Source organism: Notolepis coatsorum (genome assembly GCF_963971535.1).
Source record: "Notolepis coatsorum genome assembly, contig: SCAFFOLD_286, whole genome shotgun sequence".
Taxonomy (NCBI): domain Eukaryota; kingdom Metazoa; phylum Chordata; class Actinopteri; order Aulopiformes; family Paralepididae; genus Notolepis; species Notolepis coatsorum.
This window is the reverse complement of record NW_028170023.1, coordinates 1-62,500: the sequence shown is the minus strand read 5'-3', so window position 1 is coordinate 62,500 and position 62,500 is coordinate 1. Positions and strand designations below refer to the sequence as shown.

At 47.4% G+C, this 62,500-nt stretch overlaps 1 protein-coding gene across 1 annotated transcript; it reads right to left on the bottom strand.

Annotated features, from left to right (window-relative positions):
* Positions 1-22,931: 22,931 nt before the first annotated feature.
* On the bottom strand, positions 22,932-36,161 carry LOC311248626 (killer cell lectin-like receptor subfamily B member 1A). The gene is made up of 3 exons (XM_084339482.1): positions 36,037-36,161; positions 33,402-33,549; positions 22,932-23,001 (listed from the first exon to the last, which is right to left on the bottom strand). Exons 1-3 carry the CDS (start codon positions 36,133-36,135, stop codon positions 22,976-22,978), a joined length of 273 nt encoding a protein of 90 aa, XP_084195608.1. The 5' UTR covers positions 36,136-36,161; the 3' UTR covers positions 22,932-22,975.
* Positions 36,162-62,500: the final 26,339 nt, after the last annotated feature.

Here is a 62,500-nt window from a genome sequence, read left to right as displayed (position 1 = left end):
CCAGAACGTCAGGTGGGGTGAGCATGGATTTTCGACTGTTACCTCCTCGTGGAGGCATGGCTCTGACTACACAGATTGTTATTTGTGCAGAACTTGTCACCACAGCGCCCTTTTATGTACCTCAAGAGTCGGAGTCAGAGATTTTATTTGCCATGTATGGACGAATCCACATTGGAATACAGGTACAGAGCAAATTAATGAATGAATGAATGAAAACTTTATTAAACAGATTGCAGAATGGGTACAATACAGTACGGCTCAATGCACACAATTGTTAAGGGGATGCAGACCTGAGAAAGACGTTTGTCTTGTACATGTCAAAATACATGTCAAAGGTCAGTGAATACCACGAGCACAACACCAGAGGGAGCTCCACAAATCATGTTAAACCCAGATTCGGCTCAAACAAGGGACTAAACACGTTTCGCAATTATGCCACATCAATGTGGAACGCCCTACCCACAGCTGTAAAGGAATGTGGATCACTACCCACTTTCAAAACCACTCTCGAAACTGGCCCCTGTAAATGTCCTAACCCAATAATACACAAGACCCTCTTTTTGGGACCAAGTAAGGTTTCGTCGATTATCCAATGTACAGTTACCCACCCCACCTACCCAATGACCCATTCTGCAATCTGTTAATAACATTTTCAATCAGTCAATCAATAGAGTGGTAGCGTCTGCCCGACGGGAGGGGGGCAAAGAGCCTATGTACTTCCTCAAAATCTGAGCCGGCTGTGTGAGGCAAATTAACCTGGGTGGGAACCCATCATGACCGCTATCGCCCAAGCTGGCCACACTGTCATCCAGGAAACGCTAACTGCTAACGCTAACTGCTAACGTGGAATTTGTATTATAAGTTGGTAGATCTAGTGAGTTTTTATTTTTTTGCGACTTAGTTATAACAAGATCGTGTGTGAGCTAAGAAGTGTTGTTTTTATGAACCATTTAGGTGGAAAAAGATCAAATTAAGCGGCTTGGGTGACGTGAGGGGGGAAGGGGGGGCAGGGCGTTCATAGATCCTTGCTTTCTCAATGAGGGCAAAGGTGTAGTGTGTCTGTCTCCTCGTCTGTCTGTCTGTCTGTCTGTCTGTCTGTCTGTCTGTCTGTCTGTCTGTCTGTCTGTCTGTCTGTCTGTCTGTCTGTCTGTCTGTCTGTCTGTCTGTCTGTCTGTCTGTCTGTCTGTCTGTCTGTCTGTCTGTCTCCTCGTCTGTCTGTCTCCTCGTCTGTCTGTCTGTCTGTCTGTCTGTCTGTCTGTCTGTCTGTCTGTCTGTCTGTCTGTCTGTCTGTCTGTCTGTCTGTCTGTCTGTCTGTCTGTCTGTCTGTCTGTCTCCTCGTCTGTCTGTCTGTCTGTCTGTCTGTCTGTCTCCTCGTATGTCTGTCTGTCTGTCTGTCTGTCTGTCTGTCTGTCTGTCTGTCTGTATGTCTGTCTGTCTGTCTGTCTCCTCGTCTGTCTGTCTGTCTGTCTGTCTGTCTGTCTGTCTGTCTGTCTGTCTGTCTGTCTATCTGTCTGTCTGTCTGTCTGTCTGTCTGTCTGTCTGTCTGTCTGTCTGTCTGTCTGTCTGTCTCCTCGTCTGTCTGTCTGTCTGTCTGTCTGTCTGTCTGTCTGTCTGTCTGTCTGTCTGTCTGTCTCCTCGTCTGTCTGTCTGTCTGTCTGTCTGTCTGTCTGTCTGTCTGTCTATCTGTCTGTCTGTCTGTCTGTCTGTCTGTCTGTCTGTCTGTCTGTCTCCTCGTCTGTCTGTCTGTCTGTCTGTCTGTCTGTCTGTCTGTCTGTCTGTCTGTCTGTCTGTCTGTCTGTCTGTCTGTCTGTCTGTCTGTCTGTCTGTCTGTCTGTCTGTCTGTCTGTCTGTCTGTCTGTCTGTCTGTCTGTCTCCTCGTCTGTCTGTCTGTCTGTCTGTCTGTCTGTCTGTCTGTCTGTCTGTCTGTCTCCTCGTCTGTCTGTCTGTCTGTCTGTCTGTCTGTCTGTCTGTCTATCTGTCTGTCTGTCTGTCTGTCTGTCTGTCTGTCTGTCTGTCTGTCTGTCTCCTCGTCTGTCTGTCTGTCTGTCTGTCTGTCTGTCTGTCTGTCTGTCTGTCTGTCTGTCTGTCTGTCTGTCTGTCTGTCTGTCTGTCTGTCTGTCTGTCTGTCTGTCTGTCTGTCTGTCTGTCTGTCTGTCTGTCTGTCTGTCTGTCTGTCTGTCTCCTCGTCTGTCTGTCTGTCTGTCTGTCTGTCTGTCTGTCTGTCTGTCTGTCTGTCTGTCTGTCTGTCTGTCTGTCTGTCTGTCTGTCTGTCTGTCTGTCTGTCTGTCTGTCTGTCTGTCTGTCTGTCTGTCTGTCTGTCTGTCTGTCTGTCTGTCTGTCTGTCTGTCTGTCTGTCTGTCTGTCTGTCTGTCTGTCTGTCTGTCTCCTCGTCTGTCTCCTCATCTGTCTCCTCCTCTGTCTCCTCATCTGTCTCCTCATCTGTCTCCTCATCTGTCTCCTCATCTGTCTCCTCATCTGTCTCCTCATCTGTCTCCTCATCTGTCTCCTCATCTGTCTCCTCATCTGTCTCCTCATCTGTCTCCTCATCTGTCTCCTCATCTGTCTCCTCGTCTGTCTCATCATCTGTCTGTCAGAGAGAGAGAGAGAGAGAGAGAGAGAGAGAGAGAGAGAGAGAGAGAGAGAGAGAGAGAGAGAGAGAGAGAGAGAGAGAGAGAGAGAGAGAGAGAGACGGAAAGATAGAGAGAGAGAGAGAGAGAGAGAGACGGAAAGAAAGAGAGAGACGGAAAGAAAGAGAGAGACTAGAGAGAGTGAGAGAGAGAGAGAGAGACGGAAAGAAAGAGAGAGACTAGAGAGAGTGAGAGAGAGAGATGGATGGAGAGAGAGACGGAAAGAAAGAGAGAGACTAGAGAGAGTGAGAGAGGGAAAGAGTCATACAAGTGCAGCTCAATAAATTAGAATATCGTGGAAAAGTCTATATATTTAGCTGTATTGATGCAGTAATTTGTGCAAAAGGAGCCCCAACCAAGTACCGAGTGAACATACATAAACATACTTTTCAGAAGGCAGACATTTCTATATACAAATGAAAAATACATCTATTTTAAATGTTTTATTGGTGATACAGAAGTTTGGGCTTTCATGAGCTGTAAGCCATAATCATCAAAATTAAAACAAATAAAGGCCTCGAATATTTCACTTTGTTTGTAATGAATCTATAATCTACGAGAGTTTTGCTTTTTGAATTGAATTTTACTGAAATAAAATAACTTTTCCACGATATTCTAATTTATTGAGCTGCACCTGTAAGTGCACCATTAGAATACGTTACAATGTATATAGCGTCAATATTATTAGAGAGAGCTATAGAAAAAGAGAGATCAGAAAGAGATAGAGAAAGAGAGTGAGACTAGAGAGAGAGACTCGTGAGAGAGATGTAGAAAGAGACAGAGAGAGACTAGATATAGAGAGAAATAGAGAGACTAGAGAGAGTGAGATAGATAGATATATAAGTGCAACATTAGAATACTTTACAATGTATATATATTGCCAATATTATATTAGAGAGAGAGATATAGAAAAAGAGAGATAGAGAAAGAGATAGAGAGAGTGTTATGGTTTGTAACCGACCTCAAACGCAACGGCACAGACAGGTAGTTCAGAGTTAGCCAAATACTACGGCGTATTTATTTACAGAGTCAAAAAAAGGGTAAAGTACTATTATCAAACAAACAGGGAGACTGCCTTCGGCAGAGTCATCTGCGGCTCTGCAGAATCCTCCTGGTGATAGCGGTGGGGAATTGGCATGTGACGTTGTAGCGGCTCTGCAGATACTCCCAGCTTTAACTCAAGGTGGAAAACGGAGAGAGAGAGATATCAGAAACAGTCCAACGAAACACAGAGGCAGTGTGGTTCCCTCCTCCCTTAGCTGTGTCCAGAACCAATTGACAGTGACAGTCTTCAGTGTTCCCCACAACACACAACTTACCTGAGTCAGTGCAAACAAAACTAAATCTTCAGTGTCTCTTCTAAAACACACAATCAGAATAATCCAGAGGGGTTGGTGCAAACAAAACGAAATCTTCAGTGTCTGTCTCTTCTAAAACACACAATCAGAATAATCCAGAGGGGTTTGGTTCCACTCACCCAAGCGCAACGCGTAAAGCGGGTAAAACGAGGCGCAGCTCCAAACAGGGAACAAGGTTCTCAACAGCGGTTCTCCTCAGAAAGGTCCTGGAGAGAAAGTAGACCAGGAACAGCAATGGGGAAAAAGCAGGCAAATGCAGTTGTATTCCAGAACGACCCGACAATGATAGAAGGAAGGTCCAGGTATATAAAGCCCTCTGGGGCGCTAATCACAAACTATGACAGCTGCGTGATGAAAGTGGCAATCGCTCAAAAAGCGTGTGGCGGGGAATGCACCAATCAGCACCGTACCTCAGGAGAGCGTGTGGCGGGGAACGAACCAAACCTCACAGTACCCCCCCTCCACGGGAGCCACCCGGTGACCAGCCCGACCCGGCTCGCCCGGATGGGCACGATGGAAGTCGGTGATTAGGCCGGGATCCACGATGAGCTGGCGGGAGACCCAGCTCCGTTCCTCCGGGCCGTACCCCTCCCAGTCCACCAGGTACTGGAACCCCCGACCCCGCCGTCGAACGCCCATCAACCGGCGGACCTGCCACTGGGGGTGACCGTCCACCATCACGGGAGGAGGTGGTTCCGGAGCAGGAGGCATCAGGGGACTGAGAGAGACAGGCTTAACCCGGGACACATGGAAAACCAGGTGAATGTGCATGGACGCAGGAAGCTTAAGACTCACCGCCGCCGGACTGAGTACCTTCAGAACCTCAAAAGGACCGACGAACCGGGGGTTAAGCTTCTTGGCCGAGGACCGAAGCGGAAGGTCCCTTGCGGAAAGCCACACCCTCTGCCCAGGGTGGTACGTCGGCGCAGGGACCCGGTGCCGGTCAGCCCCACGACTGGCGCGCTCCGATGACCGGAGCAGCGCAGTCCTGGTGATCTCCCAGACCCGACGGCACCGGTCGAGGTGGTCCTGTACGGAGGGAACTGCCACCTCCGACTCCTATGCAGGGAAAAGGGGTTGGTAGCCCAGGGATACCTCAAAAGGTGAGAGGCCGGTGGCGGAACTGACCATGGAGTTGATGGAGTACTCGACCCAGGGAAGGAAACGGCTCCAAGAAGCGGGTTTCTCGGCAGCCACACACCGAAGAGCAGACTCCACACTCTGGTTCATCCTCTCCGTCTGTCCATTAGTCTGGGGATGATAACCAGAGGAAAGACTGACCGTTGCCCCCAATCCCTTGCAAAAAGCCTGCCATACCTGGGAAGTAAACTGGGGCCCCCGGTCCGAGACGACGTCCTGGGGAAACCCATGGAGGCGAAACACGTGGCGTGTCAGGAGGTCCGCCGTCTCGGCCGCAGAGGGAAGCTTGGGAAGGGCCACGAGGTGAACCCCCTTGCTGAACCGATCCACCACGGTCAGTAGGCACGTGTTCCCCTGGGAAGAAGGAAGACCCGTGACGAAGTCCAACGCCACATGGGACCAAGGGCGGCTCGGAATGGGAAGCGGCTGCAATAGCCCGGAGGGTGCCTGGTGGGAGACTGCGCAGGCCAGTACGAACTCCTTGACGTCGTTCCTCATGGTGGGCCACCAGAATCGACGAGCCAGGAAGGAGAACGTGCGATGAACGCCTGGGTGGCAGGCGAACCAGCTGGTATGGCTCCACTGGAGGACCCGGGACCGGACTGAGTCGGGGACGAAGAGACGATGAACCGGTACATTGCCTGGAGCGCGATGGAAGCGTAGGGCACGCCTTACCACCCCCTCGATGCCCAAGGTGACTACTCCTACCACCCTGGCCTCTGGGAGGATGGGAGTCGGGTCCTCAGTGGTTGGAGCCCCCTTGGAGTGTAACCGGGACAGGGAGTCGGCCTTCGTGTTGCAGGAACCAGGGCGAAACGTCAGCGAGAAGTCGAACCGACTGAGGAAGCTGGCCCATCTTGCCTGCCGGCCATTGAGGCGCTTGGAAGCACGGATGTACATCAGGTTCTTGTGGTCCGTCCAAATGGTAAATGGCTCCTCGGCCCCCTCTAGCCAATGACGCCACTCCTCCAAGGCAGCCACAACCGCCAGCAGCTCCCGATTGCCGATGTCGTAGTTCTTCTCGGCAGGGAGGAAACGACGCGAGTAGAAGGCGCACGGGTGTACCTTCTGGTCCGTTGCCGACCGCTGGGATAAGATAGCTCCTAGTCCAGTATCCGAGGCGTCCACCTCTACGATGAACTGTCTCTTGGGGTCTGGATGGAGCAAGACCGGGGCGGAAGTGAACCTCTTCTTGAGGGAGCGGAACACAGCACACGCCGCTGAGGACCAGTCGAACGGCAGGGCGGGAGAGGTCAGCCTGGTAAGTGGTTCCGCCACCTGACTGTAGTTCCGGATGAATCTTCGGTAGAAGTTGGCGAACCCGAGGAAGCTCTGTAACTCCTTCCGAGAGGTGGGTTCCGGCCACTCCTCCACGGCCCGGATCTTGCGAGGGTCAGCTCGGGTCAAACCTCTCTCCACGATGAAGCCCAGGTAATCGACGGAGTCGGAGTGGAATCGGCACTTCTCTGCCTTGACGAAGAGCCGATTGTGGAGGAGGCGCTCCAGCACACGGCGGACATGCTGGATGTGTTCCTCGAGGGTCTTGGAGAAAATGAGGATGTCGTCTAGGTATACTACCACAAACTCCTCCAGCATGTCACGAAGGACGTCGTTCATGAGCGCCTGGAATACCGCCGGAGCGTTGGTGAGGCCGAACGGCATTACCAGGTACTCGTAGTGGCCCCTGGGAGTCTTGAAGGCGGTCTTCCACTCATCGCCCTCTCGGATACGGACCAGATGGTAGGCACTCCGGAGGTCCAGCTTGGTAAAGACGGTAGCCTGGGTGAGAGGCTCGAAGGTGGAGTTCATGAGAGGAAGAGGGTACTTGTTCTTAATGGTGATCTCGTTGAGCTGGCGATAGTCGATGCAGGGTCGAAGGTCTCCGTCCTTCTTCCCAACAAAGAAGAAACCGGCCGCCACAGGGGAGGAGGAAGGCCGAATGAGTCCTGCTTCCAAGGACTCAGAGATATATTGATCTATCACTGCCTTCTCAGGGACGGTCAGACTGTAGAGGCGGCTGCCGGGAAGGGGAGCCCCTGAGCGGAGGTCGATGGCACAGTCGTAAGGCCGGTGAGGCGGAAGGGCCTGAGCCCTGGACTTACTGAAAACCTCCTCGAGGTCGTGGTACTCGGGGGGGTATGGTCGAGAGGTCCGGAGGCGGCTCACAAACGGATCTCCGGGGCGAGGGACAGGACGCCGCCGGAAGACACTGGGCATGACAGGAGGAGCTCCACCCCCTGATGGTACCGGAGGACCAGGCGATGTGGGGCTCATGCAGCGCGAGCCAGGGCCGGCCCAGGACTACTGGGACAAGAGGGGATCTGGTGATAAAAAACTGGAGTCTCTCAACGTGGTTACCAGCAATGGTGAGCAGGACAGGACAGGTGTGTTGAGTGATGTCAGCCAGGCGGTGTTGGTCCAATGCGAACACCTCCAATGGCCTCACGAGGTCCTCTAGTGGAATGTTGGCCTGGGTAGCAAACTCGAAGTCTAGGAAACTCTCGTCAGCACCCGAGTCAATGAGTGCCTCCACCGTGGCCCGTTGGTCCGCCCAGGCCAGGGTGACGCTCATCAGACGGCTAGGTGGTGCACGGCTCTGGGAACAAGAAAAACGGCTCACCAGGATCTCCCGGGGTCCCGGCGAGCCTGGTCTTTTGGCCGGGTGGTGCAGTTGGAGATACGGTGTCCATCCCGACCACAGTAGAGGCAAAGACCGGACCTGAACCTCGCCTCCCGTTCAGCTTGGCTAAGATGTGAACGTCCCAGCTGCATGGGTTCCTCCCCGGGCACCGAATGGGAGGGGAAGGAACCACCAGTTGTGTTGGGAGCAGGGCGGACCGCAGTACCGTCATGAGTATGGGGGGTCTGGGGAACCTCTGGAGGTCCCGGTCGGGTTCTCTCACGTCTTCTCTCCTGGAGGCGTCCGTCGATGCGAATGGCGAGGCTGAATAGGTCCTCGAGGGACTCAGGTTCCTCACGGGTCGCGAGCTGGTCCCTGACAGCGTCGTTGAGCCCCCTCATGAAGGTCAGACGAAGCGCTTGATCGTTCCAACCGCTCTCCGTTGCCGCCAGTCTGAACTCCAGCACGTAGTCGGTGACCCCGCCACTGCCCTGCCGGAAGGTGCCCAACCGAGCTCCAGGGTCCTGGCCACGGGCTGGGTGGTGGAAAACCCTGCGGAGCTCAGCCACGAAGTCTGGGTAGGAAAAACAGAAATCAGCCCCCATTGCCCAGGAGGCAGTAACCCACTGTGCTGCCCGGCCTGAGAGCAGGTTAGTCATGTAAGCCACTCGGGCTCCCCTTGAAGTGAATCGGCTGGGTTGATGACGAAAAACCAACTCACATTGCATGATGAAGTTGGCACAATCCTCGAAGTTACCATTGAACAACCGTGGTTCGGAGAGACGGGGCTCCCGAGGTGCGGGATCGGGAGGCGCGGGGCCTGCCACGGCTGCGGGTGATGCTCTGGCCGAGGCTCCTGTAGTAGGTGGGGTTACAAGCAAGGTGTTAACGGCTTCACTCAGCGCTTGTAATTGGTGGAGAATATTAGTCTGCTGATTACCCTGGGCTGTCTGCAGGCTAGCCAGAGAGCCAAGGGACTCCTGAATAGGCAGGACCTGGTCTCGGAGCTCCTGTACAGCAGCCGCAGCCGCACCTAGCTGTAGGCTGTGGTTGTTGGTTAATTCAATCTGGACCGCCAACGCTGTTCTGACCCTGTCTGTGTCGGCTGAGGTCGTCATGGTCGGGTCGTAATGTTATGGTTTGTAACCGACCTCAAACGCAACGGCACAGACAGGTAGTTCAGAGTTAGCCAAATACTAGGGCGTATTTATTTACAGAGTCAAAAAAAGGGTAAAGTACTATTATCAAACAAACAGGGAGACTGCCTTCGGCAGAGTCATCTGTGGCTCTGCAGAATCCTCCTGGTGATAGCGGTGGGGAATTGGCATGTGACGTTGTAGCGGCTCTGCAGATACTCCCAGCTTTAACTCAAGGTGGAAAACGGAGAGAGAGAGATATCAGAAACAGTCCAACGAAACACAGAGGCAGTGTGGTTCCCTCCTCCCTTAGCTGTGTCCAGAACCAATTGACAGTGACAGTCTTCAGTGTTCCCCACAACACACAACTTAGCTGAGTCAGTGCAAACAAAACGAAATCTTCAGTGTCTCTTCTATAACACACAATCAGAATAATCCAGAGGGGTTGGTGCAAACAAAACGAAATCTTCAGTGTCTCTTCTAAAACACACAATCAGAATAATCCAGAGGGGTTTGGTTCCACTCACCCAAGCGCAACGCGCAAAGCGGGTAAAACGAGGCGCAGCTCCAAACGGGGAACAAGGTTCTCAACAGCGGTTCTCCACAGAAAGGTCCTGGAGAGAAAGTAGACCAGGAACAGCAACGGGGAAAAAGCAGGCAAATGCAGTTGTATTCCAGAACGACCCGACAACGATAGAAGGAAGGTCCAGGTATATAAAGCCCTCTGGGGCGCTAATCACAAACTATGACAGCTGCGTGATGAAAGTGGCAATCGCTCAAAAAGCGTGTGGCGGGGAATGCACCAATCAGCACCGTACCTCAGGAGAGCGTGTGGCGGGGAACGAACCAAACCTCACAGAGAGAGTGAGACTAGAGAGAGAGAGACTCGTGAGAGACATATAGAAAGAGACAGAGATACTAGATATAGAGAGAAAGAGAGAGAGAGTGAGATATATAAAGAGTGAGATATATATACATAAGTTCAACATTAGAATACTTTACAATGTATATATCGCCAATATTATATTAGAGAGAGATATAGAAAAAGAGAGATAGAGAAAGAGAGTGAGACTAGAGAGAGAGAGACTTGTGAGAGAGATGTAGAAAGAGACAGAGAGATATACTAGATATAGAGAGAAAGAGAGAGACTAGAGAGAGTGAGAGAGATATATAGATAAGTGCAACATTAGAATACCGTACTTTACAATGTAAGCATCTTCGCCCGAGTGGTGTAAGGTAGGATACACCCCAGCGGGTCGTATTGGCTTGCGAGCGTTCTGTATACGCTCCGTCTAGTGGTCGGTAGAGGGGTCGACCTTCCCTGCTCCGGGGTCAGGGGTGTGTGCTTGTAATGGAGCGAGTCCGTTTTGAAGCGCCAGACGAGGCCCAATGTAATTTCCTGTGCTTCACCTGGGGTGGTCACCATCCAGGTCTCGCTGCTTGCTGCCTTTGTCTCTGGGGAGAGGCTGCGAAGTACTTGAGGGTCACTGCTGGCCCACTGCCTAAGATCGAAGCTGCCTTTGATCAGTGAGGCGCGGAGCTTAAGCAGGAGGGCTTCGGCTTCTTCTGGCGTCGAGACGCTTTGTAGACAGTTGTCCACGTAGAAACTCCTCTCTACGCTTTGTCTGACCTCCTCGTCAGCTTCAGGGTCTTCTGTCACGTGTTTTTGTAGTGCGAACGTAGCACAGCATGGGCTGCATGTGGTGCCGAAGGGGAGGACCTCCCATTGGTAGATGGAGGGTTGCTCATCGTTGATCCTCTCTCTCCATAGGAACCGCAGCAGGGGCTTGTCCTCCTCCACCAGTCGCACCTGCAGGAACATCCCTTTGATGTCGCCGCTGATGGCCACCTTGTCTTGGCGGAAACGTAGTAGTACGCCGAGGAGGGAGGGGCCGAGTGTCGGGCCGGGCAAGAGTAATCTATTCAGGTTCTGTAGTCCGATCTGGTAGCTGCAGTTGAATACAATGCGGTTCTTGCCGTTGTGGTGGACCTTGTGGTGGGGCATGTACCAGGATTCGATCGTCTGGTCTGCCTCTTGATTGTCAATTTTCTTGATATGTCCCGCTGTGATCAGTTTGTCGATCTCAGCGCGGTACACAGTGGCTTGAGTGGGGTCCTTGGCTAGACGCCGCTCGGTGTTCAGTAGATAGCGTTCTGTCGCTTCTTTTGATGCATGGAGGGTGGGCATCCCCTCTCGCCTCTAGAGTGGAGTTGCGTATCTCATCACTCCGTCGACCTCGACCCTCTCCGTCTTCTGCTCGAGGAGAGCTATGACATAAGTGTCTTCCTTTGAACAAACTAGTTTCTTTTTGTTCTTAAAGGGCATCGCGTCTAATGTCCATAGTCTCTCGACGTGCTGCAAGAGGGTGGTGTCGTCTTCATTTATCCTCGTGTAGAGGCAGCGAGTGGCTGTCGGTCGGTTGGAAGACCCGGAGAGGGGGCCTTGTAGTGTCCAACCCAGGCGGGTCTTGACCGCTGCTGGACAGCCTCTGGGCCCGATGTGGACCTGGTCCATTGGGACGATGAGGTGTGCGTGGTCGGATCCTATGAGCAGGGACGGGGTGGCGCCGTCGATGGGCGGTATAGGTAGTTGACGTAGGTGCACGTATTTCTCCGTCAGCTGTGTGATGGGGTAGGTATACCGTGATAGACCTATGTCGTGGCTTGTGAGGGCGTTAGTGATGCTATACCGCTTCTCGGGCTGCTCGACCGCTGCTATCGTGAAGGAGACGTTTTCACCCTTTATGGTCTTTAGGTCTCTTCTAATGGTACGGATTGTCATTGTTTCTTCGGTACCCCGCAGACCCAACTGGGCTGCGGCAGAAGCGAGGAGGAGAGTCTTTTCTGACCCATCATCTAGGATGGCGTAAGTGTCCATGACCATGTCCTCGTAGCTTAGGAGCACTCGGACCACCTTCAAGAGCACTCGGGAGCTCCCGCTCTTCGCAGGGTCTATATACATGACATTTACTCTTGAGCTGCTTTGTGGTACGGGTCTCCTCTTGTTGCTGTCGTACAGGACCTCCAGGTGGGCGCCGTCGCACTTGCTGCATCTTTTCTTTAGGCGGCACTCAGCTGCCATATGGCTGCGCGCGCAGCGGAAGCAGCGGCGGTTCGCTTTGATCCACTGACTCACCTCGTCAGCGGTCAGCTTCTTGAAGGTGTCACATTGAGACAGCCAATGTTCATTTTCACAGTACTGGCAGGCAATCTTCCACTTTCCCTTCACGTGGGGGGTGTTGTGGTTCTTGTGCTGCGGCACTGACTCGGCCTGGTGCATAACTGTCACTGACTGGCGGTTGTCATTGAACCTCCGCGGTCCATCTCTAGGGCTAGAGCCACTCCACACGAATGTGTCCAGTCGTAGACTGCTGACCTCCCTGGCGAGGAAATCAGCCAGGTCTAGGAGGGATGGTTCTGGGCCGTTGGGGTCACGGTGGTCTTTCTGCCGCCGAAAACGCTCTTGACGGGCTGGAGGGAGCTTCTCCAGTATCCGCTCCACGTTAGAATTTGCATACAGTTCATATCTCCCCTTCTCCTTTTGGGACCCCAGCATCCCCACGAGGGATTGTACCTTGATAGAGAGGTCATCCAGTGCTCTATTGTCTTTGGCTGGGGGGAGGCGGTCGATATCTCGTATTTCTTGGATCACGTAATCCCATATGCGTCCATAGCGCGCGTCGAGGGCCACCAGAGCAGCTGAGTATGGGGTGCTTGAGTTCGAATATGCCAGCGCTATGTTATGCGCTCTGAGCACCTTGAGATGCTTGAGGAGGATGGCATATTTATAAGACTCGTCGTGGACATCGGACATTATAGTCTCTAAACACATGCGTAATTCTGTGTACTGTGCTCTGTCCTCGCGCGTAAAGTCTGGGAACGTCGGTGTGCCAAGGTAAGACGCCATGGATGGCTGGGACACCGATGAGCGTAGGGGGAGAGGCCTCCTGGGCGAGTCTCCCCGTACGGGTGGTCGTGGGTTAGTACTGGGTGGGTACCAGAGGCCGGGCCGGGTCGGGGAGGGGGCTCGGAGACGTAGGCAGGTTCTTCCTGTTGGCCGGGTCCCGGGTAGCTTTGTCGGGTAGGGGAAGGTGCCCTAGACCCTTGTCGTGATGATCTCCGGGAGCTCCGTGTGGAGAGAGGGGGGGTCGCCCTGGCGATCAATTGTTCTATCATCTGCGCCTGTAGCCGGTCGCGCTTCGCTTCGCGCTGTGCATTGGCGTGTTCTCGCTGGATGTTCTCTTCCGTCTGGAGGCGCCTCTCCTCCAGTCTGATGCGTTCGTGCTCACTCCGTTGTTGCGCCTGGAGGCGCTCTCGTTCCGCTGCAGAGTGTTCGCGCTCACTAAGGGCTTGTGCTTGGAGTTGCGCGTGGAGGCGCTCTCGTTCCGCTGCAGAGTGTTCGCGCTCACTAAGCGTCTGTGCTTGAAGACGGTCGCGCTCACCCTGGAGTCGGTCTCTTTCGGTTGAAGCTGTCAGCGTGGCGATCAAGGCTTGCGCCAGTCTCTGGTCAGCCTCGCTGGGGGATGACACTGACGGAGGTGATCGGGCGCTGACAGGGCTTGGTGGAGACCTGTTCTCTTGGCGCGCTCCGAGGTCTATCTCTTGAGCGCGGTACTCTTCTCTTGGTTGCGCGCCGAGGTCTGTCTCGGGTACGCGCTCTTGGGTTGGTTGTGCGCCGGGGTCTATCCCGGGGGCGCTTTCTTTATCCTGGGGCGCTCCGGGGTCTATCCCGGTGGCGCTGTCTTGAGGTATAGTCACGTCATGTCCCGCTTGGTCCCCCCCGTGAGCTAAGTCAGTTTCGTTTGAACCCACTGGGGTCTCTACTGGAAGGGCCGACAAGTCGATAGGATTGGGCATGCTTAAACTATCCGTTTTATCCGTATTTAACGTCTGTTTAGATAAGCTAGGGGGTCAAACGAAAGCGAAGTCCTCCAGGTATGGAGGTGGCTGACGTTTACGCTGCGGGCGCTCTAGTTTGGGGAAGCCGTTTGGAGTGTCCACCGCTGGCCATATCAATATTAATATGATATTAAAGATTACTGATACCCTCCGGCTCGAAGGACCAATTGTAACTGAGGGGTTACAAAACCCTGACTGTATTAAAGATTGTGATAGATTAAACCACTGCTAGGTATGTACTTTAATTACTGGCCAGACAGTACATCGAATAGATATGGTGGACACTCATAATAACACGGCATTGACAAAGAAATAGTATTTGAGGGTATTTTATTATTATGCAACATTAGGTTACAGAATGAGAATTAGGGTCGCGCTTGTATGGCGAAGAATATGCATAAAGTCAGTCAGTAGCATAAGTCACTGGGAATAGAATGATTCCTACGATGGGTACTAGGCTGACGCCACCTGGCGTATAATAGCAATTATAGAAGGCAACGCTGGTACCGCCTGGAGACACTGGGTTCCTCTCAGAGTTGTAAGGTCTGGAGGATAGAGGAATGTTCGGATACTCAGTCTGATTCAATGAAGAATAAGGGGATTCACGTACAGAAGCCAGTCCTTGTAAATCCAACGATCAGCAACAAAAGCAATAACTGTAATCCAATGCTCGATAGCAAACGATGATAGCCAGCCAGCCTCGGTCCATGAGGCCAGCCCGAATGTAAATCCTCACAAGGTTAAATCCCAAACGACAATGGGAATTAACGATGCTCTTCTCCGGGTAACACGTTCCACAATCAATATAATCCAACCAGTAATGGTTCTGCAATCGCCGCCGCTGGTTCTCCTGTGCACATGTCCAGCAGGTTCTCCGACTAGGCCTCCTCGTGTGCTGGTACTAAGGTCTAAGGTCTGGCTAAGGTCCACTAGCTAACACGAACGAACCGCTGGGTAATGCTACACACGAACGAACTGTGGTTGGCACGATATACAATAAATGAACGACTATTTACTTCACATTAAACTAAGTCGAACTTGAAGTTACTGCATTAAACTCTGACACTTTACTATTCAATTCGCACGTGGTTCTCAACGCTCTGTTAGACAGACGGTTGCTCACTTCACTGTTACCGAACACGTACTGCCGTGTACACCTGCGCCGTATATATACTTAAGTGATTATCTAGTCCCAAACCTCAGTTCTTGTCTGGAATCAATACGCTGTCTCCGGGCATGTTACGACATGCCTGGGTTCGTCTTTGAACCTGACTTTGGGGGCTTGCGGGCTGGCGCCTACGGGCGTTATCCAATAAGGAGAGCGAATATTACTATGGTTCGAACGCAGGTTTAAAGGGATATACCGTGTATATATAAATGATATACAATGTATATAAAACAATAAATGTAGATTCTCAGCTTTAATCTGGCCCTTCACAACAGTATATATATCGCCAATATTTAGCCAATAATAAGTACCGGTAGTCAACACTGAGTCCACTTTGAAGAGTTGTCCAGTGTGACGCTGTGTGAGCAGCAGCATGTGTGGGTCTCTGTGTGTCCAGAACGCCCTGGACCAGGCAGAGTGTCTGACGGCGCTGGGCTGCCACCTGGACCAGGCAGAATGTCTGACGGCGCTGGGCTGCCACCTGGACCAGGCAGAGTGTCTGACGGCGCTGGGCTGCCACCTGGACCAGGCAGAGTGTCTGACGGCGCTGGGCTGCCACCTGGACCAGGCAGAGTGTCTGACGGCGCTGGGCTGCCACCTGGACCAGGCAGAGTGTCTGACGGCGCTGGGCTGCCACCTGGTGCTGTTCGGAGCTCTGCTGGGCTGCCTGGACCCCGTGCTCACCATCGCAGCCTCGCTCAGCTTCAAAGACCCCTTCTTCATCCCCATGGTAGGGCGCGCACACACACACACACACGCACGCACACACACGCACGCACGCACACACGCACGCACACACGCACGCATGCACACACGCGCGAGCGCACGCACGCGCACACACACACACACACGCACACTCACACATGCACACATACAGTACATACACACGCGCACACACACACACACACACACACACATACACACACACACACACACGGTAAGCTACCTCCTTATACTACTACATCATTATTGGAATGGAATTCTGGAATCTATGGAACCCGTTCTAGTGACTGGCTGGTCCTTAACACTTTCAGTGCCCAGCAGGGGGCGCACGATTTATGCATGTTTGATTATGTATGAATGTATATGATGAGTGAATGTTGTGTGTATGTGTGCGTGCGTGCTGCCCCGGTGTCAGTGACAGACCCACTCTGTCACACTGTCTGTCTGTCTGTCTGTCTGATATGACATTTAATCCCAATGAGCAAAGCAGTCAGATCTGAAGCACAAAAGGGTAATTTATTCAAACCCAATGCTGGTAATAAATGTACATAGGCCTACAGTTTCATAGCATGTCACCTCAGGAGAAGAGGAGAACAGGTACATGTTACTCAACAGATCAAACAGTTGATATTTATATGTATACAAAATACATTTTAAAAGCATAGTTAGTGAGTTACAGTAGTCAGTATTATAATGTAAATACCTCTACGGACAGATCGTGGTGCAGTCGTAATATGACAGTAGGCCAAACGACACGTGCGCGCGCACATATATATATTTTTTTTATTGCCTTGAAATAGAGAAGCTGAAAAAGGGAGCAGGATGTAGCCTTCAATATATAAAGAAATTATATTGTCAACAGATATGGTTGAAAAACAAACAATGTTTTAAATGTAATAGTAGTTACAATTTCTTTAATTGAATCAACTTAAACTAGAAAAGTAAATACAAACTAAATTAACAATGTAAGTGTTTGTATTTACTTGCGTTGCAGGTAGGAACATGATAGTACTGTGTTGTTGTCAAATGATCTGTTTAGAGAGACACAGAGTCTACCTGCGCTTTTTGTTATGTAAAACGGTGGCCGGGTACTTAGTCACAACGAATGGGTACAGCGCATTTTTGTGTGCGCGACTGCGCATACTTCTGCCTCAGTGACATAGCCTAAACGGCGTTTAACCACGTTTGTGCACGACTGCATGCCTACAGATAATATTGTTTATACCATAAATAAAGAAATCCCTAAACGCTGGACATGTACAGTCAAATACATATACAATATCCCATGCTGAAATGTGAGTAATAAAATGGCAGAGTGTAAGCGATAAAGAAATGAGAGGGGATACATAATTGTACATGAAAAGGGACTATATATCAAGCTGCTCAATCGCAATGATTAAAGGGGAAGTTCACCCAAAATAAAACATTAAAATCATATTGTTCCTCTTACCAGGAGTCTATCTGCTCGGATACATGGAGCTGTATAATATAATTAATAACATATTTCAACACTATAACCAGACAGAGGAAAGGGCTGCGTTCAGGAGCGTCTGGGCCGTGGTTACAGAGGAAAGGGCTGCGTTGAAGGTTGAAGGTTTTTATTTAGACAACAAAACATATACAGATTATTACTCTATTATACATTTTTGTCAAGGATAGGAACGAAAAAGGCGCAATGACTTATTTACATCGTTGTCCTTGGATGTCAAGGATGCTTGAAACAATACATACAACAACTCATTACAGGAAATCAATCACAATTATTACATTTGCATAGTAATAATGGCACAACCCTAAATTAATACAAACAAAGCACATTTGTTGTTACAATGTTTTTCTAGCCTAGAGTCCGTGTGTCTCAGGAAGCACCCCCAGGGGGGGTTGGGGGTTGGGAGGGAGGGCGGAGAGTGGTTCTGGCCTAAACTAATTACAGTTGCTATTAGTTGGTATCAGAGGGGAGGGGGTTAAGCTACAGTTGCCGCTTAGTGGGATAAGGGTATTGGCTTAGGGAATGGGCGATGAGACAGTCAAGGGTCCCTCCCCTCCAGTGCGCGCACATCGCCAGGCGTACACGTGGGAGGGGGGATTGGGTGAGGATCGGGGGGGGGGGGGGCCTGCCATCCATCTTATCTATTCAGACAGTTTCACTCTGTCCCTTGCTCTGTGTCGGGTACGGACGTCACAACCCAGTTCTTATCTTGACTTATTCTCCAGCGTGGCCAATCAGTGACCTCGAACATTCTTCGTTTCTTCCATAGACTTGAGTTTAGCGTGTGGCGGAGGGGGGGGGGGGGGGGGGGGGGGGGGTGTTGCATCAGGTTAGCGAGGAGGCGTTACTGTATCTGCAGCTTGTCATACGTGTCCTTGTGGACAGCACTCAAAGCCTGAGAGAGAGAGAGAGAGAGAGAGAGAGAGAGAGAGAGAGAGAGAGAGAGAGAGAGAGAGAGAGGGAGAGAGAGGGAGGAGAGAGAGAGGGAGATAGAGAGGGAGATAGAGAGGGAGATAGAGAGGAGATAGTGAGAGAGAGAGAGAGAGAGATAGAGAGGGAGAGAGAGAGGGAGAGAGGAGAGAGAGAGAGAGAGAGAGAGAGAGAGAGAGAGAGAGAGAGAGAGAGAGAGAGAGAGCGAGATACAATCAGTGTGTTTAAAAGCACGTTAATGAGCTGCTCTTTAGCCGGCGGCCGCGGCGGACATCACGTCATAAATCAATCTCTCTGTATGACATAATTGTTGCTTTTTTTTCAAATATAGCAAAGAGTAAAGACCCTAATCCTGTCAAAACAGCAGTCATAGTGTATATTTTCAACAATACGTTTGTGTTATTAATGAAATATCAGTTTTTGAAATGCATTTATTTACAAGCGATTATCCGCCATTTTGAATTCACGTCACAATTTGGTTTGTAGTCATATGAGGAGAGGACATCCAGAGCTCTCAATGAGCGTTGACATTTCAACTACATTACCCAGCTCATGCCAGCTTCCTGCAAGCAAATGACTTGTGGCTGAAACTTTTTTATTTCTCTTATTTTTCGGTTTCATTATCCCTTTACCTGCCCTCATCCCCCCATCATTTCCCTAGCCCTCTTGACTGTGAAGCAACTTTGGGTTTCCTGAAAGGTGCTATAAAAAGATTTATTATTATTATTATTAAGGTGTGAGTTTAGCTTAGGACAGGCCTGAAGACAAAGGGACTTCACATTTCTGTGAACTGAACTTAATTTGAAATAAAGCTTTGTAATTATAAAGTATCCTGAGATTCATTATCCTACAACGGTATTTCATATACAATATATGACCATGGTCTACGTGAAGGATGATACCACACTGCTCTCACCTGGTACACCGGCTCCTTGGTCCTGCGGCGCTGGAGGAGGAGGAGGAGAACACACATGAGCATCCTATCACCAGCTGTTAAAGGGCCATTTCAACCATTTGTTTGATCTGAATCCTCTCGCTCTGTTCTGAGATCTGATAACCGGACGTACCAACGTGTTCTGGGTCTTGAGAGCGCATCACCCCCCTCCCCCTCATCACCCCCCTCCCCGCTGGATGACATCACCGGGGGAGAGCAGGCCTCTAAGTGAACTGCAGACACTAATTCCTGAACTATTTCTTCAACCTTCCTGCGTTGGTTTCTGGTCGGAGGTGGGAAGGTGGACGTGGTAAACGCGTCGGCTCTACGACCTACGTGTGTTCCAGCTACAAAGTTGGAAAAACATGGACGCTCACGCTAAACTTCTTTGGCAGTTTTTTCTTACAATTTGTCTCGCATGAATGACAACTCGCAAAGGCAGTTCACAACGACATATAGCTAATATACTTACAAATGTACTGTTAAAACAACAACATTAAAGATGTGTGGTGGTGGCCATGTTGAAATGAGGCTTGAACCGGGGTTCAGAAAACATACCAGTTCCCAACTAGGAGCTCTGAGTTGATGTGCCGTTTTATTCTATTATTATTATTATTATTATCACTCACTCACTCACTCACTCACTCACTCACTCACTCACTCACTCACTCACTCACTCACTCACTCACTCACTCACTCACTCACTCACTCACTCACTCACTCACTCACTCACTCACTCACTCACTCACTCACTCACTCACTCACTCACTCACTCACTCACTCACTCACTCACTCACTCACTCACTCACTCACTCTCTAGTATATCATGTATGACGTACTGTATATCATGCCAGTTAGGGTATCTTATGCACTGCACCTGTGTATATTGTATACTGTACTTACTCATAGTATATATTCAGATCCTAAGTGTTATTGACCATATTTATTGTAATGTATAATATAACCGATAGATAGGGCCTATAGACCCTCATCTGCACCTGACCAGACCCTGATTATACTGCCTACTCGCTCAGATGCGTATATTCAGAGTTAATTATATTGTTTACACAGTTTAGTTTTACTTTTCTACTGTACTATAATTGTATTGCCTATATTTATGTCTTCTACTATTACCCTGCCCATACCTGTACCCCCCCCCCCCCTCCATGCTGCTATGATGCATGAATCTTGTCTCCCCCTAGTGGCCACCCTCAGGCACTTGGTGAAAGACCAGTCCATGTGAGAACGGCTCACAGCTGCTCCACACTGACTCCTCCAGGAGACAAAGTGTAGTGAAACGGCCCTTTAATGAAACGCTCACCTCTGTTTTATTGAGAGGAAGCACTTTGTACTGGTCCTCCTTGTGTGGCTTCAGGGCCTGGAGGGAGAAGTAATCAATATGTAATCAATAATCAATCGTCATAATCATCAGGGTTTTGGGAACATACAGAAGTGTCAACAGTAATAATCATATGTAATCAATAATCAATCACAAAGATAGATGAATGAATGAAAACTTAATTTAACAGATTGCAGAATGGGTACAATACAGTACGGCTCAATACACACAATTGTTAAGGGGATGCAGACCAGAGAAAGACGTTTGTCTTGTTTACATCAGGGTCCCCCATTTTCAATTCATATCGACATTTATGACATACACAACATACATGACATTTATGGCATAGGGACATACAGGTATTTAGTACTGATACATTTGTGACATGAAATGTATTCAAATATACAGTACTGTTACCCCTAGATCCTGACAGAGTATATACATATGATGGGGAGGGGACTGTACATTAGGAGGGGGTGGGTGGGTGGGTGGGAGAGAAATATACATATGGCGGGGAGGGAATATATACATGCAGTGGAGAGGAGACTGTCTATTAGGAGGTGGTGGGTGTTTTGGGCATTTACGGTGGCCAGTTTCTCGAATTGCAGCCTCCCGTAGGTGCTCTTTAAGAGCGGTTTTGAATGTGGGTAGGGATTCACATTCCTTTACAGCTTTGGGTAGGGCGTTCCACATTGATGTGGCATAATTGCGAAATGTGTTTAGTCCCTTGTTTGAGCCGAATCTGGGTTTAACATGATTTGTGGAGCTCCCTCTGGTGTTGTGATCGTGGTATTCACTGACCTTTGGGACGTATTTTGACATGTACATGGGTACCTTAGTCGTGTAGTGTATCTTGTAGACCAGGCCCATTGCAAGTTGCTGTACTCTGTCGTCTACTCTACTCTAAGCCATCCTAGGTTGTCAAAGTGGGCAGGGGTGAGGTGGGTTCTGGGGGTAAGGTCAAGTAGTAGTCTGACCAGTTTGTTTTGTGATGTTTGTAATCTTGTTTTTAGCGCCTTTGAGGTGCTTTGGTACCATGAGGTGCAAGCATAGTCGTAGTACCCTTGAATGAGTGCTCCTGCCAGAGTCTTCAGGGTATTCTTGTTTACCAGAGAGGAGATCCGGTACAAGAATCGAGTTAGTTGGTTGACTTTTTTTATTACATTGGATGCCATTTTGTCACAGGAAAGATGCCTCTAGGATGGAACCCAGGTAGGTAATTTCGTCTTTCCTTGTGACAATATTGTCACCCACTGTAACTGAGAAGCCGTCGGTCTTGCTGAGTTTGTTATTTGAACCGAAGAGAATGGATTCTGTTTTGCCCATGTGTAATGATAGTTTGTTATCAGCGAGCCATATGCATTTTGCCTAGTTCCGAGCTGAGGGTTTTTTCAACCTGTAACTTGTTCTTGTCAGAGACCAGCAGGGCTGAGTCGTCCGCAAACAGGTGTAGATGAGAAGTGTTTTCATGGAAACCTGCCGTTGTAAACAACAATAAAACAGGGACCCAGTTTTCTTGGTTTGTTTTATTCAGTTAAGAATACAAAACAGAATACAATATAAAAACCAATTTTTTTTTTATCTAAATCAAATCAAATCAAATATATTTGTAAGGCCCGACAACACACGTTAATGTCCCCATGGGCCGGACATGTCTTCTTTAAACAAGTCAAGAAGAAACATAACAATAAGTCAAGAATAAAACAAGAACACCATAAGGTCCAACAAATTTTAAATAAATGCAAATAAATGAATGAATGCAAGCACTCCCAGACATACCCCACGCGAAAGTAAGGAACAACTTACTAAAATCTAACAATAGGGGAAAAATGCTCAACAGGCAGTGTGGATGAGAGAAGCCTTAGAAGGGCCATTCAAGGGGGGATCTCCCTTCTTAGATGTCGGTGATAGTAGTGTTGCAGACTAATAGTTGGTCAGCATGCACTCATGTCATGTGTGTAGTGAAACACAGATGAGTGCATGCAATAGCAACTGAACATTTAGAAAAAAAAAAAAAAAAAAAAAAAAATAATAATAATAATAATAATAATAATAATAATAATAATAATAATAATAACAATAATAATAATAATAATAATAATAATAATAATAATAATAATAATAATAATAATAATAATAATAATAATAATAATAATAATAATAATAATAATAATAATAATAATAATAATAATAATAATAATAATAATAATAATAATTATTATTATTATTATTATTATAATTATAATAATAATAATATGACACACTTGTGAAAAATGAATATATAATGGTCTTTGTCATGAGTATAGATAGATAGATAGATATAGATAGATAGAACACTTTATTTAAATTTATTTATTATTTATGACTTGGTGCGAAGCAATTATGCATAGTAAAATGATGTTTAACTGTACAGGAGGATAGTAAAATGATGTTTAACTGTACAGGAGCATAGTAAAATGATATTAGCCACCTCTTAACCATTCAACGGGTGACAGCAACACTAAACAGTCAACTGGGAACTTATTTCTCACAGATCCAAGCATTTTTACCAGCACAATTTAAAGAGTACCATTGTCCATCACTGTACCACATTCTTGCACAGGTCCCGCCTTTTATGAAGACACCATTGTCGAACTTCCTGTGAAATGGGAATATTTAAGAAATTAGAGTGAGTTTACACCAAGAGGCCATCGGCGTATTTAGACCACTTTTACTGGGGCACGTGCCAAGCTAATTAATGTTAGCCGCCGCTAAGCTAACTAACGTTAGCCGTATCCTACACAGAAGGAGTGACTCCTCGACACCAGGGTTATATTGACAAGGCTTGAAAAGATAACTGGTTGAGAGATAACTTCACATTTATTGGGTATTCGTTTCTTTATATCGCTTCCTGCATCGAGCTCCTCAGCTTCCAACTCTGTGTTGATATCCTGTGTGTGACGTGATCAACTACAGCAAGCAACTAGGAAGCTCAAAACTCAAACCGAATTTTGTCCAGTAAGACTTGAAAATAGATATTATTTTCTATATATTATCCACTGGCCTAGATCTTTATGCCGTTTTAAAGCACCTTGGCTTTGTTCTGAATGCACTTTGTTGTAGTTATCCTACAGAGAAAAGAAAATGCACTTGACTTTAACACTTTGAGCGCCCACGGTTTATTCCGTATTAGTCCCTTGAATGCCCAAGGCCACTTCAATGTTAACGTTAATATCGCCTAATCTATGTTTTAAATTATGGCTATGTGTCTAATCTTCCCGTCGCTTATCAAAGACTCATTTTCCAGTCAACATTGTCGTAGCAGATTGTTTTTTTATCGCTTCATTTCCGCTTGATAGCATTTTGAAAATCACTTGTTTTCACGAGAAAAAAAAACACATTCTATGATAATCGCGTTTTACTGGAATATTCTACAACGTTGTCATTTTTCGGCCTATTTATGAATTGTTTTCAAATAAACGCTAGATGATCGATAGTATAGGTGTACGCATGCACGCTCGTGCCGCCGGTTGAAAATCGATTCTCCTATTTCCTGACCGCGAGCAGAGTCAAACAGCCTATCACCATAATCACATAAAAGCTTATATATCCGTGAAAACGGGTCTGATTATCCTAATACTGATAACATAGATTCCTTACCTGAGATCAGATGGTATCCAAATGGATTATTCCAATTCCTGATCGCCATTTGAAAAAATCGCTCATTTGATTGATCCATCGTGTAATACAGTAAAACACATATTCCCCGAAGCTCCGAGGCTCCAGAATGAACTCTGGTAGACCCCGGTTACATGAGTGAGAAGTAAAATGTGGAGTGCAGGGTTTTTTTCCCCATTCATTTTCATTGAGTCCAATCCAAAAGGGTGATTTACCACCTGGGAGACGATAGGGGGCGCTTTTTTCACAACTGAGCGCCTGGGGTGATTGGATCTCCAACGGTAGACTCGCTTGATGCAATATGATTTCAGATCGCTAATAATAAAAAAAAAACTAATAAAACGAATATTCTCGTGATGGGCATTCAACCCGCGGGGGGTAAACCCGAGAAATCTCTGGCGTGGCAATCAAAGTGTTAATGCACATTTTGTTGTATGCAATATTATTTAAGTTGTTTTGCCATAATCATGTCTGTTGCCATAATCAGGTAGCTGAACAACATTGGTAAAAAAATAAATACATTATATATATTTATATTAATCATATTCGGCCTTTCGGCATTCGGTTTTCAGCCAACTGTTTTCCTATTTTCGGTATTCGGTTTCGGCCAAGAATTTCCCATTCGGTGCATCCCTTACCGTAAGTTAATGTTAGCAACGTTCACTGTCAGTAAGCAAAACGTTACATGGTCAGTAGCTCACGTTATGTAGCCATTCACCCCTAACGTTACCGGAGGAATTAGCTAGCTAGATAACATTACTAAGGATAGAGGCTAGCTATACACAGCTACTGACCATGTAACGTGCTTACTGACAGTTCCTAATTCTTACAAGACAACTGAAAGATTGAGGTGTAAAAGTTGTCACTTTTATTATCATTAGTAAGGATGGGAAAGCCGAAATGTAGTCTGGTCCGGTCAGACTCCCGGCTATTCCAGTGAGATGGCTATCAGCGCGAAACAGTGCATAATACCTCGGTGGTTCTAGTCACTCAGGACCGCTGCGTGAATGATTGATTTTGGGAAAGCTTAGCTTGGTTATAGTTGACCAGATATAGCCTAGGTAGGACCTGTATACAGTAATAGCCTATCTGCCTATGCCTCAGAGATGAGAGTGAAGATGAGAGATGAGAAGATGAGAGTGAAGAGACAGGAGACAGACAGGAGACCCCACAACCCAGAGATGAGAGTGAAGAAGAGACAGGAGACAGACAGGAGACCCCACAACCCAGAGATGAGAGTGAAGAAGAGACAGGAGACAGACAGGAGACCCCACAACCCAGAGATGAGAGTGAAGAAGAGACAGGAGACAGACAGGAGACCCCACAACCCAGAGATGAGAGTGAAGAAGAGACAGGAGACAGACAGGAGACCCCACAACCCAGAGATGAGAGTGAAGAAGAGACAGGAGACAGACAGGAGACCCCACAACCCAGAGATGAGAGTGAAGAAGAGACAGGAGACAGACAGGAGACCCCACAACCCAGAGATGAGAGTGAAGAAGAGACAGGAGACAGACAGGAGACCCCACAACCCAGAGATGAGAGTGAAGAGACAGGAGACAGACAGGAGACCCCACAACCCAGAGATGAGAGTGAAGAAGAGACAGGAGACAGACAGGAGACCCCACAACCCAGAGATGAGAGTGAAGAAGAGACAGGAGACAGACAGGAGACCCCACAACCCAGAGATGAGACTGAAGAGACAGGAGACAGACAGGAGACCCCACAACCCAGAGATGAGAGTGAAGAAGAGACAGGAGACAGACAGGAGACCCCACAACCCAGAGATGAGAGTGAAGAAGAGACAGGAGACAGACAGGAGACCCCACAACCCAGAGATGAGAGTGAAGAGACAGGAGACAGACAGGAGACCCCACAACCCAGAGATGAGACTGAAGAGACAGGAGACAGACAGGAGACCCCACAACCCAGAGATGAGAGTGAAGAAGAGACAGGAGACAGACAGGAGACCCCACAACCCAGAGATGAGAGTGAAGAAGAGACAGGAGACAGACAGGAGACCCCACAACCCAGAGATGAGACTGAAGAAGAGACAGGAGACAGACAGGAGACCCCACAACCCAGAGATGAGAGTGAAGAAGAGACAGGAGACAGACAGGAGACCCCACAACCCAGAGATGAGAGTGAAGAAGAGACAGGAGACAGACAGGAGACCCCACAACCCAGAGATGAGAGTGAAGAAGAGACAGGAGACAGACAGGAGACCCCACAACCCAGAGATGAGAGTGAAGAAGAGACAGGAGACAGACAGGAGACCCCACAACCCAGAGATGAGAGTGAAGAAGAGACAGGAGACAGACAGGAGACCCCACAACCCAGAGATGAGAGTGAAGAAGAGACAGGAGACAGACAGGAGACCCCACAACCCAGAGATGAGAGTGAAGAGACAGGAGACAGACAGGAGACCCCACAACCCAGAGATGAGAGTGAAGAAGAGACAGGAGACAGACAGGAGACCCCACAACCCAGAGATGAGAGTGAAGAAGAGACAGGAGACAGACAGGAGACCCCACAACCCAGAGATGAGAGTGAAGAGACAGGAGACAGACAGGAGACCCCACAACCCAGAGATGAGAGTGAAGAAGAGACAGGAGACAGACAGGAGACCCCACAACCCAGAGATGAGAGTGAAGAAGAGACAGGAGACAGACAGGAGACCCCACAACCCAGAGATGAGAGTGAAGAAGAGACAGGAGGCAGACAGGAGACCCCACAACCCAGAGATGAGACTGAAGAAGAGACAGGAGACAGACAGGAGACCCCACAACCCAGAGATGAGAGTGAAGAAGAGACAGGAGACAGACAGGAGACCCCACAACCCAGAGATGAGAGTGAAGAAGCCGTTGCCAGAGCAGCAGAGAACATCAGACTGGGGGCAAGGGGGACAAGCTGTGAGGGGTACAGTATGTTAGTGACCTAGGGGGGAAGGATTCTGGCCCAAACCAAGTCAAGTTGACCCAATATCCCCAGCACAACTTTGGTGTCAAGAAGAGATCCTTTAATGCTCCCTGGTTTGACAGCTTTACATGGCGGTAGTACTCCAAGTCTAGAAATGCAGCCTTCTGTTTTTCTTGTAGGATATTTGGGAAACATGTTAAGCATGTGGAAAAAAAGTCAGCACACCATCTGCAGTGCTCCCAAGTTTAATATACTTTAACACAATGTTTCGGCTTGTGGCAACATTGTGTTAAAGTATATTAAGTATATTAAACTTGGGAACACTGCAGACGGTGTGCTCACTTTTTTTCCACAACTTTACATATCTATTTGAGTCAAGCACCCGTGACTATACTTTGTATGTGCGTGAGTCTTTTCTACTAACTAAACATGTTAAGCATGACACCTTTGTAAATACCGGCCTACAGAATTGACAAAGAATAAAAAACAGTGCCCCCCTGTGCCCCAGCACAGTGCTTGGTCTAGATACGCCCCTGCAAGGGGCTACAGCCATGTGGGTTCAACCCCATTACAGTATTGGTGTAACATTCTAAAAATAGAATTCGGGTGCCGTGGTGACTGAACTTTTGGTGACAACTCTTTGTTGTTGTCAAGGAGATTTGTTCTGTTTCGTTAAGGGGCTCTGCTTGGCATCACCTACTGCACTCCCTCGCGTACGTGCACGCGTACTGAATAACATTCCACAAATATACCTTTAATACCAGTATTAGTCTGACCACACCCCTCATCAGCTTACCTTCATAAGCAGGTGTGTGGTCACCTGCTCTCCTCCTTCTCGCTTTCACCACAAGGAAGTGCCTTCGGTAGTACCCCACTTGACGTGTTTGTTAGTTGAAAAGAGTTGTGACTGGTTTACATTGTGCTTAATCTTTTCTTCTCTCACTTTGTTGTATAAGAAAAGGTTTGGGTCATAATGTATTCCGCGGAGAGTAGACCCGCTAGACCTACTCTTCACCACCGGTTCTCCATTCCCGCCTCCGTCGTGCGCTTCGGTGCTGGGCTGTTGCCACTCTCGTGGTTGCCGACCCAGCCCGGGAGACTGCCGGTGGATAGTTTTCCTCACCGACGAGCCGAGGGTTCGGTGCCGTCGCTCCGGCGATGGCCTGATCTCGACTCTGGTTCCTCTGGTTCTGGGGAATCGCCCGTTGATGAACGGGGGATTGTTTTGGAGCCGGAGGATTTGCGACAAAAACTTTTTGCGTCTGCTCGCTCGCGTCGCAAGATGGTGGCGTGCAAACGCGAACGGCCTGGGTTTGGGGAATTGCTGGAGACCAGCGAGGATGCGTCCGACTCTGGATTTCTGATGGAAACTGAGGACTTCATGGAGGAGGCGGACGGATTCTTGTATGATGGTCCCGTGGAGGAGAGTATCCCTCCTCCGGAGACCCCGGAGGGGGGAGAAATGGCTCCATGGGGCGCCTTGTTCGAGGATGTCGAGGAACCACCTTGGCCTCATCAGCAGGATGCCCTACTGTCGGCCGCATCGGATTGTGGCTCCTTGACCAGTCGCAGCCTGCTGTATGCGAGGGATGCGGGGTCGGTGGAGGAAGGTTCACAGGGGGAACTGCGGGCCTTGTTTCCCGAGCTCATGGCGGTAGCCGCCACCGCAAACGGTGTGCCGCTGCCGCTGCCATTGCCTGCACCTGTCCCTGATGACCTCATAGGCCATCCCTGGCAGCGTCCCCCAGTGAGAGGGGTGGACGTTGTCTACCCATTTTTCCCATCGATGGGGGCCTATGTTCGTCGGGGTCAGGCGGTGTCCAACATCATGGGACTAACTCCCGCCTACGTACCAGTTACGCGGGTGTCGGGGTTAGTCAAAGGTATGGGGGAGGGCGTGCCTCGGCTTGACAATCCGATGGCCGCGCTCCTCTGTCCGGATATGGTGTGGGAACCCCTATGCAAGCCGGTCCTCCAGGGGAAGTCGGCTAGGCGATTGGCTTATTGGGGTGACCAGTCATTCATCGCTGGTACACAATCGCTGGCTGCGGCGTCTAACATCGCCCACCTGGCTAGATTTGTATCGGGGATAATGACGGGCGGCACGGATCTGAACGAGGTAAAATGCGATCAGATCACCCAGGCTGCGGGAGCTGTCCTGCACCTTTCCCAGGTGCTGGCCATAGCCATGGGGAAAGTGCGCGCCCTGGCCACCCTGGGCCAGCGTCACCTTTGGCTGGAGCAGGCCCGTGTGCCAGAGAAGAAGAGAGCCCCTCTTCTGACGGCCGCCCTCTCCGACGCTGGCCTGTTCGGGAAGGCCCTGCAATTGATGACCTCAACATGCAGAGAAATGGCAGAGGAGAGATCCGTCCTTCAACCCCATTTTCCGCCTCCCGTCCTTGCCGGTGGGGGCAGAAGGCTTCCGCGACGTCGAGCTGTCTCCGTCGCCGCTACCACTGCCTCCGCGCCGCTGCTGGCCCTGCCAAGAGGGCCAGGGGACGAAACGGCGCTTCGGCCACCGCCGGCCCATCCCAGACCGGAGGAGACGGTAGGGAACGTCGTGTCCAGCAGACTGTAACCTACCGTCCCTCCGGGGCTCCCCGGGGTGGCAAGACTCGAGCGGCGCGAGGTGGCAGACGCCGTTAGGAGTGACTTTTTCCCCTCTGTGTCCCCTCCCCTACACCCTTCCCGGCCCCTCTGTGATATTGTGCCTTACACTTTATTAGTTTTAATAAAAAAAGTTCCCCGACATAAGGGGGACTGTGTTTGGCCGAACAAACTGTGTGTTTCTTCATACAAATCATATGGTGGGGTTGTGTATATATGAATCTACCCTGTTTACGTTGGGGGGTGAGTTGTGTTGTGTTACGAGGTTAAGCAAGGTCTGCAACTTACACTCGGTAATAGGTTCTATTTAGCTTGATGCTCCACATGCAATTAGAACTGGTGTTATTCCATTGCTTTAACTAAGTATATGTGTTTTCACAATGCTGTGTTGTTAGTTGCAGTAATGCTCGTACGCACACTTTTCACGGCCTAGCCGTTACTCTCGTTCGGCGTTCTTTCCTATGTATGACATAGGCAACGGGTATGGGATTCACGCACAGGCGACTTGTGTTTTGTTGTAAACCCTTTTACACTTTTTGTGGGTAGCAGGCATTGTATTAGCTTATGCTATGCATTGCTTTCTACCGGAGGTTTTTCAAGATGGCTACGGTTGTGTTTCTGTGTGTAGGGATAAAGGGTGTGTTTTCGGGAGGGGGTGTCGAATAAACCCCTCCTTTTTCCCACTTGATTGGTTTAGGGGATTTTTGATCTTTTCTGCTGAGCCAGTCAGGGCCAAGCCAGTGCTTGACAGGGGGGGGGGGGGGGGGGGAGGGGTATTCTACCGACTCCTGTTATGACAGGATCCGGTGGGTTTTTCCCCGCCCGTTGTAGCGTTGTTGCTATGGCGACGCCTTCCATGAGCTGGTGTCTTAAAGATGTCGAGGTTGGGCGCAGGGCTTACAGGCCTGCTGCGCCCGGTTTATGTGTCAAACTTGAGTCTATTGGTCACGTGTCTCACAGTTTACATATCTTTTTTCTTGACCGTAGTCTCATGTGGGAAGGTGTTTCTGGGAGGGTCTGGTCTTACACTCTGATTAAAAGGAGTGACTGGATTAAAATCATGTGAAAAACAGGGTTTTTACTCCCAGCTGTGCAGTTGGGTCATACGGGTGATGCCTATTCTTTATAAAGAGTTGAATGTGTCTTGATGGATTGGAAATGAGGGTCCCTGATGGAAACAAGACTAACGTCTTTCTCAGGTCTGCCTCCCCTTATCTTTTTGTGTGTATTCCTGTACTGCAGTCTGTTGGGTAAATTTTTTCATTCATTCATTCATGGAGTTGATTGCATCTCGCCCCTCTTGTCGTTTCCCTGGGCGTCTTGGGGATTCAATATGGTGGTCTAAACGGCCTATTGTTGATGTGGGTATGTCCAAACGCACACATAGTGCTGGCTCAGGGTGTGCTTTTGGGCCATTTGCTGACTGGCGCGCCTTGTTTGCTTGGGTGAAACAGCGTTTTTATGGAGCAATTGGGATGGGGGTTTTTCCTCTTCCGACATCCTGTGTGTTGTCGATGGGTTCCCGTTCATGTCAGGGGATGATGACGGAATGGGTCTGGGCATATGGGAAGGGTCTCACGCCCTAGGGGTGGGCCACCGGACGCGGTTCATACCGACACGTCTGGGTGGCGCCTTCTTTTTTGTGTTGGGATCAAACGCGCATATCTGCCCCTTCTCCTGGGGTTGGCAGGTCGGCGTGATTAGGGCACGGGACTGGTTCTGGTCGCGCTGGTCCAGATCAGTTGCACCCGTTGTCCGCTGGGGATGCAGATCTGCTGTTCTGGTACCCTGAGGGACTTGGGGTTTTTTCAGGGGGAAAAATGCTAGGTCGATCCGGGTGTCACAGGGTTGAGCGTTATGGGACCCTTGTTGGGTGCGTTGTATTCTGCACTGTCGTAATGGCTTACGGCCGTGCCGACCTGTACGCGTCCGATCTCGTCGGATCTCGGCCGCTGTACGGGTTGGTCTTGGTTGGTACTTGGTTGGGTGACCTCCTGGGAATACCGAGTGCGGGGTGCTGGGGCTGGTCTTCCATTTTTTACGCTCTTCTCTTGCGTTTTGGCGCTGAGGAGCCTGTTGGGTGGGTTTAACCTCCTCGGGGACCCTGTGCTCCCCGTATCACCGGGCCCGGTCCGGGGTGATGCTCGTTGACCCGTAGGCCCCGGATAGCCCTGTTGGGAACCGGAACGCGGGCTGCGGCGGTGCCGCAGGTGTGTTTCGAGGTTTCTTTCCTGAGGGGTTATGGGACCAACCATTGCATGGGGTGATGCCTGGGTGGTTGGTTCTCTGGTGTGTTGCTGCAGTGTCAACTCCCGGTTCTCCGGTTGAGGGTGCCCCTGCACGTTCATGACGTCTGCCGATCGTATGGGCTTTTTCTGTGGGCAGCTGTCAGGGGCCGAGTGGTCTACGGATCCCACTTCTGATGTGCTGTTTGGAAGCTTGGTTATGCGACAACGCCAGCATACGCCCCTTCCGCCGGGGCGGCTGTTTCAGCTGTCCTTTCTGGCGCCTGCCTCGTCCGCAGTTTCCAGGCTTGGGTTGACAGCCTGTTGCCTGGTCTTTTTCCCCGGTGCACTGCCTGCTTCCGTTGGTTAACTCTTGTGTGTTATGACCATGCTGTCTGCCTGTTGCAGGGCTTGTGTTCCAGGCGGTGTGATGTTGGGGAGGACAGGGCCCGCTCGGCTGAGGGGCCTTTTGTCCGAATACGCTGGCGATGTGGGGGGCGGGGCACTACGTGCCCACCTGGTGGGGTCTTGATGCTGGCATCATGGACTTCTCCGGGCCCCCATTCCAGGGAGTCCAGTCCTTTTGGTGGGTCTGGGTCTTCCTTCGCGCTCCGCTGCTACGGCCTTGCCACGGGGTTGGGTTTGCCCTTGACCCCGTGATTCTGGGGGCAGAGACGAGGTTGTTCCTACGTTCGTTCCCGGGTGGCATGCGGGTTGTGCGTGGGTGTAGTCGTGGGGTCAAGCCACGGTCTGCTCACCCTGTGCGTTGGGTTGCTTGTGTGCCTCTTCGCACGGTCGGGTCCGTCGCCCTCCCGTGAGGCCCCTAATAGGGGGGATGCCCTCCATTAGGGGGGGTCGGGGGGGCTTGGCCCTCCCTGTTCTGATGGTTGTGGGGGGCTGTCAGCGGGGTGTATTTGTCAGCCAGCGGCTCCGCTTGGCCTCCCTTGTGCAGTAGGTGATGCCAAGCAGAGCCCCTTAACGAAACAGAACGTTAGGTTATGGCTATAACCAAGTTCTGTTAGTTAGGGGCGACGCTTGGCATCAGACGGCCGCTGCAGCCCTTGACCTCACCTTGTGGTGAAAGCTTGGGAAGGAGGAGAGCAGGTGACCACACACCTGCTTATGAAGGTAAGCTGATGAGGGGTGTGGTCAGACTAATACTGGTATTAAAGGTATATTTGTGGAATGTTATTCAGTACGCGTGCACGTACGCGAGGGAGTGCAGTAGGTGATGCCAAGCGTCGCCCCTAACTAACAGAACTTGGTTATAGCCATAACCTAACGTTTTGTTCTGTTGTTCTGTTCCGTTTTTGTAATTTGTTTCTCAGTTTAGGCCACCATTATCCCCCCCCCTTCTTTTGTAAAGTGCATTGGGTATGTGAAAGGTGCTATATAAATCCAAGCCATTATTATTATTATTATTATTATTATTATTATTATTATTATTATTATTATTATTATTATTATTAGAGATAAAATAGATACATTAACAAGATTCTATGGCTGTAGCTACCAATGGAGATAAAATATGATACATTAGGAAAGGTCATTTCTATCTATGCTAGTCCGTGCTGTATCCAGTGACTAAAACAACTTTTAAAACATGGAAGTCTGAACTGAAAGAACTTACTTAAAGCCTGCTTCTTTCTGTGTTTTTCCACCCACTGCCAGGTCTCCGGGGTCACCAAATCACTCAGACCAATCCAGTAGCTCATCCTTATCTTTTTCAGAACAGCATCACCAGACACTTCAGCATTGTAGAGTTTCATGGCGTGTCCCTGACAATGTAGTAAATAAACAACAATGGTCTGATTTACCACAACGTTATGGTTGTTTTTATTAAACTGTACTTTGAAGAAGTTTATTCGTTCCACACATTGCGACATAGTCATGCAGCGAACACACATGCGATGGGCGACACACACAGGAAACACACACACAGGAAACACACACACACAGGAAACACACACAGGAAACACACACAGGAAACACACACACACAGGAAACACACAGGAAACACACACACACAGGAAACACACACAGGAAACACACACAGGAAACACACACACAGGAAACACACACACACAGGAAACACACAGGAAACACACACATAGGAAACACACACAGGATCTTTCGCAGATGAAATTAAATCTGCACTTGACCCGATCCCGTCGTCCTCCCCAAGGGCAGCCGGGAGCAGAATGATCACATTTGCAATTGATCATTTTGATCAGTTGCAAATCGCTTCCGTGCCACCTGTTGAATACGGGGGTCAGCACGGAGCAGATGCAACGCTGAGCCTCTCACTGTTTTGCACACGGCCCTTGCCTTATAAGGAGCTGGAGGGGGCGTGTCTGTATGGACATTCAGGTGTACGCGAACGCGCTTCCTGTTTAAGAATGAGTGAAGTTCTTTAGCTGCAATGATTTTTGGCCACTTACGGAGACCGTTTTCACATGTTCAGGAATGAACATAAACCTCACCGCTGTTCTCCCAGAGCTCTGGTCCTGAATAAACCTCACCCACTGTTCTCCCAGAGCTCTGGTCCTGAATAAACCTCACCCACTGTTCTCCCAGAGCTCTGGTCTGGAATAAACCTCACCCACTGTTCTCCCAGAGCTCTGGTCTAGAATAAACCTCACCCACTGTTCTCCCAGAGCTCTGGTCTGGAATAAACCTCACCCACTGTTCTCCCAGAGCTCTGGTCTAGAATAAACCTCACCCACTGTTCTCCCAGAGCTCTGGTCTAGAATAAACCTCACCCACTGTTCTCCCAGAGCTCTGGTCCTGAATAAACCTCACCCACTGTTCTCCCAGAGCTCTGGTCTAGAATAAACCTCACCCACTGTTCTCCCAGAGCTCTGGTCCTGAATAAACCTCACCCACTGTTCTCCCAGAGCTCTGGTCTAGAATAAACCTCACCCACTGTTCTCCCAGAGCTCTGGTCTGGAATAAACCTCACCCACTGTTCTCCCAGAGCTCTGGTCTAGAATAAACCTCACCCACTGTTCTCCCAGAGCTCTGGTCTGGAATAAACCTCACCCACTGTTCTCCCAGAGCTCTGGTCCTGAATAAACCTCACCCACTGTTCTCCCAGAGCTCTGGTCCTGAATAAACCTCACCCACTGTTCTCCCAGAGCTCTGGTCCTGAATAAACCTCACCCACTGTTCTCCCAGAGCTCTGGTCTAGAATACACCTCACCCACTGTTCTCCCAGAGCTCTGGTCCTGAATAAACCTCACCCACTGTTCTCCCAGAGCTCTGGTCTAGAATAAACCTCACCCACTGTTCTCCCAGAGCTCTGGTCTGGAATAAACCTCACCCACTGTTCTCCCAGAGCTCTGGTCTAGAATAAACCTCACCCACTGTTCTCCCAGAGCTCTGGTCTGGAATAAACCTCACCCACTGTTCTCCCAGAGCTCTGGTCCTGAATAAACCTCACCCACTGTTCTCCCAGAGCTCTGGTCCTGAATAAACCTCACCCACTGTTCTCCCAGAGCTCTGGTCCTGAATAAACCTCACCCACTGTTCTCCCAGAGCTCTGGTCCTGAATAAACCTCACCCACTGTTCTCCCAGAGCTCTGGTCTGTAATAAACCTCACCCACTGTTCTCCCAGAGCTCTGGTCTAGAATAAACCTCACCCACTGTTCTCCCAGAGCTCTGGGTCTGGAATAAACCTCACCCACTGTTCTCCCAGAGCTCTGGTCTAGAATAAACCTCACCCACTGTTCTCCCAGAGCTCTGGGTCTGGAATAAACCTCACCCACTGTTCTCCCAGAGCTCTGGTCTGTAATAAACCTCACCCACTGTTCTCCCAGAGCTCTGGGTCTGAATAAACCTCACCCACTGTTCTCCCAGAGCTCTGGTCTAGAATAAACCTCACCCACTGTTCTCCCAGAGCTCTGGGTCTGGAATAAACCTCACCCACTGTTCTCCCAGAGCTCTGGTCTAGAATAAACCTCACCCACTGTTCTCCCAGAGCTCTGGTCCTGAATAAACCTCACCCACTGTTCTCCCAGAGCTCTGGTCTGTAATAAACCTCACCCACTGTTCTCCCAGAGCTCTGGTCTGTAATAAACCTCACCCACTGTTCTCCCAGAGCTCTGGTCTGGAATAAACCTCACCCACTGTTCTCCCAGAGCTCTGGGTCTCTTTCTGTCGTCTTTGCCTGAGAAATGCTTCATCTGCTGGGGTCGGCTTCTCACATCCTTACAGTAGTAACTAACACATGACATCTAATGGTTTCATGGTATCAACACAGTACCTGTAACTCTTCTTGTTCCTCCGTGCTGGTGATGATCACCAGGTCAGCTCCTTTTCCCTTACAGTACGCTTTGCTGTCAGTCCAGGTCTTCTCCTCCATAGAGAAGTTCGCAGAGAAGTAGTAGCAAGAAGAATTAAACTTCGTCCATTCGCAGCCCCGCTTGGAAGCAACCAGGGTGGGAGGTAACCCACCACAACCACCAGACCCTGCTCCCCAGCCTGCTTGCCCTCAGAGGGTGAGGGCTCCACCCTCTTGGCATGGGGACTATGTTACTGGGTAAATGCCACGGGTTGGTGGACTGAAGTGTTCAGTTTCTGTTCATGGACTGGAATGTTCTATTGCTGTTGCAAGAGGGAAGGGGGGGAAAATGTTATGTCCTGTTATGCTACGTATAGGTTGTGACATACTAGCAGTTACACTGTAGGCTACTGTGCCTTTAATAGACAGGCGTGGTTAGCGCTCGAGGTAGGGCTGGTGTTGTAACGTAAACGGCAGTCGAATAAAGTTATGAAACCACACGGTCGTGTGTTCATTGTCTCAACATAATACGTGGCTTCACTTACTTCGAGTTCGCGTGGCTTCACTTCGCCTGCCACATCGCAGTCATCAGTTGCAGTGCTCCACATCAGTAATCACATTTCAACGTTGAAGTTGAAGTAGGTGCTGTATTTTGTTGAAGTAAGTGCTGTATTTTATTTCCCATCAAGCAAGATTCACGCTTGCAGCTAAGTGCTTATAACGTTACGTGAGTCCACATGTGCAGTCGCCCACGCTGCAGTCATCAGTAATCAAAATAATATTAATCACTTTTCAACGTTGAAGTAAGTGCTGTATTTTATTTCACATCAAGCAAGATTCACTTTTGCAGCCATGTACAGTAAGTGCTTATAACGTAACGTGAGTCAAGCGCGACTTTCACTCACTTTTCCCATCGTCCAAGGCCCTTAAAACAAGATTACAAACATCACGCAACACTTTCACTCACTTTTCCCATCGTCCAAGGCCCTTAAAACAAGATTACAAACATCACGCAACACTTTCACTCACTTTTCCCATCGTCCAAGGCCCTTAAAACAAGATTACAAACATCACGCAACACTTTCACTCACTTTTCCCATCGTCCAAGGCCCTTAAAACAAGATTACAAACATCACGCAACACTTTCACTCACTTTTCCCATCGTCCAAGGCCCTTAAAACAAGATTACAAACATCACGCAACACTTTCACTCACTTTTCCCATCGTCCAAGGCCCTTAAAACAAGATTACAAACATCACGCAACACTTTCACTCACTTTTCCCATCGTCCAAGGCCCTTAAAACAAGATTACAAACATCACGCAACACTTTCACTCACTTTTCCCATCGTCCAAGGCCCTGAAAACAAGATTACAAACATCACGCAACACTTTCACTCACTTTTCCCATCGTCCAAGGCCCTTAAAACAAGATTACAAACATCACGCAACACTTTCACTCACTTTTCCCATCGTCCAAGGCCCTTAAAACAAGATTACAAACATCACGCAACACTTTCACTCACTTTTCTAATGCAGTAAGTGCTTGTATTTCTGAGTCATATGCACCACGCAAGGCCCTTAAAACCAGATTACAAACATCACAAAAATCCGTACCCACATTCAGCACCGCTCTTAAAGAGCACCTGCGGGAGGCTGCAATTCCCCCACCACCTCCTCTCTCCCACCAACCCACCCACCCCCTCCTAATGTACAGTCCCCTCCCCATCATATGTATATACTCTGTCAGGATCTAGGGGTAACAGTACTGTATATTTGAATACCGTTTGTCACAAATATATCAGTACTAAATACCTATATGTCCCTATGCCATAAATGTCATGTATGTTGTGTATGTCATAAATGTCTATATGAATTGAAAATGGGGGACCCTGATGGAAACAAGACAAACGTCTTTCTCAGGTCTGCATCCCCTTAACAATTGTGTGTATTGAGCCGTACTGTATTGTACCCATTCTGCAATCTGTTAAATAAAGTTTTCATTCATTCATTCATTCATTCATTCATTCATTCATTCATTCATTCATTCATTCATTCATTCATTCATTCATTCATTCCCTCGTTGCAAGGAAGGCGACGCACATGCGATGGCGGATCACGTGGATCACTGCTATGCCAGGTACTTCATTTGGCGACTAGATTTCAGAAGGCTAATTGTAACCATATGTATATTTCTCTCCCACTCCGCCCCGCCCCCATCATGCGTATATATAATATACTCTGTCAGGATCTATGGGTAACAGTACTGTATATTTGCATATCGTATATGTCACAAATGTAACAGTACTAAATACGCGTATGTCATGTATGTCCCTATGCCATCAATGTCATAAATGTCACTATGAATTGAAAACGCGGGACCCTGATGTAAACAAGACAAAAGTCTTTCTCTGGTCTGCATCCCCTTAACAATTGTATGTATTGCGCCGTACTGTATTGTACCCATTCTGCAATCTGTTAAATAAAGTTTTCATTCATTCATTGAACGCATATAATGCTAAAAAAAATTCCTACTAAAACAGATATTTGTGACAAATACAATTTACTATTATTTGGCCGGTAAAAATATACTTGGCCGCCGGTGGATTTTTTTCATCTACCAGTGGGTGAAAAAGTAAAATTTGGACTTTAGACGCCGTGGTGGGGTTTGTGACCACCCAGCGAGAGCACAAGAGACGAATATAGAGGACTACCCACAGTTAAAGGTAATCGCTGTCGTGGATTATGATCATTCCTAGTCGCAAATTACCAGTAGGCTAATTGCATCTCTCCTGTACGCAGGGTTGGCTGCCTGACAAGTTTCCACTTCATGTGTGCAAGTATGAAGGCGAGGTACGCCCCATTAGGAGACCACACTGGTTTCGTCTCTACAGTACGCGCGGATGTCCACACTGTGGAACAGGCAGGCGAATGGGCGGCATTGGTGAACGCGTCATCTGGGGTGACATGGCGAGTGGAGGTTACCCGACCAACGCGGGGGGGCAAGGTCCTATTCTTCGGCTTACTGTCATTTGTTACTACCATTTCTGTCTTTCACCCATACTGCTAGCCCATACTGCTAACCCATACTGCATTCAATCAAAATGTAGAAACGTTACCGGTGCCAGCATAAGACGAGGACGAACGTGTCATCCAAAAACACCGGCTGCCAAGCTACCATGGAAGTTGCAATGAAAAATAGAAGAAGCCTGTGAGTTTGCACTATACAATACTTATAATTCAATTGTTTTTATGGACATAACAGTTGGGGCCTAGTTTTTATTGTTAAGTTGATTTTGATTTGTTTCACAGGAGCACAGACCCACACATCCCTCATTTCCCATTGGATGTTCGCATTGTGAATAGGCACAATCACAATCTCCATGTCTCAGAGGCCATGCGCTATAGAGATGTTGGACAAAAGGCCAGAGACACGCTGACCGGGTTATTTTAGTTAGGCCACACGCCTCCTTCTGCTTTGGCTGTGCTAAAGCACCATCTGGCAATTGAACACGGAGACGCCTACGTCTCTGCTGCAGCCAACAGAGGGATCTGCCCAGACCTGTCCTATGTGCAAAGGTAGACGTTCAGTTATAAACTACAGTACTGCCAAAATATTCATAACCGCGTAGATGTTCATTTAATTGAAATTGTATGCAGTTACAATTACACCAACTAAATTAGTGTTCTTTGCCAGATTGTTCGGAGCGTTGGCCAAGGACCGATTTGGCACCCAGTTTAACATGATTTGTGGAGCTCCCTCTGGTGTTGTGATCGTGGTATTCACTGACCTTTGGGAAGTATTTTGACATGTACATGGGTACCTTGGTCGTGTAGTGTATCTTGTAGACCAGGCCCATTGCAAGTTTCTGTACTCTGTCGTCTACTCTAAGCCATCCTAGGTTGTCAAAGTGGGCAGGGGTGAGGTGGGTTCTAGGAGTAAGGTCAAGCAGTAGTCTGACCAGTTTGTTTTGAGATGTTTGTAATTTTGTTTTTAGCGCCTTTGAGGTGCTTTGGTACCATGAGGTGCAAGCATAGTCGTAGTACCCTTGAATGAGTGCTCCTGCCAGAGTCTTCAGGGTGTTCTTGTTTACCAGAGAGGAGATCCGGTACAAGAATCTAGTTCATTGGTTGACTTTTTTTTATTACATTGGATGCCATTTTGTCACAGGAAAGATTAGCCTCTAGGATGGAACCCAGGTAGGTAATTTCATCTTTCCTTGTGACAATATTGTCACCCACTGTAACTGAGAAGCAGTCGGTCTTGCTGAGTTTGTTATTTGAACCGAAGAGAATGGACTCTGTTTTGCCCATGTGTAATGATAGTTTGTTATCGGCAAGCCATATGCAGACTTTGCATAGTTCCGAGTTGAGGGTTTTTTCAACCTGTAACTTGTTCTTGTCAGAGACCAGCAGGGCTGAGTCGTCCGCAAACAGGAACAAGTTGCAGTCACAAGCTGACGACATGACAGGGGGGGGGGGGGGGGGGGGTAGGGTACCGTTTACCGTAGATTCGGCTCAAACAAGGGACTAAACACGTTTCGCAATTATGCCACAACAATGTGGAACGCCCTACCCAAAGCTGTAAAGGAATGTGAATCACTACCCACCTTCAAAAACACTCTCAAAGAACACCTACGGGAGACTGCAATTCAAAACTGGCCCCTACAAATGTCCTAACCCAGTTGTACAATAAAGACCAAGCATGGCTTTGTCAGTATTCCAATGTACCCAACCCCCCCCCCCCCCCCCCACCTCCAATGTACAGCCCCACCCAACCCCACCCCACCCACCCAACCTCCTCCAATGAACAGTTTCTATGTCAAATGTATATACACTCTTTTTCTGGATTTTTTTAGTATCACAAACAGTACTGTATTTGAAAATCTGGTATGTCATAAATGTATAGATGTAGCAGTACTGTCTATCTGTATGTCGTGTGTGTCATATGATGAATTGAAAATGGAGGACCCTGATGGAAACAAGACGAAAGTCTTTCTCAGGTCTGCATCCTCTTAACAATTGTATGTATTTAAGCATTACATCACGCGCAGGAGTGGTTTGTGAACAATAAACCATGCCTAGGGGTGGTCGTTAGACCCCCCTAGGCATGGTTTATTGTTCACAAATCACGACTGCAAGTGGTGTAAAGCTTTTAAAAAAAATCCAGAAAAAAAAACGTATTTCTATACAATAAACACACATTAATCGAAGATTTATTGAAAAAACCATCCGCCAGAAAAAGTAGTTCCCACAACTACAAAAAAGACAATTTGCCTCCATGTGGAAGCAGATCGGAAGTGCATCCAACAAACTAACACATCCAACTGTGTATTATTGGAATGATTGAGAGAAGTTGCCTCATGTGGAAGCAGCTTGAAGTGCATCCAACCAAACTAACACATCCAACTGTGTATTATTGGAATGATTGAGAGAAGTTGCCTCATGTGGAAGCAGCTTGAAGTGCATCCAACCAACTAACACATCAAACTGTGTATTATTGGAATGATTGATTGAAAATTTTATTACCAGATGCAGAATGGGTACAATACAGTACGGCTCAATACACACAATTGTTAAGGGAATGCAGACCTACTTTCCATAGAACTTCATTCTTAGATGCTTCTATAGAAAGTAGGTAAAACAAATTAAAAGGTTTTCTTTGCCCTATAGGAAAAAAACGTTTTCTTCGCCCTATTTTTTTATTTATTTTTTTAAACCTACTGTAGAGGGCCTAAACTTAACCAGTTGGAAACCAAGCGTACAGTAATAAAATTAGCAATCAATCAATCAATCAACTCAATAGGCCATGCTCACTTAGAACAGCGCAGCACCAAGCTCTCTCTCAGTCTGACCCGCGTTGCAGACAGGTGTGTGTGTGTGTGTGTGTGTGTGTGTGTGTGTGTGTGTGTGTGTGTGTGTGTGTGTGTGTGTGTGTGTGGGGGGGGGGGGGGTGTGGCGGTGGGTGGAGACTAGAGCTAGCGCTGACAGTCAGAGAGAAGGTAAAAGAAATTGAAAAAAAATGCAAATTAATCAATCAATCAAATCGCGATTTTTCTTTTGTTCTAGAATGACTCAAGACCCATCAATTACATCATCCAACATTGTTTAAAGGACTAACACATTCGCAGTGACAGAATCGCTTCATATTTATTCGTTATGGCGCTATCAACACATCCATTTGTTGTCCACGATCTTGTTTTCTCCCGGAGTGAGCCGGCGGAGTGATATGTGATTCGGTTGTGGGCGGGTCCTGAGCCCAGGACCGTGGATTGTTGCCAATAAAGACGTGTAAATGGACTGTTTCAGCCAATCAGAATCGAGAAATTTGCATGCCGTTGTATAAAGCTCAGTACTGTACTGTACCCATTCTGCAATCTGTTAATAAACTTTTCAATCAATCAATCAATACCTCCACCATCTGTTCTCTCCCCTCCAGGTAGGATTGTATCCAGCTCACTGACCAATTGCTTTTAGCTTGTCAATCAGAATGGTGTGATTGAGTGTCGAAGGCCTTTTGTAGGTCCAGCATGACCATGCCGATGTATTTGCTTGCATCCACCTCTTGTCAGTGAATACCACGATCACAACACCAGAGGGAGCTCCACAAATCATGTTAAACCCAGATTCAGCTCAAACAAGGGACTAAACACGTTTTGCAATTATGCCACATCAATGTGGAACGCCCTACCCAAAGCTGTAAAGGAATCTGAATCACTACCCACTTTCAAAACCACTCTCAAAGAACACCTACGGGAGACTGCAATTCTAAACTGGTCCCTGTAAATGTCCTAACCCAACCCCCTCCAATGTACAGTAAATGACCAAGTATGGTTTTGTCAATATTCCAATGTAGAGTTTTGCTTGTACAGTTGTACAGTGTTCCCCACCCACCCACCCATTCACAAGCCCTACTGTAGTCAAGGAAACAAGGTTACATGTTGACATTTCATCACAGAGTGACTGATGAAGTGAAAGTGTTAGTTATCCTATTTATACATTACATTCCGCGGTGACATCAGAATTAAACCAAGTGTCCCCTGGTGAAAGAAAATGCCCCCTGCTGGACTAGCTGAGAAGTGTATTCATAAAAAACCTGCCGTTGTAAACAATAAAACAGGGACCCAGTTTTCTTAGTTTGTTTTATTCAGTTAAGAATATATACAAAACAGAATACAATATACAATTTTTTTTTAAATCTAAATCAAATCAAATCAAATTTCAAACGTCTTCTTTAAACAAGTCAAGAAGAAACATAACAATAAGTCAAGAATAAAACAAGAACACCATAAGGTCCAACAAATTTAAAATAAATGCAAATATTCTTTAAACAAGTCAAGAAGAAACATAACAATAAGTCAAGAATAAAACAAGAACACCATAAGGTCCAACAAATTTAAAATAAATGCAAATAAATGAATGAATGCAAACTTCTCTGAGTTTCCACTTTCTCTCCCTAAACGATACCACAACATGATATATCTGTGGCAGTAGTTAAAATACCACATGGGGGCCATGGATTGCTTGTACTTCCTGGTTCAGACACTAGGTGGCAGCAGAGCATTGTGGATCCACATTACAGTAACTCTGCCGTTGGTCCTGCAGCATCTCAGCATTCTTAATCTAACAATATGACTTGGTGCGAAGCAATTATGGCATAAATATCTTCTCTTATTCATGCTAAATGTAATCTGGAATAATCAAATCAAATCAAATCAAATTTATTTGTAAGGCCCGACAACACACGTTAATGTCCCCATGGGCCAGACACGTCTTCTTTAAACAAGTCAAGAACAAAACAAGAACACCATAAGGTCCAACAAATTTAAAATAAATGCAAATAAATGAATGAATGCAAGCACTCCCAGACATACCCCACACGGAGGTAAGGAAAAACTCACTAAAACCTAACAATAGGAAAAAATGCACCACAGGCAGTGTGGAGGAGAGAAACCTTAGAAGGGCCATTCAAGGGGGGATCTCCCTTCTTAGATGTCGGTGATAGTAGTGTTGCAGACTGACAGTTGGTAAGCATGCACTCATGTCATGTGTGTAGTGAAACACAGATGAGTGCATGCGATAGCAACTGAACATTTTGAATAATAATAATAATAATAATAATAATAATAATAATAATAATAATAATATGACACACTTGAGAAAAACGAATAGAGAGAGAGAGAGAGAGAGAGAGAGAGAGAGAGAGAGAGAGAGAGAGAGAGAGAGAGAGAGATAGAACACTTTATTTTTATTTATTATTTATGACTTGGTGCGAAGCAATTATGCATAGTAAAATGATGTTTAACTGTACAGGAGGATAGTAAAATGATGTTTAACTGTACAGGAGGATAGTAAAATGATGTTTAACTGTACAGGAGGATAGTAAAATGATGTTTAACTGTACAGGAGGATAGTAAAATGATATTTAACTGTACAGGAGGATAGTAAAATGATGTTTAACTGTACAGGAGGATAGTAAAATGATGTTTAACTGTACAGGAGGATAGTAAAATGATGTTTAACTGTACAGGAGGATAGTAAAATGATGTTTAACTGTACAGGAGGATAGTAAAATGATATTTAACTGTACAGGAGGATAGTAAAATGATATTTAACTGTACAGGAGGATAGTAAAATGATGTTTAACTGTACAGGAGGATAGTAAAATGATGTTTAACTGTACAGGAGGATAGTCAAATGATGTTTAACTGTACAGGAGGATAGTCAAATGATGTTTAACTGTACAGGAGGATAGTAAAATGATATTTAACTGTACAGGAGCATAGTAAAATGATGTTTAACTGTACAGGAGGATAGTAAAATGATATTAGCCACCTCTGTTCAACCATTCAACGGGTGACAGCAACACTAAACAGTCAACTGGGGACTTTTCTCACAGATCCAATCCCTGGGTTCAGAACTACAGTCTACAGGGTGCCAATGATCAGTAGTGAGCCACATTGTTACACACTTGTTCTTCTCGATGTGATACGAAGCCCAATCCTCACCCGGTTTGTCCGGCTTCCAGTACCTGTCATGAAAACAACATGGTGGTTAATACTTTCCATTTATTATCCAGTCCACCACCTGAAAAAGGATCTGATCCAGGTAGTGAAATGGGAATATTTAAGAAATTAGAGTGAGTTTACACCAAGGGGCCATCCGCGTATTTAGACCACTTTTACTGGGGCACGTGCCAAGCTAATTAATGTTAGCCGTCGCTAAGCTAACTAACGTTAGCCGTATCATACACAGAAGGAGTGACTCCTCGACACCAGGGTTATATTGACAAGGCTTGAAAAGATAACTGGTTGAAAGATAACTTCACATTTATTGGGTATTCGTTTCTTTATATCGCTTCATGCATCGAGCTCCTCAGCTTCCAACTCTGTGTTGATATCCTGTGTGTGACGTGATCAACTACAGCAAGCAACTAGGAAGCTCAAAACTCAAACCCAATTTTGTCCAGTAAGACTTGAAAATAGATATTATTTTCTATATATTATCCACTGGCCTAGATCTTTATGCCGTTTTAAAGCACCTTGGCTTTGTTCTGAATGCACTTTGTTCTGAATGCACTTTGTTGTAGTTATCCTACAGAGAAAAGAAAATGCACTTGACTTTAATGCACATTTTGTTGTATGCAATATTATTTAAGTTAAGTTTTGCCATAATCATGTCTTTTGCCATAATCAGGTAGCTGAACAACATTGGTAAAAAAATAAATACATTATATATATTTATATTAATCATATTCGGCCTTTCGGCATTCGGTTTTCTGCCAACTGTTTTCCTATTTTCGGTATTCGGTTTCGGCCAAGAATTTCCCATTCAGTGCATCCCTTACCGTAAGTTAATGTTAGCAACGTTCACTGTCAGTAAGCAAAACGTTACATGGTCAGTAGCTCACGTCATGTAGCCATTCACCCCTAACGTTACCGGAGGAATTAGCTAGCTAGATAACATTACTAAGGATAGAGGCTAGCTATACACAGCTACTGACCATGTAACATGCTTACTGACAGTTCCTAATTCTTACAAGACAACTGAAAGATTGAAGTGTAAAAGTTGTCACTTTTATTATCATTAGTAAGGATGGGAAAGCCGAAATGTAGTCTGGTCCGGTCAGACTCCCGGCTATTCCAGTGAGATGGCTATCAGCGCGAAACAGTGCATAATACCTCGGTGGTTCTAGTCACTCAGGACCGCTGCGTGAATGATTGATTTTGGGAAAGCTTAGCTTGGTTATAGATGACCAGATATAGCCTAGCTAGGACCTGTATACAGTAATAGCCTATCTGCCTATGCCTATATATAACATTATTTTCATGTTGCTCCAACCAAAGTGGACCAGAATGCAAGAAGAGGAGGAGGAGAGATGGAGGTTGAGCTGGCTGAGAGAGATGAGAGAGAGAGGAGAGACAGACAGCAAGAGACAGAAGACAGACAGTATGGGCCTGAGAGAGATGAGAGAGAGAGAAGAGACAGACAGCAAGAGACAGAAGACAGACAGTATGGGCCTGAGAGAGATGAGAGAGAGAGGAGAGACAGACAGCAAGAGACAGAAGACAGACAGTATGGGCCTGAGAGAGATGGGAGAGAGAGGAGAGACAGACAGCAAGAGACAGAAGACAGACAGTATGGGCCTGAGAGAGATGGGAGAGAGGAGAGACAGACAGCAAGAGACAGAAGACAGACATTATGGGCCTGAGAGAGATGAGAGAGAGAGGAGAGACAGACAGCAAGAGACAGAAGACAGACAGTATGGGCCTGAGAGAGATGAGAGAGAGAGGAGAGACAGACAGCAAGAGACAGAAGACAGACAGTATGGGCCTGAGAGAGATGAGAGAGGAGAGACAGACAGCAAGAGACAGAAGACAGACAGTATGGGCCTGAGAGAGATGAGAGAGAGAGGAGAGACAGACAGCAAGAAACAGAAGACAGACAGTATGGGCCTGAGAGAGATGAGAGAGAGAGGAGGAGAGACAGACAGCAAGAGACAGAAGACAGACAGTATGGGCCTGAGAGAGATGAGAGAGAGAGGAGAGACAGACAGAAAGAGACAGAAGACAGACAGTATGGGCCTGAGAGAGATGAGAGAGAGAGGAGAGACAGACAGCAAGAGACAGAAGACAGACAGTATGGGCCTGAGAGAGATGAGAGAGGAGAGACAGACAGCAAGAGACAGAAGACAGACAGTATGGGCCTGAGAGAGATGAGAGAGAGGAGAGACAGACAGCAAGAGACAGAAGACAGACAGTATGGGCCTGAGAGAGATGAGAGAGGAGAGACAGACAGCAAGAGACAGAAGACAGACAGTATGGGCCTGAGAGAGATGAGAGAGAGAGGAGAGACAGACAGCAAGAGACAGAAGACAGACAGTATGGGCCTGAGAGAGATGAGAGAGAGAGGAGAGACAGACAGCAAGATACAGAAGACAGACAGTATGGGCCTGAGAGAGATGAGAGAGAGAGGAGAGACAGACAGCAAGAGACAGAAGACAGACAGTATGGGCCTGAGAGAGATGGGAGAGAGGAGAGACAGACAGCAAGAGACAGAAGACAGACAGTATGGGCCTGAGAGAGATGAGAGAGAGAGGAGAGACAGACAGCAAGAGACAGAAGACAGACAGTATGGGCCTGAGAGAGATGAGAGAGAGGAGAGACAGACAGCAAGAGACAGAAGACAGACAGTATGGGCCTGAGAGAGATGAGAGAGAGGAGAGACAGACAGCAAGAGACAGAAGACAGACAGTATGGGCCTGAGAGAGATGAGAGAGAGAGGAGAGACAGACAGCAAGAGACAGAAGACAGACAGTATGGGCCTGAGAGATATGAGAGAGAGGAGAGACAGACAGCAAGAGACAGAAGACAGACAGTATGGGCCTGAGAGAGATGGGAGAGAGGAGAGACAGACAGAAAGAGACAGAAGACAGACAGTATGGGCCTGAGAGAGATGAGAGAGGAGAGACAGACAGCAAGAGACAGAAGACAGACAGTATGGGCCTGAGAGAGATGAGAGAGAGGAGAGACAGACAGCAAGAGACAGAAGACAGACAGTATGGGCCTGAGAGAGATGAGAGAGAGGAGAGACAGACAGCAAGAGACAGAAGACAGACAGTATGGGCCTGAGAGAGATGAGAGAGGGGAGAGACAGACAGCAAGAGACAGAAGACAGACAGTATGGGCCTGAGAGATGAGAGAGAGGAGAGACAGACAGCAAGAGACAGAAGACAGACAGTATGGGCCTGAGAGATGAGAGAGAGGAGAGACAGACAGCAAGAGACAGAAGACAGACAGTATGGGCCTGAGAGAGATGAGAGAGAGGAGCCTGACTAGAGGTGACACTGAGAGGTGAGTAGATGGATATCGAAATTCGATTCTTGTTGAAGTGAATCGATTCTTCAGATGATTCCGCTATCGATTCTCAATTCACTAATTCCAAAAAAATCAATTAATTTCAGTCCATTGACTTGCATTAATTTTCTAGTCATTTTGTCAAAATGTTGTAGTTTGTAGGTAAAATATTAGGTTAATGTTGTAATGATATGCAACTGAACTAGTGAACTGAACTGTTGAACTGACTGAAGTGAAATACTAGAACTAGTGAACTGAACTGAACTGGTGAACTAAACTGAACTAGTGAAGTGAACTGAATTGAACTAGTAAACTGAACTATCAAACTGATTCAACTGAACCAGTGAAGTGAATTATTGAACTGAAATTAACGGAACTAGTGAAGTGAATTTAACTAGTGAACTGAACTAAATGAGTGAACTGAACTATTGAACTGAACTATTGAACTGAACTATTGAACTGAACTGAACCAGTGAACTAGTGAACTGAATTTTACTAGTGAGCTGAACGAGTGAACTGAACTATTGAACTGAACTATTGAACTGAACTGAACTATTGAACTGAACTGAACCAGTGAACTAGTGACCTGAACTAGTGAACTGAATTTTACTAGTGAGCTGAACGAGTGAACTGAACTATTGAACTGAACTATTGAACTGAACTGAACTATTGAACTGAACTGAACCAGTGAACTAGTGACCTGAACTAGTGAACTGAATTTTACTAGTGAGCTGAACGAGTGAACTGAACTATTGAACTGAACTAGTGAACTGAACTAAACGAGTGAACTGAACTATTGAACTGAACTATTGAACTGAACGATTGAACTGAACTGAACTATTGAACTGAACTGAACCAGTGAACTAGTGAACTGAACTATTGAACTGAACTATTGAACTGAACTGAACCAGTGAACTATTGAACTGAACTAGTGAACTGAACTAAACGAGTGAACTGAACTATTGAACTGAACTAGTGAACTGAACTAAACGAGTGAACTGAACTATTGAACTGAACTAATGAACTGAACTAAACGAGTGAACTGAACTATTGAACTGAACTGAACCAAACAAGTTGCGATGCATTTAACGGGTTAGTGCAGTCTAATGGTGAAACTGTCATCAATCAGTGAAACTGAGAGGTGAGACCTGGCTGACAAGCTATAGCTAGCTAAGCTAACTAACTTGCAGATCTAAAATGATCTGATGCTACAGTTGATCATATTAAATCTTTTTGTATTTTGCACCAGACAGGAGGAGAGTAGAGAAGAAGGAGAGATTGAGCTGGCTGAGTCAGGAGAAACCGAGAGAGAGGAGAGAGACAGGCAGCAAGAGACAGGAGACAGACAGGAGACCCCACAACCCAGAGATGAGAGTGAAGAAGAGACAGGAGACAGACAGGAGACCCCACAACCCAGAGATGAGACTGAAGAGACAGGAGACAGACAGGAGACCCCACAACCCAGAGATGAGAGTGAAGAAGAGACAGGAGACAGACAGGAGACCCCACAACCCAGAGATGAGAGTGAAGAAGAGACAGGAGACAGACAGGAGACCCCACAACTCAGAGATGAGAGTGAAGAAGAGACAGGAGACAGACAGGAGACCCCACAACCCAGAGATGAGAGTGAAGAAGAGACAGGAGACAGACAGGAGACCCCACAACCCAGAGATGAGAGTGAAGAAGAGACAGGAGACAGACAGGAGACCCCACAACCCAGAGATGAGAGTGAAGAGACAGGAGACAGACAGGAGACCCCACAACCCAGAGATGAGAGTGAAGAAGAGACAGGAGACAGACAGGAGACCCCACAACGCAGAGATGAGACTGAAGAAGAGACAGGAGACAGACAGGAGACCCCACAACCCAGAGATGAGACTGAAGAGACAGGAGACAGACAGGAGACCCCACAACCCAGAGATGAGACTGAAGAAGAGACAGGAGACAGACAGGAGACGCCACAACCCAGAGATGAGACTGAAGAAGAGACAGGAGACAGACAGGAGACCCCACAACCCAGAGATGAGAGTGAAGAAGAGACAGGAGACAGACAGGAGACCCCACAACCCAGAGATGAGAGTGAAGAAGAGACAGGAGACAGACAGGAGACCCCACAACCCAGAGATGAGAGTGAAGAAGAGACAGGAGACAGACAGGAGACCCCACAACCCAGAGATGAGAGTGAAGAAGAGACAGGAGACAGACAGGAGACCCCACAACCCAGAGATGAGAGTGAAGAGACAGGAGACAGACAGGAGACCCCACAACCCAGAGATGAGAGTGAAGAAGAGACAGGAGACAGACAGGAGACCCCACAACCCAGAGATGAGAGTGAAGAGACAGGAGACAGACAGGAGACCCCACAACCCAGAGATGAGACTGAAGAAGAGACAGGAGACAGACAGGAGACCCCACAACCCAGAGATGAGACTGAAGAGACAGGAGACAGACAGGAGACCCCACAACCCAGAGATGAGACTGAAGAAGAGACAGGAGACAGACAGGAGACCCCACAACCCAGAGATGAGTGAAGAAGAGACAGGAGACAGACAGGAGACCCCACAACCCAGAGATGAGAGTGAAGAAGAGACAGGAGACAGACAGGAGACCCCACAACCCAGAGATGAGAGTGAAGAAGAGACAGGAGACAGACAGGAGACCCCACAACCCAGAGATGAGACTGAAGAAGAGACAGGAGACAGACAAGAGACCCCACAACCCAGAGATGAGACTGAAGAAGAGACAGGAGACAGACAGGAGACCCCACAACCCAGAGATGAGACTGAAGAGACAGGAGACAGACAGGAGACCCCACAACCCAGAGATGAGAGTGAAGAAGAGACAGGAGACAGACAGGAGACCCCACAACCCAGAGATGAGAGTGAAGAGACAGGAGACAGACAGGAGACCCCACAACCCAGAGATGAGAGTGAAGAAGAGACAGGAGACAGACAGGAGACCCCACAACCCAGAGATGAGAGTGAAGAAGAGACAGGAGACAGACAGGAGACCCCACAACCCAGAGATGAGAGTGAAGAAGAGACAGGAGACAGACAGGAGACCCCACAACCCAGAGATGAGAGTGAAGAAGAGACAGGAGACAGACAGGAGACCCCACAACCCAGAGATGAGAGTGAAGAAGAGACAGGAGACAGACAGGAGACCCCACAACCCAGATATGAGAGTGAAGAAGAGACAGGAGACAGACAGGAGACCCCACAACCCAGAGATGATAGTGAAGAAGAGACAGGAGACAGACAGGAGACCCCACAACCCAGAGATGAGAGTGAAGAGACAGGAGACAGACAGGAGACCCCACAACCCAGAGATGAGACTGAAGAAGAGACAGGAGACAGACAGGAGACCCCACAACCCAGAGATGAGAGTGAAGAAGAGACAGGAGACAGACAGGAGACCCCACAACCCAGAGATGAGACTGAAGAGACAGGAGACAGACAGGAGACCCCACAACCCAGAGATGAGAGTGAAGAAGAGACAGGAGACAGACAGGAGACCCCACAACCCAGAGATGAGAGTGAAGAAGAGACAGGAGACAGACAGGAGACCCCACAACCCAGAGATGAGACTGAAGAGACAGGAGACAGACAGGAGACCCCACAACCCAGAGATGAGACTGAAGAAGAGACAGGAGACAGACAGGAGACCCCACAACCCAGAGATGAGAGTGAAGAAGAGACAGGAGACAGACAGGAGACCCCACAACCCAGAGATGAGACTGAAGAGACAGGAGACAGACAGGAGACCCCACAACCCAGAGATGAGAGTGAAGAAGAGACAGGAGACAGACAGGAGACCCCACAACCCAGAGATGAGAGTGAAGAAGAGACAGGAGACAGACAGGAGACCCCACAACCCAGAGATGAGACTGAAGAGACAGGAGACAGACAGGAGACCCCACAACCCAGAGATGAGACTGAAGAGACAGGAGACCCCACAACCCAGAGATGAGACTGAAGAGACAGGAGACAGACAGGAGACCCCACAACCCAGAGATGAGACTGAAGAAGAGACAGGAGACAGACAGGAGACCCCACAACCCAGAGATGAGAGTGAAGAAGCCGTTGCCAGAGCAGCAGAGAACATCAGACTGGGGGCAAGGGGGACAAGCTGTGAGGGGTACAGTATGTTAGTGACCTAGGGGGAAAGGATTCTGGCCCAAACCAAGTAAAGTTGACCCAATATCCCCAGCACAACTTTGGTGTCAAGAAGAGATCCTTTAATGCTCCCTGGTTTGACAGCTTTACATGGCGGTAGTAGTACTCCAAGTCTAGAAATGCAGCCTTCTGTTTTTCTTGTAGGATATTTGGGAAACATGTAAAGTTGTGGAAAAAAAGTCAGCACACCGTCTGCAGTGCTCCCAAGTTTAATATACTTTAACACAATGTTTCTTTTTAAAGTGTCACACAGACCGAAACATTGTGTTAAAGTATATTAAGTATATTAAACTTGGGAACACTGCAGACGGTGTGCTGACTTCTTTTCCACAACTTTACATATCTATTTGAGTCAAGCACCCGTGACTATACTTTGTATGTGCGTGAGTCTTTTCTACTAACTAAACATGTTAAGCATGACACCTTTGTAAATACCGGCCTACAGAATTGACAAAGAATCAAAAACAGTGCCCCCCTGTGCCCCAGCACAGTGCTTGGTCTAGATACGCCCCTGCAAGGGGCTACAGCCATGTGGGTTCAACCCATTACATTATTGGTGTAACATTCTAAAAATAGTGCCGTGGTGACTGAACTTTTGGTGACAACTCTTTGTTGTTGTCAAGGAGATTTGTTTTGTTCTGTTGTTCTGTTCTGTTTGCTCTGTTCTGTTTTTGTAATTTGTTTCTCAGTTTAGGCCACCATTACCCCCCCCCCTTCTTTTGTAAAGTGCATTGGGTGTGTGAAAGGTGCTATATAAATCCAAGCCATTATTATTATTATTATTATTATTATTATTATTATTATTATTATTATTATTATTATTATTATTATTATTATTATTATTATTATTATTATTATTATTATTATTATTATTATTATTATTATTATTATTATTATGATTATTATGATTATTATTATGATTATTATTATTAATATAGATAAAATAGATACATTAACAAGATTCTATGGCTGTAGCTACCAATGGAGATAAAATATGATACATTAGGAAAGGTCATTTCTATCTATGCTAGTCCGTGCTGTATCCAGTGACTAAAACAACTTTTAAAACATGGAAGTCTGAACTGAAAGAACTTACCCTGTGATGTTGTTTATTTCTCCTGTTACTGTCACCCAATCCCAGGACAGTGGTGTTCCATCCACCCACTTCCAGGTCTCGCCGGTCTCCTCGACTTCCAGACCAATCCAGTACGCTATACCCGAAGTTTTATCCAACTTGTCTTTGAAGAAGTTCTGACAATGTAGTAAATAAACAACAATGGTCTGATTTACCACAACTTTATGGTTGTTTTTATTAAACTGGACTTTGAAGAAGTCTTTATTCGTTCCACACATTGCGACGCTTCTCACATCCTTACAGTAGTAACTAACACATGACATCTAATGGTTTCATGGTATCAACACAGTACCTTTAACTCCTCGCTCTTGATGATCACCAGGTCAGCTTCTCTGAGATTACAGTACGCTCTGCTCTCCTCCCAGGTCTTCCTCTCAGTAGAGATGTAGTAGCAAGAAAGGTTCTTAAACATCTTCCATCCTTGGTCACATTTCTGTTTTGCTGTACATGAATCATAAGTCATAACATTAAGAAAATGTATGCAAAATGTAACTAATTTGCACAAGGAAGAGCTAGAAATGTGTATCGTAGTGATGAGGAATGCTGAGCAATAGACATACATCATTAAAATACACCACTTTTACATTTGGTCACGCCATATGACAATTGTACTCACTAGCACATTATACCAATGAAAAAGATAAATGTATTACTACTCGAATAAAATCTACAATACCACAAATAGTTTTAGAAAGATTAGAGTTCTAAAACAGAACTGAATGATTTCCATTACCCATATCTGAAATATTTAAAAAGTTGAGGAAAAAAAGAACATACCCGGAGAAGTAGTTGTAGGTGGTGGTGTTGTTGTTGTAGGTGGTGCTGTTGTTGTTGTAGGTGGTGCTGTTGTTGTTGTTGTAGGTGGTGCTGTTGTTGTTGTAGGTGGTGCTGTTGTTGTTGTAGGTGGTGCTGTTGTTGTTGTAGGTGGTGCTGTTGTTGTCATCATCATTGTTGTGGTTGGATCTTCTGTGGATAATGTTGAATGTGTCATGGAAAAACAAAGATAATTTCAATAAATTATTAAATTAATAATTATTGAAATAATAATTACAATAAATTATTAAGTCTATTGTCCTATAAAATATGTAACACCAAAGTATAACAAAGGCTAACGTGCAGCCAGATAGCCTTCTACTGAACGCACAGAGCACCATATTCTCCCCACGAAGAAGGTGCAGGTTTTCCCAAACCAGAAACCGTGGGTAGCAGCTTATATGCTACGCAAAGAGGTGCGGGCTGCAAACCGGTGATATGCGAACAAGATGGACACACAGATGGCACAGAACGACACGAGAGGCTTATGGCGGGGAGTACGAACGATAACTGATTATAAAGACAGCCCCCCCTCAATAGTGAGTGCCGATGCCTCTCTCGCGGATTAACTCAACTCCTTTTACGCCACGTTTGGGGCGAGCAGTGGCGACGTTAGCTCACCGGCTAACGACGTCACTTACGTGCCGGCTCCCGCGGGGAGGGGGGGTGGTGGGGGGGGGGCACTCTCATTGACGGAACACAGTGTGAGAATAGCGTTTATGGGAGTAAGGAAAGCTGCAGTCCCAGATGGGATAACAGGACGAATACTCAAGTCCTGTGCAAATCATCTGGCCCCAGTGTTTATAACCATATTCAATCTATCCCTGGCTGAGTCCGTGGTCCTTGCCTGCTTCAAAGTGTCCACTATAATCCCTGTACCAAAAAACTCATCCCCAGCAGGCCTAAATGACTACAGACCGGTGGCACTCACCTCTGTGGTCATGAAATGCTTTGAGGCTGGTCAAGGACCACATCTGTGCCTCCCTCCCTAGTAACATGGACCCACTGCAGTTTGCATACAGGGCACAGGTCCACTTACAACGTGGTCTCCCAAGTACTACACAACACCCTATCTCACCTTGACAGTCAGAAGGGGGGCTATGTGAGATTGCTGTTCATTGACTATAGTTCAGCTTTCAACACCATAGTCCCACCAGACTGGTGGACAAGCTGATCGAGCTGGGTCTGAGCTCCGCCATGAGCGCCTCGATCCTGGACTTTCTAAGTGACAGGCCCCAGGCGGTCAGGGTGGGGGGTCAGACCTCCAGCAAAATCACCCTGAGTATCGGGTCCCCCCCCCAGGGCTGTTTTCTGAGCCCCCTGCTGTATTCACTGTACATGTACAGGTGGACAAAGTACCATCGTTCCTTTACTTAAACAGTAGAAATACCCTGATAGAATAATACTCTGATAAAAGGTAAACGTCTTAGAAATTCTACTTTAAGTAAAAGTGAGACTGAATGTAAGTATATAGTGGAGTAAGAATGTGAGATAATTCCTTTGAAACGAGGTGTAATGCAAGTATAAAGTTCCCTAAGATGGAAATACAGTTATGTGTACCTCAAAACTATATTTAAGGAGATAACTTGAGTAGAAGGACTTAGTTACTTCCCACCCCTGCCTGGGAGGTATTGGGGGCGTTCCCCTGCCTGGGAGGTATTGGGGGCGTTCCCCTGCCTGGGAGGTATTGGGGGCGTTCCCCTGCCTGGGAGGTATTGGGGGCGTTCCCCTGCCTGGGAGGTATTGGGGGCGTTCCCCTGCCTGGGAGGTATTGGGGGCGTTCCCCTGCCTGGGAGGTATTGGGGGCGTTCCCCTGCCTGGGAGGTATTGGGGGCGTTCCCCTGCCTGGGAGGTATTGGGGGCGTCTCGGGTCGTCACTCCTCACCTGCACGCAGTTGCGCCTCCTCCAGCTGTTTCCTGAGGAGGCGCAACTCTCCCTGCTGCTCCACCTTTTCTCTCCTCAAGCTGGGGTGGTCACACCTCACCTCTCTTCTCCTCTCCTCTCCTCTCCTCTCCTCTCTCCTCCTCTCATCACGCCTCTCCTCTCCTCTCCTCTCCTCTCCTCTCCTCTCCTCTCCTCTCCTCTCCACTCCTCTCCTCTCCTCTCCCCACCTCTCCTCTCTCCTCTCCTCTTTCCTCCTCTCATCACGCCTCTCCTCTCTCCTCTCCTCTCCTCTCTCCTCCTCTCATCACGCCTCTCCTCTCTCCTCTCCTCTCCTCTCCTCTCCTCTCATCACGCCTCTCCTCTCCTCTCCTCACACCTCTCCTCTCCTCTCCTCACACCTCTCCTCACGCCTCTCCTCTCCTCTCCTCTCCTCTCCTCTCCTCTCCTCACGCCTCTCCTCTCATCTTCTCACACCTCTCCTCTCATCTCATCACGCCTCTCCTCTCCTCTCATCTCCTCACACCTCTCCTCTCCTCTCCTCTCCTCACGGCTCTCCTCTCATCTCACCTCTCCTCTCCTCTCATCACGCCTCTCCTCTCATCTCACCTCTCCTCTCCTCTCATCACGCCTCTCCTCTCATCTCACCTCTCCTCTCCTCTCATCACGCCTCTCCTCTCCTCTCCTCTCCTCTCCTCTCCTCTCCTCTCCTCTCCTCTCATTTCATCTCACCTCTCCTCACACCTCTCCTCTCCTCTCCTCTCATCACACCGCTCCTCTCCTCTCCTCTCATCACACCTCTCCTCTCCTCTCCTCACACCTCTCCTCTCCTCTCCTCTCATCACGCCTCTCCTCTCCTCTCCTCACACCTCTCCTCTCCTCTCCTCACACCTCTCCTCTCCTCACACCTCTCTTCTCCTCTTCTCTCCTCTCCTCTCCTCTCCTCTCATCTCCTCTCCTCTCCTCTCCTCTCCTCTCCTCTCCTCTCCTCTCCTCTCCTCTCCTCACACCTCTCCTCTCCTCTCCTCTCCTCTCCTCTCCTCCTCTCCTCTCCTCTCCTCTCCTCTCCTCTCCTCTCCTCTCCTCTCCTCTCATCATGCCTGTCCTCTCCTCTCCTCTCCTCTCCTCTCCTCTCCTCTCCTCTCCTCTCCTCTCCTCTCCTCTCCTCTCCTCTCCTCTCCCTCTCCTCTCTCCTCTCCTCTCCTCTCCTCTCCTCTCATCTCCTCACACCTCTCCTCTCCTCTCATCATGCCTGTCCTCTCCTCACTTCAGTGACTCCCTGTTAAGTATAGGATTGACTTTAAGATCCCTCTCCTCACTTACAAGGCCCTCCACTCCATAGCACCTGCTTACATCTACAACCTCCTTCAACACTACACTTCCTCCCGCTCACTCCGCTCATCCAATTTAGCCCTTCTGAGCACACCACACTACCGCCTTAAGTCCACAGAAAACAAATCATTCTCCTCCTCTGCTCCCCGACTATGGAATCAACTCCCATCACACACCAAAGAAGCCCCATCCATAGAAACATTTACGTCCCACCTCAAAACCCACCTGTTATGTTGATTTATGACTAACGTGCGCTTTCTGGTATAGAGTTGTGTTGAATGGTAATTCTGTTGTGTTGAGTAGTGACAATGTGGCAATATTGGGCTGGGCTGAAGTTGAATTGATTGTTGGTGAAGTTCTATTAATTGGAGGAAAGTTGTATCACCTGGTGCAGGTGATGTTGCATTGACTGTGTGTGAACTGGAGGTGATGTTGCATTGGCTGTGTGTGAACTGGAGGTGATGTTGCATTGGCTGTGTGTGAACTGGAGGTGATGTTGCATTGACTGTGTGTGAACTGGAGGTGATGTTGCATTGACTGTGTGTGAACTGGAGGTGATGTTGCATTGGCTGTGTGTGAACTGCAGGTGATGTTGCATTGACTGTGTGTGAACTGGAGGTGATGTTGCATTGACTGTGTGTGAACTGGAGGTGATGTTGCATTGACTGTGTGTGAACTGGAGGTGATGTTGCATTGGCTGTGTGTGAACTGGAGGTGATGTTGCATTGACTGTGTGTGAACTGGAGGTGATGTTGCATTGACTGTGTGTGAACTGGAGGTGATGTTGCATTGACTGTGTGTGAACTGGAGGTGATGTTGCATTGGCTGTGTGTGAACTGCAGGTGATGTTGCATTGACTGTGTGTGAACTGGAGGTGATGTTGCATTGGCTGGCGGTGGAGTTATGTTAAGTCTCACCCTCTTTTATATCCCATGAACTGGTAAGTCTTATGAGAGGTGTCAATTAAATATGATGGCCATTTTGGATAATCATGCCGAATTAACGCCGGTACACACGTTACAAAAACTCATCTTCTGTGGGATTGTTATAAACGTGGGACCTGCACTAGATAAGACCTCCGGCTCTGGAACCGTTGTGTTTCCCAGCTCCTACCTCTCAGCTGGAACTCAAAAACAGGCATCTGGCAACAAGTCAACACAAACGTGAGTGAACTAAACTTTGACTTCAGCGTGTTCAAACCTCTGTCACTCGATTTCATTAGCACTCAGAGTGATTCTTTCTTTTTGTGGAAGAAAGTTCAGACTGATGATGTCACGATTCGCAAGGAAAAACCAAAAAAAAAATCGGTTCAAGCTGAGCACAGATTTTTTTTACGTTCCGAACCTATTTAATCCTGGGGTGAACCCGCCGGCCGGTTTGAAATTAGGTTCGGGAACCGGCACAGGCGCGGATCCCTGCCGGTGTGAAAGGGCTAAGAGAGAGCGTGAATAGATCTGTGGCTGCCGATTTGTGGTCTACTGAGCACACCTTTCTAAATAAAAATAAACAGTCCATGTATAATTACATATCACGTCAGAGGTTCTGTGTATGTTGATGAAAAAAACATTGTCGTACTTGTCACAATTATAGAAGAATTGTCCACAGAGAGGGGGAAGTTCCCACTGGAAGCAGCCCGCTCCAGAGTCGTTTTCACAGTGATGAGATCAGGTACGGAGTTGACATCGTTGAATATCAGATCAGCATTCACCACAACTGAACCTTTACTGTAATAGAAATATTTTAACAACATTCAGTTTGTTGATGATTCATGTTTCAATATTATTAATATAACAAATGAATGTATAAATCTTATACTTCTTATACAAGTTAATGTCTAATACATAATCAAGAAAATCATTCCATACCTGAAACCTTTCACCTCAGTCCGCTTGAATCCAACTAGTAGTAGTGGTTGGTAGAGCGTATCCAGCTGTGCAAATATACAACAAAAAAAATATATATATAAAGAATTTGAATAAATCAATCTAAAGAAGTGCAAAATACTCACTATTATTTGGATCAAATCATAGTTATTAGTACATGGTTTCAGATTAATTCAACATTTTATTTATTTTGCAGCACTGGTCATGCCAAACATAAAAGAGCTTTGATGGGCAATTTTAAGGTTCCCTTCCCTACCATTAGTTTGATGGTAATTTCACTTCCACAGGGATACTTTTTTCTACGGGCTGGGAGGGTTTTCAGCCCAATGCTGTGGTTTAGCTATCAAAAAGGCAACTTTCTTAACATGAACAATTATATAATACAGGTTGAATTCATAAATACAAAGATTCTTGAGGTTATTAGAAATATCAGTGGCATGTGTTCATAAAATATGCCATTTTATTCGATGTCCGTTATCCTTGATTTTTTTGCTGAATAAAAATGACACATTGACTTACCTTTAAAGCTACTGATGTTTGCAACTTCTTGAATGCGTCTGAAGATGTGTCGTTCAGATCTGCTGTGAAATCTTGTTTCAGCTTGAATACCAGCTGCACTCTTGGCTCGGCAGGTGGTGCGGCAGGTGGTGCGGCAGGTGGTGCGGCAGGTGGTGCGGCAGGTGGTGTTGTCGCTGGAACATCAATTGTAGACATGATCGTTGTTGGTGGTGGTGGCGGCGGTGATGAAGTATAAATGACAGGTGTGAAAAGTTGTATTAACTGATGGTGCTGAATTAGTTTCATGGAATAATGGTGACATTGTGTTGACTCGTCCTGTAATTGCATTGAATGAAGTTATCAGGGGCGGATTTAGGATTGTAGGAGATCCGGGGCTTAGCCCAGATAGGTGCCACGGAATTTTCTTACTTCGACACCACAACCTTTAACTTATACCACCACCAATATATAATATAGCTTTATGCCTGCAAACACAGCCACGTATCCATGTTAATAGGCGCTGGCCTTTCAACAGTAACAGTAAACAGCGCCATCTGGCGCTGAAAGTGTTAATAGGCGTCTTTGTTTACGGTTTGATTATCACTGATACAAAGTAAAATAGTGCAGTGCAATAAAATAGTTAGTAAAATAGAATAAAATAATGCAATAGTGCATTGCAATAAAATAGTTATCATCGTATTTTTTCGGGAGGCCGGTAAGGAGTGCATTACAGTAGTCGAGTCGGCTTGAGATAAAGGCATGGATCTGGTTTTCAGCGTCCTTTTGATTTATAAATGGCCGTACTTTAGCTATGTTTCTATGGTGGAAGAATTATGTTTTTGTCAACTTGTTGATTGTGATTTAAAGCTTAGGTCTGAGTCTACCATAACACCAAGACTTAACTCACTCAAATACAGTTAGCAGCTGGATAGACTACAGATGGAAATTTGCTTCTGCAAAATCTGGTGCAAACATATTTTCATGTAACAATTGCACTGTAACAATGCACTGTAACAATGATTAATTGTCAAAAAAAAGGTCCTGACACTGCTTCAGGGCTTCTTGACCATTCTGTGGCACTGAAAAATGTTAATATCAATGGAATCTTGATTAATGTCAATATATTATTGAAGGCAATGTCAGATAAATGATTGATATGATAATATCAGTTGTATTCACTGATTCATTCAGAGTCAGTTGAAAGCCTTGGTTCAGAACACCTCAGCCCACATCTCCTCTCCTCTCCCCTCCCCTCCCCTCCCCTCCCCTCCCCTCCCCTCCCCTCCCCTCCCCTTTGAGCCGCCTGCAATCTGTTAATAAAGTTTTAAAACAATCAATCAATCAATGCCGTTAGAAGATCAGGGTTTCAACTGAAGCGGCCGCGCGCACTTATCCAGAGTCTCAAGTCTGGTTCGAGTTAACGAGACTGAATCCACCTTCGAGGAACAGGAAAATCCCGGCTTCAAACATCGGGTTAACTGAATCTGGATAATGGGACTCTTGATGGACTTAGTTGAACCAGGTACGGGGAATAGGGCCCAGGTCAACGACGTGCTGCGGGACCTAATAGGAGTGTCGGTCTTCGTTTATTTAGATGACGTTCTTATTTTCTCTCGTGATATTTCGCAGCATCAACAGCACGTTCGACAGGTTCTCCAGCATCAGCTGTTTGTTAAGGCCGAGAAATGTGTGTTTCATACAGACAGTGTCCTTTCTGGGGTTTGTATTAACCCGGGGCGATCTGTGTATGGATCCGGGCAAGGTGAGCGCGGTCCTAGACTGGCCTCGTCCTTCTTCGCTCAAACAGTTGCAACGTTTTTTGGGGTTTGCTCATTTCTATAGGCGATTTATTCGTAACTTTAGTGCCTTGGCTGCTCCCTTAACGGCTCTCACAAAAGCATCTCTCCCAGGCTTTGACTGGTCGCCTCGAGCCGAGACAGCTTTCTGTGACCTCAAACGTCGATTTACCTCCGCCCCTGTATTGATTCACCCTGACCCAGAGGTTCCGTTTCTGGTAGGAGTGGATGCCTCCGACGTCGCGGTGGGGGGGGGGGGGGGGGGGGGGGTGCTCTCTCAGAGATGCTTAAAGGACGGGAAAGTGCATCCTTGCGCTTTTTTTCCGCATCGTCTGTCCTCGGCCAAACGCAATTACGACGTGGGGAATCGGGAATTATTGGCCATTAAACTAGCATTAGAGCAATGGAGACAGTGGTTGGAGGGGGCTGCACACCCATTTATTGTGTGGACCGATCACAAGAACCTGGCTTATATCCAGGGGGCTAAACGCCTTAACGCTCGCCAAGCTAGGTGGGCGTTATTCTTCACACGCTTCCGCTTCTCCATCTCCTTTCGGCCCGGGTCAAAAAACGCCAA

Excerpts from the sequence above, each read along its gene's own strand:
- LOC311248626 (XM_084339482.1), bottom strand. The coding sequence starts at position 36,135 with ATGGAGGAGAAGACCTGGACTGACAGCAAAGCGTACTGTAAGGGAAAA. Across the intron at positions 33,550-36,036 it reads AGGAACAAGAAGAGTTACAG|GGACACGCCATGAAACTCTA; the intron begins GTACTGTGTTGA and ends CTACATTGTCAG. Across the intron at positions 23,002-33,401 it reads CAGAAAGAAGCAGGCTTTAA|GAAGTTCGACAATGGTGTCT; the intron begins GTAAGTTCTTTC and ends CCCATTTCACAG.